The 70,645-nt window shown below is 46.5% G+C and overlaps 4 protein-coding genes across 10 annotated transcripts in view; all 4 read left to right on the top strand.

Annotated features, from left to right (window-relative positions):
- map4k2 (mitogen-activated protein kinase kinase kinase kinase 2) overlaps positions 1–2,621 on the top strand; it is a gene marked incomplete at its 3' end in the record, with an annotated part of 23,675 nt that extends 21,054 nt beyond the window's left edge. For all 4 annotated transcript variants that reach the window (XM_080023654.1, XM_080023653.1, XM_080023652.1 and 1 more), the window contains 5 exons: positions 967–1,035; positions 1,151–1,237; positions 1,406–1,476; positions 2,350–2,405; positions 2,534–2,621. In XM_080023654.1, the coding sequence (XP_079879780.1) occupies positions 967–1,035; positions 1,151–1,237; positions 1,406–1,476; positions 2,350–2,405; positions 2,534–2,621 (371 nt within the window). The remainder of the gene's footprint in view (positions 1–966; positions 1,036–1,150; positions 1,238–1,405; positions 1,477–2,349; positions 2,406–2,533) is intronic.
- A 3,568-nt stretch (positions 2,622–6,189) lies between these two features.
- On the top strand, positions 6,190–9,610 carry LOC307247180 (RNA-binding protein 4.1-like). Its single transcript, XM_080023265.1, has 3 exons — positions 6,190–6,612; positions 6,940–7,691; positions 7,900–9,610. The coding sequence occupies exons 1-2, from the start codon at positions 6,201–6,203 to the stop codon at positions 7,674–7,676; spliced, it is 1,149 nt and encodes a 382-aa protein (XP_079879391.1). The 5' UTR covers positions 6,190–6,200; the 3' UTR covers positions 7,677–7,691; positions 7,900–9,610.
- Positions 9,611–17,302: 7,692 nt separating this feature from the next.
- On the top strand, positions 17,303–38,231 carry sf1 (splicing factor 1). 4 transcript variants are annotated; one of them, XM_080023263.1, is made up of 13 exons: positions 17,303–17,451; positions 18,949–19,366; positions 29,798–29,929; positions 31,704–31,779; positions 34,016–34,168; positions 34,471–34,560; positions 35,096–35,279; positions 35,361–35,476; positions 35,589–35,696; positions 35,796–35,991; positions 36,109–36,331; positions 36,435–36,596; positions 36,741–38,231. In XM_080023263.1, the coding sequence occupies exons 2-13, from the start codon at positions 18,961–18,963 to the stop codon at positions 37,070–37,072; spliced, it is 2,178 nt and encodes a 725-aa protein (XP_079879389.1). In that variant the 5' UTR covers positions 17,303–17,451; positions 18,949–18,960; the 3' UTR covers positions 37,073–38,231. The 4 variants fall into 4 exon arrangements, with proteins under 4 accessions (XP_079879389.1, XP_079879387.1, XP_079879388.1 ...); XM_080023260.1 differs by lacking the exons at positions 17,303–17,451; positions 18,949–19,366 and adding an exon at positions 28,628–29,010; XM_080023261.1 differs by lacking the exons at positions 29,798–29,929; positions 31,704–31,779; positions 34,016–34,168; ... (6 more) ...; positions 36,435–36,596; positions 36,741–38,231 and adding exons at positions 20,855–21,710; positions 22,517–25,068.
- A 303-nt stretch (positions 38,232–38,534) lies between these two features.
- Positions 38,535–52,874, top strand: LOC307247251 (glycogen phosphorylase, muscle form-like). The gene is made up of 20 exons (XM_080023358.1): positions 38,535–38,933; positions 40,796–40,897; positions 40,993–41,071; positions 41,617–41,720; positions 41,824–41,955; positions 42,123–42,234; positions 42,589–42,671; positions 42,786–42,929; positions 43,226–43,318; positions 43,921–44,067; positions 44,187–44,350; positions 44,471–44,585; positions 45,410–45,511; positions 45,636–45,783; positions 45,894–45,952; positions 46,467–46,608; positions 47,234–47,441; positions 49,365–49,499; positions 49,609–49,675; positions 51,721–52,874. The coding sequence occupies exons 1-20, from the start codon at positions 38,691–38,693 to the stop codon at positions 51,868–51,870; spliced, it is 2,529 nt and encodes an 842-aa protein (XP_079879484.1). The 5' UTR covers positions 38,535–38,690; the 3' UTR covers positions 51,871–52,874.
- The last annotated feature ends 17,771 nt before the right edge of the window (positions 52,875–70,645 follow it).

Genomic DNA, 70,645 nt, shown 5'->3' with positions numbered 1-70,645 from the left:
TGGTAAACGCGTCATATCCTTGATATTATGTGTATTATAATGTGTTGATATATCTGTGGTGTTTTCAAATAGCATATGCTAAATATTTAGTACAAGTAATGAATAAAATATGTATGATTTGGGCTGTAATCCATTTCTGCCAGGCATGCATCTCGTGCTTCACATGTTGGATGATGATGTCACCAATTGCATACATACTGTACAGCACATACATACATACATATATACATACATATTGTACATACAGTGAATACATACATACATGCATGCATACATACATGCATACAGTGCATACATATGTGCATACATAAATTCAGTACATACATACATACATACATACATACATACATGCAGTACATACAATACATGCATACATACTTACAGTACATGCATGCGTACATACATACAAACATACATACATACATACACTCAGTACGTACATGCAGTACATACATACATCCACACATACATGCATGCATACAGTAAATACATACATACATAGTACATAGACATGCATATATAGTACATCCACACATACATGCATGCATGCATACATACATACATCCACACATACATATATACAGAAAGGGAGATAGTTAAATTATATTCAGATAATTTATGCACGTACAGCATACACCGATCAGCCACAACATTAAATCCAACACTAATAAACACTAATATTATGTAGCTCCCCCTCGTGCCACCATCGGTGTGTATGATTATCATAGATTTCTTGTCTGTGTCTGTCTGCAGTCATGATGCAAGAGTGACCTGCAAACGATTTGTTTGTCGCGATCAAATCTGTTAAGTGACAGTCACATGACAGAGTGTGTTCTGTTCTGTTTGTGACTCGGTTACTGCAGCCAGACGCACAGGCATGCGCTGACTCTCTCTCTCTCTCTCTCTCTCTCTCTCGCTCTCTCTCTCTCTCTCTCTCTCGCCCGTTCCTCCTCGCACTCTTTCCAGACAGCCGACCTGTGGAGGCGGCACAGGTGACCCAGCTGGACAGGGACACCATTCTCATCGCACTCCGAAGTGAGTACGGGGGTCCAGGACAAAAAGGAGAAAACGCATTTGAGCAGTCGTAGGGTGACCACGACGCGTTGCCACGGTGATAACGTGCGCCTCTGTCCCCGTGTTTGCTCGACAGACAGCGTCAAGATTGTCAATCTGGAAGGGCTTCCGTCCAAAGAGCTCACCGCCGAGATGACCTTTGACTTCCCGATTGAGACGCTGGGTACGACCCCCGCGACACCCTAGCTCCACTTCCGAATTCCTCACTTGAACATTTCGGTGCTCCGTCAGAAAAGAACAGTGATTTAAAAACTAATAATAATAATACATACAAATTTTAAAAAAGTCAATTTTCAGTGACGGTTTGAGTGACGTGACTCGTTCTGGACAGTCTGTTTGCAGGACAGCGTGCTGGCGTTTTGGAAGCACGGCCTCAAAGGGCGCAGTCTCCGTTCCAACGAGGTGACGATATACTTTTTCCTCTCCAGCTTTTATGACCGGGGGCTTTCATCTTCTTTTAAAATATATATATTTATATATTTTTTTTTATTACACTGTCAACGACAAACAGTTCAAATAGATTCAAAATCAAGGTTTATTTGTCACAGACATATACGTACGTTCATACATATAAGCAGTGAAATGGAGAAGTGGAGATTATGCACAGTAGTTACGAAACCGAACATAATAGTTAACCTAATTCCTACCTAGCAACTAACTGAAACAAAGTGATTCCTAAAACGTAAAGCAGTTAGTGAACGGAATAATATAAATAAAATAAAATCAAAATTAAATAAGACCCAAAAAGGTAATACAAAGAGGGGGTACGAAAGAGAAGGGAATTGAGTTATGTGTATGGTATAGGCTGTTTGTATATACACATACTGTATGTGCAGTAAAACTATTTACAGTATGGTAATACTGGCCCATTTGGATTTGGAACAATCAGCAAATTCACCTCGTCAATGTGAAAAGACTCGTGGTCGTCGTATTAAAGATGTTCCGTCAAAGCCTCGCTGATATTGAATGGATCATTTTAGGAACCTCTAGTTTGTATGGCTACAGCCCAGTAGTTCTCACACGGTGGTGTAGGGCGCCCCTCGGTGGTACACCAGAGAAATTGGGGGGGACCCAAACTTTTGAACGATAGTATTTCCTATTTGTTATGTACTTGGCTGTGGACAGCATCATCCAAATGACCAAAAAAAAAAAAACCCTGACATTTACTCTCATATTTTTTTTTCCATTTTAGAATGTGTTTTGATGCGCAGGTCAGGGAGCCGGTTCGCCTCGGCAATAAGTTACGCTTTTTTCTTTTCTTGCATCCGTGCGCAGGTAACGCAGGAAATCACGGACGAGACGCGGGCGTTCAGGGTGCTGGGCACCGGCAGGTACGTCCGCGCTCCTCTGCCGATATCGCAGCGCTGGCTACAGCGAAAAAAAAAAAAGGGTTAAAAAAAAATAATAATAATAAGTCGTCTGTTTTGTTTTTTTTTAATTTATTTATTTTCGCCCACAGGGATATAGTCCTGCAGAGTACGCCGACGGAGGACCCCTGCGCTCTGAGCAACCTCTACATCCTGACCGGGCATGAAAGCAGCTACTGAGAGAGGGAGGGAGTCGGGGCGGGAAAAAAAGGGGCAAAGGTTTTCAAACGGACCCGAATTTGGTCCTGGCACGTCGTCCGGGAAGAGACTATTAACTCCGCTGGGTTTCCCCCGAGAAGAAGCATTAAAATGGGGAAATCCGACGAGGAGAGACTCTCGGACGCACTCTCTACGAAGTGGACGTACTAAAGAGTAAAGGACTTCTGTTTTTTGTTGGGTTTTTTTTATTACCTTTCTTTTTTTTTTTTTTTGCCGCCGTTCGTTATTTCGGTTCCGCTGCGAACGCGTACGGTCGAGATACGAACGCTAATCCGACCTGTGAGACTGACATCGGAGACTTAACGACTTCACCGCCTGAGAATTTTGAGAAGTCTTTCGTGTCGCCTCTGAGGTGACGTCAGTTACACTCACTCATCCTGAGAGATACTTGAAAGACATTTTATATTTATACACACCGATCAGCCACAACATTAAAGCCACTAATGTTGTGTAGCTCCCCCTTGTGCCACCAAAACAGCTCTGACCCGTGGAGGCATGGACTCCACAAGACCTCTGAAGGTGTCCTGTGGTATCTGGCAGAAAGACGTTAGCAGCAGATCCTTTAAGTCCTGTGAGTTGGGAGGTGGGGCCCCCATGGATCAGGCTTGTTGTTCCAGCACATCCCACAGATGCTCCATCGGATCGGACCCTAACCCCGCCCATCCACATGATGTAGAAGAAAACGTGATTCATCAGACCAGGCCACCTTCTTCCATTGCTCCATGGTCCAGTTCTGATGCTCACATTGTAGGTGCTTGCAGTGGTGGACAGGGGTCAGCGTGGACACTCTGACCTGTCTGCAGCTACACAGCCCCATACGCAGCAAGCTGTGATGCACTGTGTGTTCTGACGCCTTTCTATCAGAACCAGCATTAACTGCTTCACCAATTAGTGCTACAGTAGCTCTTCTGTGGGATCGGACCAGACAGGCTACACTTCGCTCCCCACGCGCATCAATGAGCCTTGGGCGCCCATGACCCTGTCGCCGGTTCACAGGGTGTCCTTCCTTGGACCACTTTTGGTAGATACTAACCACTGCACACCGGGAACACTCCACAAGACCTGCTGTTTTGGAGATGCTCTGACCCAGTCGTCTAGCCATCACCGTGAGGTCCTTGTCAAAGTGGCTCAGATCCTTACTTTTTGCCAGACATTGAAACAAGATGAGCAATGTTATTCACTTTACCTGTCATTGGTTTTAATGTTGTTGCTGATCGGTGTGTATATATTTACGTGCGTGTGTGTGTGGGTGTGGGTGTGGGTGTGTGTGTGTGTGGGTGTGGGTGTGTGTGTGTGTGTGTGTGGGTGTGTGTGTACAGTATGTATATATGTATGTGTGTATGTATATGTATGTATATATATATATATATATATATATATATATATATATATATATATATATATATATATATATATATATATATTGTATAGCTGAAGAAGACACAAAGCCACTGTGGCAGTAGTTAGCGTAGGTGCTATAACAGAGTTACACATCTTATATTGTGATGGCTGCAAAATACAGGAATTTTCAGACCCAGCCTCAAAATGAGTTACGGAAAATTTAAAATAAAATAAATGGTTTTACAACGTCTTGATTCAGTGTATTCTAACCTAGTGTGACGTGTGTGGTCCGTTGTAATATTCCTGTACTCCGTCCCTGCAGTATATCTTGAAAAGACATTTGCCAATTGTTTTCAAAGCCCCTTATCCCGTAGCAATAATGGTTAACAGGATAAATGTTTCTAGGGTACAGTATTATGTTGAGATTTTATACGTAGCTGAATAATTAATAAAAAAAAAATATATATATATATATATATGGGTCGAGGAAAAACATACATATTCATATTTTGACATTTAAAATCACTGGACTTTTATTTCTATTTTGTTTATAGTTTTACAAAACTTTACTAGTTTTTACCTTCAGGACATTACCAGCCTGGGAGGTTGCTTTAGCATACAAAAGGTTTTGCCACCAAAATAAAGATTTAACTGAAGCGATATTGTCAGTATTTCCTCATGGTATGGTGTCGATTACAATGAATACACATTCACCGAATACAACTGAGGCCACAGCTGGGGATAATGTATGTAATGCACGTACACGTTGCACAGTAATAATAATTTTACATAGACGTCGTATTTTGTACAAATATTAACAGTACTACTCAGGTTTCAGGACGGTGTTAACATACACTGTTATGTAGTTTTTAGAAAGGTAGGTACAATCAGACGTCAAGAACATTGTTATAATAAAAATAATGGCGTAGGAGCCTGAAAAGGGTAGCAGGAACTAATAATAATAATAATAATATGGGGCATAGGGGGGAAATAAACAATAAATAAAAAGCGTATTTATTTGGAAATCTGTACATGAATTAAAAAGAGACGTGTATATATTACATTTCACTGCATATATGTATGAAAGTATGTATGTGTATGTGACAAATAAAAATCTTGTATTCAATTCGGGGAAAAAAAAAAAACGAACAATTTTTAATGTGAAGACGATGTGTTTACCGATCGTCATAAAATTCAGGATTTGTTGACGTTTATAATTTTTTTTAATCGTTATTATTATTATTATTATTATTATTATTATTTTCAAACGTTAACGACGCGGCGTGTGACGTCATTACGCTGGGGGGGGGGAGGGAAAAAAAAAGCACCGCGAGCGGCCCGTCGGCGCCATTTCGGTGTTCATTCATCTGCGCTCGGGCCCAACGCCGCGTCTCGGGTGAGTTCCTCCAGCACGACCCCCCTCTCCCTTCACAACGGGCGGCCGCTGCGTTCGCACCCGCGCCGGTTCGCTTTCGACGAAGCCCGGCGCTTATAAAAATAAAAAACAGAAAAAAAAAACAACCAAACAAAAACGTTCGCCGCCCTTTGGCGACCCAGCCCGAACTACTGTTGGAAGTTTGCGACGCTAGCCGAGCTAAGCTTCCCTCGGCTCACTCGCCGGACGCGAGCGGTTCGTTTCGATTAAGGCCGGAGCGGAGCCGGCCGCCCGGGCAACTGGGCAGCCGGACGAGCGGGGGCTGCGGCGACGCCGCCGCGGGCTCGGCGGGAGTGTTTTCCGAAGGCGAAGCGCGGCGCCGCACAGCGCAGTTGGTATTTACCACTGGGGAGCTGTTCTGACGTGGAGCTAACGTTAGCATGGAGCAATTTCTATAATCGACGTTTTGGCTGTGAAACACATGGCTAATGTAGTAATATCGGTCATATATATATTGGCAATTCGATATAGGTATCATGTGTACACATTGTGATATCGATAATACAAGATAGATAAAATATAGACTACATAGTATAGCTTGTTGATATTAGGCATCTCCCTGTTTTAATACAACTATAACCCACTTCCAGTTGGACGTTAGTTTGTCTTTGTGGTGCTATTGCAGGAGTAAATAACCCCCGTGGTGAGGGTTGATAACTCATTTTTAACAGTGTTCCTCAACCCACATGGCTCACAAGACTGCCCCGCTTGCTGACAAACTTCTCTCTGACCGACTGCAGGACTTCCCCTGCTTGGCCGTCACCATGGTGAAAATCTTTGTTGGCAACCTCTCCTCCGGCACCACGGCCGAGGAGCTGCGCGAGCTCTTCGCGCAGTACGGCAAAATCGCAGAGTGCGACATCGTCAAGAACTTTGGCTTCGTGCACATGAACAACATGGCGCAGGCGGAGGAGGCCATCCGCAACCTCCACCACTACGAGCTGAACGGCGAGCGGATGAACGTGGAGATGAGCAAAGGGAGGCCCAAGTCCACCACCAAGCTCCACGTCAGCAACCTCGGCGAGGGCACCACCGGCGACGACCTCCGCACCAAGTTCGAGGAGTTTGGCGCCGTGGTGGAATGCGACATAGTTAAGGACTACGCCTTTGTTCACATGGAGCGCATGGAGGACGCCATGGAAGCCATCGATAAGCTGGACAACACGGCCTTCAAAGGTGACCTCTTGGGCGGGGGAGAGTTTGTAAATCTTTGGTACCTCTAGATTCGGGTGCGTTTTTTTTTTTTGTTTTTTGTTTTTTTTTTACCGGGGCGACGGGTAGTTACGGACGAAAGCTAATCCGTCATTAGCGCTGGTGCGAGACGGCATAACCGTCGCCGTAGTGACCGCCGACTAAGGCGGTGGCTTAAAAATGCGTTGCAGGTGGTCTCGCTTCGCTGTGATGTCGTTGAAGTTGATCTTAACCTTTTTTCCTGTGCACGGCAACAGCCTTTGGTGTCCCCGCCGCCAGCCGTCTGATGCGTGTCTTCTCTCTCCTCACAAGGCAAGCTGATGAACGTACAGCTGTCCACCAGTCGCCTTCGCACTGCCCCGGGAATGGGAGATCAAACCGGCTGCTATGTCTGCGGGAGGCAGGGTCACTGGTCGAAAGACTGCCCGGTCGGTCGCAACGGTAGCCCCGGTGACGGCATGAGGGGGCGGGGCGGCCGCGGCCTCCCCAGGGGCCCCCCGGGCTACGGCCGGGGTGGCTACGGGATGGCCATGGAGCCAGGAGCCGAATACATGGGCGGCTCTGCGTACGGTCGAGGTAGTTACCTAGGCGGGGTCCCGCCGCCTCCCCCCCGCAGACTTAGCGGGTTCGGCTCTGAGATGGGCGGCGCCTACGTCGACGGGTCGGCGGCGTACGAGGGCGACCGCTACGGTAGCGGTGTTGACTACTACGAGAAATACCGAGCTCGCCCATATGGCTCCAGCTATTTCGAAGATCGCCGTCTCTCCTATCTCCCCCCTCCTCCCCCACCCCCCGCTTCCTCCCTCTCAAGGGTCTCCACCGGCATGGATCCGTACGAGCAGCTGCCCCCGCCCGCTGCCGCCGCCGCTGCCGCCGCCGCCGCCGCGTTCTATTCGCGGGAACGGAGCCCGATCAGACGAGTGCCCGTCACTTCGGCCGGGTATTCCTACGAGCGCTCTCAGCTGTCGCCGGGGTCGGCCTCCAGGAGTTCCTCCTACGCGGTTGCGCGAGCCAAGGACCCTTACGCGGCGCGCTACACCCCTTATTAAAGCCAGGCTGCCAAGGTGAGCAAAGCAGAAGAGTATGACACGTTGTTACATTTCCCAAGAGTGTGAGACTTTTATCCCTGTAGAGGGGCCATGATCAGATCTTTCAATGCCTCCTCCTAAATGTCGAGGCTCTGGGTCCTTTTTTTTTTTTAAGCTGTCCTGCGATGGCCGTGCCCAAAGCTCGGGGGGTTTCTTAAAAGGGAATGCTTTGCTCTCTTTCTAGGTGTGTTTGTGAACTGCGGGGCTTTTCCTTTGCTGTCACACCGCCGGGCTGCGTGATCCCATCGATCGTTACGGCGGCAAAACAAAGCGTTCTCGGTGCGGTCGGACAATGGGGAGCCTCTCTGTGGGCCCCGTAACGGGGCCAGTGGCCTGCAGGAGAATCTTTTCAATCAGTCAATTCACACTCGTAAAAACACTCATTTTACTTTTTTTTATTTTTTTTTTATATGAATTCTTTGAATTTGTACGACGTAATGTACGGCTCCGATTCTTTTTCTTTCTCTACAGGTTTTCACCTCTTTAGTCGTGTGTCTGCCTTTTTTAATATATATATATATTCCTGTGTTGCTTATTCACGAGGCAAATTGTTCAAGCGTGTGTATTTTAGCCATAGCAATTTAGAGACGTATGTCCTTCAAGGGTTATAAGCGTTTTTTATTTCCCTAGTCATCAATTCCTCACTGGGACAACTACTTTTATCTATGGCAAGCCGTTTGAACATTTAATCCATAGGATGAACCGGTCACTTTTTAAAGTCACTAGTACCTAGTATATTTTATTGACTAGATGCTATTCCAACTGGTAATTATTTTAGTTTTACTAGTCAAAATATAAAAGGTACTAATACTGATTTGTTAGTTACTAGTAATTATTCTAATTGTTACTTGTAACAATTTGGACAATTTTGTCATTGAAACCTATGGGGCTCTGTGTTTGAAGTATCAAATATTTGCTTCCGACTTGTAACCGTTGAAATTATTCCTAGTAACTACTGCAATGTTACCAGTTTGTAAAAATATAATATGAGTACTTTTTCCATTAGTGACTAGTGCCTTTTCTTGCCGTTACTAGTAACATTTATGTTTTTACAAGTAACATTTTAAATTCAACTATCAACAAGCTGTTCTGTGTATTAATATCTCATGACGGGTGAAAAATACATTGTTACTAGTAAAACTAAAGCTGTTACTAGTAACAGCAAGAAAAGGCACTAGTCCCTAACGAACAAAGTACTCCTACATTGTTAGAAACTAGTAACATTGCAGTAATAACTAGTATCTAATAACTACTAGTGCCTAATACATTTTGATGAGTAAAACTGAAATGGTTACCAGTTACTGTTGGAATAGCAACTAAAATAAGTATTAATAACTTGTAAAAAGTGGCCAGCTCGTCCTATGGATTAAATGTTAAAAGGACTTGCTGTATTTATCTGCCCGTGTTGTCCTTTAAAGCCACTTGCGTTTACATGGATTAACTTTACCAAGCCCTGAACCATATTTTTTATTTTTTTCCCCTTCTTACAAAAACATGAGGTTGAAGATGAGTGAATTATTCGTCAGGTGCAGACTAAATCCACATCGGCAACCGCCTGTGCTGAGCATTAGGCTGTCATGATATCTCCTACAGGACAAAAACACCGTCCCAAACAACATTCCAGCCTTTTAATTGAGCATTTCTCAAATTTGCTGTCTGTGATCTGACTATAGAATTCATAACTGGTGAAATTGGCTCGATGGTCCTCTGAACCCGTTTTTGTTGTATTTTGCTTTATTTTTTTGTTTTTTCAACTTTTTTTCATTTTTTGCTGCCTTGGGTGGTTTCAAATCTGTGTAGAAATTGAAATTAGTATTTTTCATACCAATTGTCAGTAAGTCAAAGCATATATTATATGTCTAAAAAAAATACATATGGTTTTTAATAAAGCTAAATTTGTTTGGTGACCGTCTGACATTTTTCATTTGTTTCAGATCCTTTTCTATGATGAAAGCGTTGCCATAAACCCTAAAAGTCCCAGTACCAGTAATTGATACTGTTAAAACCATGATTTTTTTTTTCCCCCTCCATATTGAAAAAGCTTGCATAAATGTATTACGACTCTGCCCATTTGCTTTTAAACTATTCCACCTGAGAAGAATATCTGCTTATCAAACGGATGGAAAACGGTAATTACACGAGTCCATCTGGTATGACTCATTAGCTGTCATAACCTGAAAGTGTTTGAGATTGAATAAAGGCTTCTATTTTAATCTAAATGTAACTTATTTGAACAAAGATAATACGCGCTAAGCAAAATTAAAAATGTCTCGTACAATAGTATAATTCCAAAATGTTGCCGATTGTTCACGACCCCAAAGTAAGTGACTCTAAGATTTCACTTGTACATTTAGATAAACAGGATTTTTTTCCAATTACTTTCTGTTCATTTCATTAGTTCTATTAATATTGAACTAGTTATCTAGCACTGCATGTCATGAAAACTCACATTTTCCAAAACAATCTTTCTTTTTATAGTTTGTTTTGTTTGACTTGAGTCCAGCTTTATTGAAAGTTACAGGTGAAATACACTGAGACACACCCTGCCAGAGAACATGTGAGGAAAAAGCGAAAACAACTGGAACGTTAATGCCAGAGGGACACGTGGAAACCCCAACCGTACCTTCAGGATCCAGGCACCAAATCACATCGACATATTTTTTCAAATTTTTTTTGTAAGGTCAAAACGTTATTAAAAAAATATATATTTATTTTTTTACCTATTCTTGAAATCAAAAAAGCGCCTCATGCTTTATTTGGGTGTTGGGGAGGAGGAGAATCAACTCAACATCAATTGTGAACTTACCCACAATTGGCACCGTTAGTGTCAGGCCAGCGGGGCGTCAACGCTTAAGCTAAGCTGCCATGTCAATCATCACGTCATGCTGCGAGGCTCCTCCCTCGCATTTCTTTTTACTTATTTCTTTAAATGCCTCTGCTTTTTCGCAGCTGGACGCGTTTAATTAGAGCTTGAATTCCCGTAGATGCCATTTCAAAACATGTATTTAGCGAAAATATGTTATTACCAAGCCTGGTGCGCATCAACCACATATAGAAACGCCGATCTGAGTTCAATTAAACGAATACGTTTTTCCCCCACGGCAAATTCAACCTCAAAATAAAGGAAATATCATTCCTGCAGGGAAGCTAATATCCCGTGCAGGAATAGACTTTATATTTTACCTCATACTTGGGAAGTTTTATGGTGTTAAGTGGTCTGGTACTGTACCTGTCGACAACACGGAGGGTAGTGGAAGGGGGGGGGGGGGGGACGGTGAACACAAAGGGGCGTGGTCGCCCTGCTGCTTGAAGTAACTACGTGGGGGCTGTAGTCATATTGACAATCGATTTTCGTAGAAGCGGCTCAATAAATACACGTATACACGATGGAAATATCCTTGCATCCTCCTCCTCTGGATAATGGGGATGAACCCACCGCTGGCGTCCCTGCCTGCTCCCTCCGAAAACCGCGGAGAAGAACCGGCACCACATTCCCCCTGTTAATAGGTAGAACATTTAGTCTAGGCTCTAGTGCTATGTGGACCCAGTTTGGCTGTCCTAAGCCACCTGACAGAAACGCTTTTGTTAATTTTGAGTCTTATAAGTTGTACACAGTCCCTAATACGCCATCGAAACAGGGGCCGACACTCGGCGCTGCCGCTGTCCGTGAAGCCTTCACTTCACTCCGGGGACACGATCAGCCGCCCTCCCACGTTAGATCCGGACGAACGTCTGTTAAATATTGGACCGACTGGAAGCACCAATGACTTGGATTTTTCCCATCACGATAACAATAACTGCCGCTCAACTTGATGACCCGAACCGTAACTGGTGTATGAGAGTTTTGTTTTTTGTTTTTTTGGAAGAATATAATCCATCACACATCGTGATCTTGGCAAGGTGGTCCGAGCTATGTACCTGCCAGTGTAATGTCTCTTTCACGAGGGTTAGGGTTCCACTTTGACACTTTTTTTCAAACACCTATTACAAATTGTGTTGATCCTGTTAGCATTGTTGTGGTCGTTACTTGAAAAATGTAATTTATTACTCGTTACTCTTTAAAAAAAAAAAGGAACAATGTTATTACTTATTATTCCCCGAATAACAGTAATTCGTTACACTACTCGTTACATTACTTTTTCGTCACACCCGACAAAATTGGTAATTGCGACCTTTCCCTCCTCAAAATTGAGACGCTGCATGTGCGCCTCTGTGTGAACGTCTGGGTGGGCTTCGGGTAAGGCTTCAACTACTGCTGCGACCGTGCAGTATGTGCAGCCGTCCTATCACGTGCGTGATCAGATCACACGACTTATCTGTCATGACGCACGGCATAGCGGGTATACCCAATGTCAACAAATTAGAACCAGGTCGGATTTCTTTGATCAGGGATATAAACTCAAGACGCAAGTGCAACAATTAGGGAAATGAATCAATAAAAGTGAGGTTGTGACGAGTAATTTTTTTGGGGGGTATTTAATATTTTAACTGAAATTTTATTAGTAATTTTTTACAGTACTCGTTACTGGGAAAAGTAATTTTATTACTGTGACACAGTACTAGTAACGCCCAACATTGCCCGTTAGTATTCTGAAATACAAATGGATTTATTTTAATAGAAACCAATGCAGTACCGTTTTTTTTCTGTTACATCATCAATTAGCAATATATACATACAAAAACTTAGGGATATTTGGTTTTCGGCGGAAATTTATGGAAAATGTAAAAAGTTCACGCTACAGTGATATATCATGAAAGTAGGGCATTTAAGTAGAAGCATGCAATGGTGATTTCCTCATCTCAAACAATTTATTGAAACAAAAGCCAACAACAGTGGTGGGTTTACCACAACAAAAAATGTCAATGTCTCAATAACTTGTCATGTGCCCTTGAGCATCAATTACAGCTTGACAACAACGTCTCATGCTGCTCACAAGTCGACTTATTGTCTGCTGAGGCCTGGCCCCCCACTCTTCTTGAAAGGTGGTCCTCAGGTCATTGGGTTCTGGGGTACAGAGTTACGAGCCTCTACACGGCGACTCAGCTGATCCCATAGGTTTTCTATGGGATTCAGGTCTGGAGAAAGTGCAGGCCACTCCATTTGAGGTGCCCCAGTCTCCAGCAGCCGTTCCCTAATGATGCCACCTCCATGAGCTGGAGCATTGTCATCCATGAAGATGAAATGAGCCCTGTGTTGTTCATGCAGGGGCACAATGACTGGATTAATGATGTTATTCAGGTAGTATGGGCTTGTCACTGTACCATTCACAAAGTGTAGGGCACTTCTGTATTGACTAGACATCTCTGTTGCAACCTGCTGATGACTCTCTATGACACTCTAAGCTCAGTGGCCACTTCCCTCTGAGAACATCCTGTTTGAAGCCTCGCAATGGCGAGGTACTGTTGATCAATTGTTAGGTGTCGTGATGATGTCAAAAGGTGAACAGCATGATGGAGAGGATTGTTGAAATACCAATTGTAATTGAACCAGGAAATTAATTGGTCGATTCATGGATCAAACACCAACAGCAAGTTGTGCAAAAAGTATTGAAACATTGGATAGTTGGACATGTGCATTCAAAAGTTTAGAGAAGTTCAAATTAAGTTCACCTGTAAAGGTTATAGTGCATTTTAGGTTCATCCTGAAATTTCACCCGAAAGCCAAATATCCCAAACTTTTTCAGTAGTGTAATTCCAAATACAAATATTGCTGCCGGCAGCAATAAGCGGTGTCCATGGTCGTCAGCCCTTCATTAAAGTACAATGGACGATTGAGCCTTGGCTCTCTGTTTCGGTGTGTTTTGATTCGTTCCAGTCTGGTTACAGTGTAATTCTATGGTCGGTGGTGTTTGCGGCTGGGGGTGGATTTCCTACGCCGCAACAAACGGCGGTTATCATTCTTAAGTGCGGCTGCACGATTTGGGCTAAAATGATAGTCACTGTTATTTTAGTCAATATTGCAATCACAGTTATTTATCGCGATTATTCATCCATTTTGGGGAACACAATTATTTTTTATTGCACATTGTCAATTGACAGACTGCCTTCACAATAATAATGTATTTCATAAACCTATAAATAAATAAACTCAAATGTACAAATCTTTGAATCAAAACAGGAATTTCTTCACAGTCTTAAGGCTGCATATAAATTGCATCAAAACAAGAAGGTTACATTACACATTTGTGCATGCGCGTGCGTTGCGGCGGCGATAAAAAAAAAAAAAAATCATTGTTTGCTCAATTATTCCACAATAATGGTCCGATCAAACTTGGACGACGGCATGTCGGGACTGAAATCGGGAATTACAGTTTTACGATTTCCCAGGGGACGCAGCATCAGTTCCTGCTGTTTCTAGTCCCGCGCTGGCGCAGCTCCTGTGCTAAGCGACAAATACACACCAATGGAGTCCAGAGGGCAGCACACCGCCCTCCTTGTGAAAGCCCTCCCAGAGCCACAACCTGCACATAAATAAAAAATTGGATGATGTCACAAAGCACACCGCTCCACCAGACCCCCCCTCCCCCGCTCCGACATCCCCGGTCCCTTCGCTCAGCAACTTCCCTTCTTTTTTGCATGCTGGGCATACAGCACAGGGTATTTGGTTTGCCATTACATCGAGGACAGAGTACATCTGCAAGTGGGATTCAAATTCTCAGCCTGCAATGCAACTCTTTATTAATCATCAATAACTGCTGCAATATCTCTGTCCTGTGGACAACCTGTGGGATGACAAGAGCACAGCTTTTTTTGTTATACAAGACCGCCACCAACCCCCCTCTTCGGAGAACGATCTGACCATGTTTTGTAAGATTACTTATCGTCATTACTTCTCCAAGAGCAGGATGGAGACTCACCAAATGGTGAAACAGATAAACATAGAGACAAACAACAATTATGTACTTAACAAATAAATAAACATAGAAACGTCAGATGACATCATGTATTTGAAACATGATTAACTAAGTTGACAAAAAGTGGAACAGTAATTACGGCACGGGGCCTCTTCCTGTGATAGGTATGACAGTAAAGGAGAGAAAAGGAGAAGGATGTAATCGGGAGGGTGTTCGGAGCCTGTTCAAGGCAGATGCTCATAGTGTGTGTGTGTGTGTGTACCCCTGCAACGCCGAGGCGCACACATACAGCCCCACTGGGTCGCAGCAGGCCTGAACCACCAGCTACCAGGGGCAAGCCGCCAGGACCTTAACACAGCTGGCAGGGGACCCACCTGGTTGCCCCCCTGCCAACCACACCTCTACGCCAACCTACCAGCGCCCCACCATCCCAGAAACCCCAGTACTCAATGTGTGGTGTTTGTGTATGCAGTGAAAATTGCGGGGTGTGGGGGGTGCACGCCATCCAAGCATATCGAAACCCGAGTCACTCAAAGGGGACTTTGAACATGAGCAGCAAAAGTATATACACCGATCAGCCACAACATTAAAACCACTAACAGGTGAAGTAAATAACAGTGATCATCTCGTTTCAATGGCACCTGTCAAGGGGTGGCAGCAATGAGGCAGCAAGTGAACAGTCAGTTCTTGAAGTTGATGTGTAGGAAGCAGGAAAAATGGACAAGCGTAACAATCTGAGCGACTTTGACGAGGGCCAAATGGTGATGGCTAGATGACTGGATCAGAACATCTCCAAAACGATAGGTCTTGTGGGGTGTTCCCGGTGTGCAGTGGTTAGTATCTACCAAAAGTGGTCCAAGGAAGGACACCCGGGGAACCGGTGACAGGGTCACGGGCGCCCATGGGCTCATTGACGCGCATGGGGAGCAAAGTGTAGCCCGCCTGGTCCGATCCCACAGAAGAGCTACTGTAGCACTAATTGGTGAAAAAGTTAATGCTGGTTATGATGTGATGTGATCAGGAGGTAGAGCTGGTCGTCTCGTAATCTAAAGGTTGCTAGTTCGATCCCAGGCTCCTCCTGCGAGCATGCTGTAGTGTCCTTGAGCAAGACACTTAACCCCTAATTGCCCCTGATGGCTGCGTCCATCGGTGTTTGAATTATTGTAAGTCGCTTTGGATAAAAGCGTCTGCTAAATGTAATGTAAATGATAGAAAGATGTGTGGAACACACAGTGCATCACAGCTTGCTGTGTATGGGGCTGTGTAGCTGCAGACAGGTCAGAGTGTCCACGCTGACCCCTGTCCACCACCGAAAGCGCCTACAATGGATAGGTGAGCGTCAGAACTGGACCATGGAGCAATGGAAGAAGGTGGCCTGGTCTGATGAACCACATTTTCTTCTACATCATGTGGATGGGTGGGGTTAGGGTCCGATCCGATGGAGCATCTGTGGGTTGTGCTGGAACAACAAGCCCGATCCATGGGGCCCCCACCTCGCAACTTCCAGGACTTAAAGGATCTGCTGCTAACGTCTTGGAGCCAGATAGCACAGGACACCTTCAGAGGTCTTGTGGAGTCCATGCCTCCACGGGTCAGAGCTGTTTTTGCGGCACGAGGGGGAGCTGCACAATATTAGTGGCGACTGTGGGTACATTGGCACAGTGCATTGCAATGCTGCCTCACAGCAAGAAGGTCCTGGGTTCTATTCCCATCTGGGGCGCTGTTGGCACCGTGCTCCAGTGGGTTATCTCCCGATTGGGGTCCTTTCTGTGTGGAGTTGTCATGTTCTCCCCGTGCTCACATGGGGTTTCCTCCATGTAACATCAGCAAGAACCCCCACCAAAAACATGCAGAACAACATCATCTGACCAGTGATGGACATTTGTAACTGTTCTGGAAATGAGAAAAATACAGTCTTTTATTAACCTCTCCCACAAAAATTGCCCGATCTGGATAAAACCCGGACGACGGTGTGTCTGAACTGCCCCGAATACAAAGACCTTTTATTTGTGTCCGTGGGTTCGACGGTTTCTGAATGCCAGACACTTTGGCGGCCATTGTGTTCCGAACAAAAACAATAAGGCTCCTGGGATTAAGGACGTCTTGTCTGAGATCGTTTTGATTCCATCCTGCCATGTGTAAGTTCTTCCCAACGGTAAACGACAGTCGTACTTTTCTGGGATTTTGACAAGGAAACTAGAGAGCAGGTTTGTGTTTCATTGTTTTTACGCCACTTCTTTTTGGTTTGATTCATGGGTAAACTGAACGCGGAAATCTCTAAATTTGCGATCACGTTTAAAAAAAAAAAAAAAAAGATGACTGAGTTTTAACAACCCAAGGTACTCAGCTGGGGGGGGGGGGGGGACCCCAAAACATTATACATTTGATTCATATTCTGGCAAAGTATTACGTTCACAGAACTCACCCTCCCTTCACATTAAATGGGGATCTAATTTGTTATTTGGCTGCTCCGGGGAGACTACTATTGTTTGAAATTGATTGAGGGTAGTCAGCAAAGCCTGCAGCGTCTAACGTCGATATTTTCCCTCCTTGTTTGTTACGCGTTGCCGTCGACGTCATTGTGCGTCTCGGTAAGGCAGCGCAGCTCGTGTTCGTCCACTCTGTCGGGGTTTTTATTTTTTTTATATTCTTCCTTTCTTTCTTTCTCTCTTTCTTTCTTTCGAACCACTTCCGGCACGGCCCGTGACGTCACAGTCGGGCGGTAACGGCAACTCGACACGAGCCCCGTCGCGCTGCGCCGCTGAAAAGCTTTCGCCGCTGCGCGTGGGGAAACAGACGTCGGTGGAGGCCCCGTCCCGTCCCGTCCCGTGCGACCGTCACATTTTTTTTTTTATTTTATTTTATTTATTTTTTTTTAAACGGTAAGAACAGACGACGAATCCTTTCGCAGACGCCGTTACCCAGAGAAGCGAGGAAAGACCGCCGAGAATACCCCCCGCCCCCGGGTGAATAGGCTAGCTGTTGCTAGCTTACCGGGCACGGTAGCCGGGCTAACCTCGCCGCGGCTACTCGAGCCGTGCCTCGCGTGCATTTTTATTTTATTTTATTTTTTTTTAACCGGGAACGGCCATTCGTTTGGAAGGAAGACCCCCGCGTCTTAAGGGGGTCGCGGCTTGAATTAATTTGCGCGCGTCGTGGGTCGATTTGGTTGCGTCGCACAATGCGGTGACCCGTCTGTGGAGCGTTAGCACGCCCTACTCAAATTGGGCCTCCGCACGCCAGCAGCGTTTTGTTGTTAGCGCCCGCTGCCCCGTCGCCGTCTTAAGTCCTCCTTCAGATTCTCATTATAACGCAGAGGAGCCCACGTGTTGGCGTTCGGATCGTCGGCAAGTAGAGCGGCCACGATTGACATAAAATACTCGTCGCGGTTATTGTTTGGAGAATCGTCTCCATTCGGACTCGAGGGGATAACGCGATATTATCTGACGTGGCTATTGCAGTGCCATCACGTAGACACAACATACTAGTAAATCGCAATAATAGTTTCAAGTACAACAGTCATTCAGAATTGAAAGAAAAACGAATTGTATGTGATGTGCACACTACGGTGTGCATGACAATTAATGTGGCATTGTATCAGAAGGTGTACTACCGATATTTGAATCCAAAGTCAAGAATCGCATCTTGCTAGAATGCAATTGGTAGATCGAACTGCTGCACAAGCCAGCTAATTACCGTTGTCTTTGCCAAATAACATGGTGCTCTAAAACTCAACGGATCTTCCAAAAATCGAATCCTAAATTTTATGCTCAGGCTTTGGATACTAGGCCTTGCCCCCACGGATCGGGGTATTTCTAAAAATGTGATATTTCCTCAGTGTTTTTGGCCTCCCCGCCCACACCCAAAATGTCATTTCAGGTCGCTGAACAAACTTTTGAAAAACACTCAGGGTGATTTTTCATAACTCAGTTTTCTGTGTCTTTGTATGGGCCGCCGAAATTGAGGTTTTCGCCAAACGATGACCTCATGACCTGTATTTACTCATGCGCAATTGCTGTTGCACACGTCGAGCATGCACCGGGAAACCGTGCCGGACTACCGGTGTGTTTACGTGTGGCGCGTGCTGTCACGTTTTATTTCGTGACCACATTTTCAAACCCCCAAACCAGGACCCTTAAGCGTACCACGCGTTCATGCACGCACCATAGCCTTTTCCTCAGGATGGGGGACAATTATTCTCATGATTATTATACGATAATCAGTTATTATTATTATTATTTAAAGATATGAGATATTTGTCAGTGCTCGGGACACACAGCTTAAACCAGGACAATCCAAGACAAATTGGCATTTAACATTTTTGATCTTTAGCTTATTACCTCCAGTAATATTTAGTCCTTTTTCCATTTGTCTTGCAGTACCGCTTCACAATGGTGAAAATCTTCATTGGGAATTTGTCGCCGGACACAACGACAGAGGACCTCCGCTCTCTGTTTTCGCAGTATGGCAAGATCGCAGAATGCGACATTGTCAAGAACTTTGGCTTTGTCCACATGGATGACAAGGCCGAGGCAGAGGAAGCGATCCGCAATCTCCACCATTACGAGCTGAACGGTCAGCCCATGAATGTAGAATTGAGCCGTGGCAAATCCAGAGCGTCGACCAAACTGCACGTTGGCAACATTGCCTGCACCAACCAGGAGCTACGGGCCAAGTTTGAAGAGCATGGCGCCGTGCTGGAGTGCGACATAGTGAAAGACTACGCCTTTGTTCACATGGAGAAAATGGATGACGCCATGGAGGCCATCAATAAGCTAGACAACACTGCCTTCAAAGGTGAACCCTGGTGAAAAAGCATTATAGGAACCATGCATTGCCATAGGGATGCACAGATGCTGGTATCGGGATTCTGATCCAGCACTGTGTTTATGTACTTGTAAAAATTACCTTGTTAATATGTATAAATTAATTTATATATTTGTAACTCTTAATACTATTCAAGTCATATCTTAAAATGCTCTGATACCCAAGCCAGATACCTATATATATATATATATATATATATATATATATATATATATATATATATATATATATATATATATATATATATATATATATATAGTGGTTTCATTGCACCAATTCCCTGATTTAAATTTAGTAGCGACAGTCATTTCCTAGTATATCTGACTTTGTTCAAACAAAGCAAATAAGTCAATTTCTGTTTTACCGACAATTGGGGTATTTCGTCAACTGAGTACAAACTTTGGCCATGTTAGACATACACGATAAAGAGTGGATCCTGTAAATTAAAAGGGAAGAGCTACCGCACAGGTAAGTGGGGAATAAAAGTAAACCTAATTCAGTGATTCAGGCAACTTTTGGCGCTTTTCCACCGCCATGCGGTGGCCAAAGCTGTGAACCCACTTTGTTTTGCTTTTTCCACTGCCAACTTAGCTGTGCCATAGTACCCGTGCTGATTTTGGCCCCTGGTCTGGCATAGTATCAATCGGGCTACATGGGTGGCGCCAAACAATACCGTAGGCCGTTGATTGGTTGATCTCGATCGTCACAAAATCGCCATCTCGCGAGTCTTCCGTCGGACACCCGCTACTTCTTCCCCCGTTGCCTTCAGTCATAGTCATTTTTTACTGTTGTCGGGCAAGAATCTACGGTGTCACCCCGGTCGTGTTCTTATGACGCTTCAGATAACTTTGCGTTGGTGGTGAAGTTTCAATGTTAAAACACCAATTTATATGGAATTGTTAAGATACCGTTTAAAACGTCCCGATTTTGTAACTCTTTCAAGTAAAACAAAAAGTACACAGAGGACTCTTGTAATGGGTGAGATTGCGATGCGCGCCGGACTGTGCTACTTTGTGCAATGGAAAAGCGCCATTTGTAGTGTAGATGGCTTAATGATTGGACATGATATAGAATTTCTGCGATTATTTCTGCGGAACAAGAGTTTTTGTGGACAGTAGGGGTGCAATGGTACATAAACTTCAGCTTTGGCTGCATCACTGTTTTGGGGAACCAGTAACTAAACCTAAATTTGGGTCCTTTGATGAACACAGTTTGATTCTCGTCCTGTGTTGGCATTATAATACATAATACATTATTTAATGTGTTGTGTTTCAAACCGAACTGGGCACTTGTACACAAAACCATGGGAGGAGAACCATAACATTTTCATTTTTGAAAAGCAAACCATTTCACCCCTAGTGTGTAGCCAGTATACTGGACACTTTCATGCCAGCCAGGAAATTTGAATGATGGAGGATCGTTCCAGGCTTAATTTCTCATGCGTCTTTTCTTTTTAAGGCAAACTGATGAGCGTGAAGCTTTCCACTAGCCGCCTGCGTACCGCGCCGGGAATGGGAGAGAGATCAGGTTGTTATCGTTGCGGGCAGGAAGGCCACTGGTCTAAAGAGTGCCCCCTAGATCAGAACGGTTACCACAGAAACGGCTCAGAGCCAAAGTCCGACGGATACGGCGAAACAAGGTTTGCCGGGCGTGGTCGCAACCGGGGTTACCATCCGGGCTTCGGCGGGGAGCCGGATTTCGGCGGCGGCTACAGTTTTCCCCGAGGCGCCGGCCACAGCAACAGTGCCGTTGCGGGGTACGGCAGGGGTGCAGGCTACGAGAGCGCTATGGGTTACGGGGCGCCCCCGGGTTACAGCTATAGCGGCGCAGCGGAACATAGCATGGCTCGGATGTACAGCAACGAGGCCGCGTACGGGAGCGCTGGCGGCTCAGTCTATGGCGCGGTACCATCCTACCCGGCGCGGCCGTCCCCTTGTGAGGAAAGGGATCCGTACGGGGTCGTGGACTTCTACGAGAAGTACAGGGCGAATCCATACGGAGCCGGTTATTTTGAGGATCGCCGCGCCCCCTTGCCTGCGACATCACCGCCGCCTCCTCCGTCCGCCACTGCCGTAGTGCCGGAACGCCTGCCGGCCCCTAACCTCGGCCCATACGAGCGCTCTCCCCTCCCTCCTCCACCGGCCCCCATCACCTCATACTACACACGCGACCGGAGTCCGATTCGGAGAGTCCCCGCGGAGGCGGAGGGCTATGGCTATGATTCGCGTACCGCCCCGATGCCCCCCCTGCCAAGAACTGCACCCTACGAACCCTATGCTGATCGGGCGCGCTACGCATACTAACCCTGCGACAGGTGAGAGCCGATTGACTTGGTATTAGAACAGCTTTATTTGCATTGGAGTAAATATTACACATTTTAAGTATTAATGATGTCATTAATTGATGAAGTACGAGCCTACGGTAAGCCGAATGGCCCAAACCTTTTTTGCAGTTACATTGGAAAATGATTCATGACCAATCAAAATGTTTTTTCCCTTCAACATGCCAATCTCCATTTCTCCGGTAATACATTTCACATATTTTGGTATATCCTAATGACAACCTTTACATGTAGTCGTACATATCAGATAGAAAGTGTATAATAATACTGCCGGTTTTATGAGATGTCTTTTACATAGAGTGCTTCTTTCAGCAACAGAATGCTTGACTCAACACTGCACCAACAGAGAATTAATTTAAGACCATCCGGAATCGCATGCTCTTGGCTTTAGTTATTAGCAATGAGCCAGCGTAGGAAATATCTTGAGACCGCAACCGCAGCATTGACAGCGCTACAAGTTATGGCGCTGTTAATTCTTGCAGGTCTGTAAGACCTTTCTTATTATATGGGTGTGATTACCATATGGAAACACTTATTATAGCAGATGGATAGAAGAACATGAGGTTGGCCAATTTGTCGGTGAAAGCATTATGATTGGTTGTGTGTGTGTGTGTGTGTGTGTGTGTGTGTGTGTGTGTGTGTGTGTGTGTGTGTGTGTGTCCCTTTTGACTCCCTGGATAATAATTGAAGCAAACATCAACACAGCCCTGTGCATGCCATGCAAACGTAATATTTTTGCGGTATGATTGGCTTTATGGTGTGGTATGTTCTCCTTCCAGGTGGCGCCCCAACGTGCGGGATGACTCGTTCTCGGTTGACAACATTTTAATTTCTCTTGCGTCTTGTGGTCCATTTCTGGGATGGATTAGCCTCAGAGTAGGAATCGTAATTTAGGATATATATTTTTCTCATTGGAAGTAGCTTGGACGACACATTTTGGTTTACATTAGGAAAAAAGAGTCAACATAGTGTATTCTGCATGCTTTAAAGATGGCCTCCTGCGTTGATTGCATTCATAAAAATAATTTTCCTCTGTGGCATTTTAATCTTTTACTGTTGTTCTTGTCGTTTTAATTCTGTTTTTTGTTCCCCCCCCCTTTGAGAGACTCAAGGGAAGTTCTGTATTTGTTTGTGCATAAACAATAAACTTGTTTTCACACTCTTACATTTGCATCAAACAAAATGTAAACATGCCCAGAACTACAGACCTGGACAGCTTTGTTGGTACCCTTCCAGCTCATTGAAACAATTTCTTCCCCCTGAAAAGTGATGATGTTAAAAGCAGTTTTCCCACGTATACCTGTATGCCTTTGGTATATCAGAGTTAAGCAAAGAAACTGAAAATAGAGAAATTATTGCTAAAGAGATCAATTATATTCTAAAATGGCCTGGACAATTTTTTTGGTACCCCTCGGAAAAGATTATAAATAATTGGATTATAGTGATATTTCAAACTTTTCTTTTATTGGTATCACACATCTTCAATCTTATAACGAGTCAATCGGCCTATTTAATTGGGGAAAAGTCACTGCTGCTTGGTACCATCCTGTGCACCACACTGAACATGGACCAGAGAAAGCAAAGGGGAGAGTTGTCCCAGGAGGCCAGAAAGAAAATTAGACTCTAAAATGTATGGAATTATGTTAATGGTAAAGGCTATAAGACAGTCTCCAAGCAGCCCTGTGACTACAGTTGCAAATATTAAGACGTTTAAGGTCCATGGGACTGTAGCCAACCTCCCTGGACACGGCCGCAGAGGAAAATCGACCCCAGATTGAACGGAGGATGGTGCGAATGGTAGAAAAGGGTCCAAGGACAACTTCAAAGAGGTACAAGCTGAACTCCCAAGGTCAAGTTACATCAGGGTCTGATCACACCATCCGTCGCTTTTTGAGTGACAGTGGACTCCATGGAGGAAGACCCAGGAGGACTCCACCTTTTGAAAGAAAAAATTTTTTTTTCACTGCATTTTCTGAAATGCATAGTGACAAGCCACAATGCTTCTGGGAGACTGTCCTTGGGTGGATGATTCAAAACGAGCTTTTTGGCAAGTCACATCAGTTCTATGTTCACAGACGGAAAAATGAAGCTTTCAAAGAAACTAACACCATACCTACTGTGAAACATGGGGGAGGCTCGCTTATGTTTTGGGGGCTGCTTAACTGCGTCGGGCAGAGGGTGCCTTCAATCTGCAGGGCTCAATGAAATCTCGAGACTATCAAGGCATTCTGGAGGGAAACGTCCTGCCCAGTGTCAGAAAGCTGTCTCAGTCACAGGTCATGGGTCCAACAGGATAATGACCCAAAACACAGCTAAAAGCACCCAAGAATGGATAAGAACAAAACATTTGACTATTCTGAGGTTACTGCCATGAGTCCTGATCTGAATCCTATCGAACATCTATAGAAAGAGCTGAAACATGCAGTCTGGAGAAGGCGCCCTTCAAACCTGAGACAGCTGGAGCAGTTTGCTCAGGAAGAGTGGGCCAAACTCCCTGTTGACTGGTGCACACGTCTCATTGAGAGCTACAGAAATCGCTTGATTGCAGTGATTGCCTCTAAAGGTTGTGCAACAAAATATTGGGTTATGGCCGCATCATTTTTGTCGAGGCCATTTTAGAATATAATTGATCTCTTTAGCAATAATTTCTCTTCTCACAGTTTCTTTGCTTAACTATGACATGCCAAAGGCATACAGGTATACATGAGAAAGCGGCTTTTAATTTAATCACTTTTCAGGAGGAATGAGGCATTGTTACAATGAGCTGTGAGGGTACAAACAAGTTTGTCGTCGTCTGTATATCATTTTGTGATGGAGTAAGGCATGTTTAACCTGGATTGTGTGCATAAATAATATGCATTGGTGGGGGACCTCGCTAACTGGATCGAGTCAGATATTCATGGATTAATTTTGCCAACAACACTGGAAGAGGGAAATGAGAACCAACTTGGAAGATGTGCCACTACTTTCTAAGGACACCAGTCTGTTTTTGAATACTCTGTACCAACACATGGTTACGGTCACTATTGACAAGTGGTTATGGCTTTTAATCCTTTGACATCTGGTGTCTTATTTTGATTGCTGGCTGATAGAAGTCAATGTAACCTTTTTAAAATTCCAATTTCACATTGAAAATGATTGGCCTGCATTCCTTTGGTTTCATTTATTACTCAACTAAATAGAACATTTGTTACCCATTTGAGTCCGTTCCTCAAATAAGTTTTGACCGTGTTGAACCACAGGAAAATGCATTTCTGTTTAAATGGTGTTCCCGCAGCACACAGAGCCCAAAATAACTTTTGTCAACTTCAATAAACAGCATTTGTCTTGAGGTCTGTGTTTGGTTATGAATTATAGTGACATTGACTTTACATCCAATGTGAAATAATACAAGGACTGCGTACCCCATCTCACATAGTTCCTATACTTTAAATGTACATAAATAAGCACCACGGACCTTGAGTGATGTTTTCATTTCAAGGCAAGTTGATTTGTACGGAAACATTCTATTACACAAACAAAATGAAAAACAAGCTGAAGAAACAGATAAAGGTATTTCAGGGCAATTAAAAACAGGCCTGCACACCGAAACAACCACTCTTGAGACAATTGCCCCGTATTACAGTAGATAGAAGTGGACTAAAAAGGTGGATTTCACTTTTTTTCCACACCTCATTTAAGACCAGGTCTAGCGCTCAGCTTTGGATGCTGATTAAGGCCACTGTTCGCCCAAGGGCATCGGTAAGAATACACAGGAGACGGAGAAGGCTGGGCAGATTTGTAGAACCATAGAGTAGGTACAACCATAAAGAGAATGGAAAATACAATAGGCATGCACACGTACACTAATAACTATATATAATCTACAATAAGGCAATTAACTGAGTAGTAAGCATTCCTTCTTATTACAGTGACATATCCATAAACAACTGTCATGGATAAACAATGAAAAATAAACCTTTTCATATTTGCATTACAATGAATGAGCAAATACTGTGATGGCAATAGAGATGCTATGCAGCCCCGCGCAAATGTGCACAATTTTCCAAGTATCTTCTTCACGTACAGTATATTTGAATGCTTTTAGGAATCCCTCATCCCGGTTCACTGCAAACTGGCGAGTGAATGGGTTAAAAGAAAATCCACAGATGTTTCACTCGCCAGTCGTGCTTACTGAGATGGTTATTATGGGGAGGGGGTGGCTGCAGCTCTATCCCTAACTGTGGGTGTCTGACTCTTTGTATATAGTGGAAGAAGATGAGCAGGAAACGAGTCTGAAACCATTCAAGTTAACTATATAGGAAGAGAATGTCCTTTTATTACCTTGACAACCGTTCATCCAATGTACTTCCCACTTGGCCGGTGTATTTCTGGGGACCCAAGGACGTGCAGTCGAATTTGGCACAATATGGACACGTGTAGTATTGTTAATGGTTCTGCGACTGAGTAACGAAGAGTGTCTTGAGCTGCCATGCTCAGGACCGAATCGTTGACCTTTTTTTTTTAAACTGTGCCATTTACATTTCATGGAAAGTCAGACATTTTGAGCGTGTATGGACTGGTGTTTGAGAATGTAAAAGATAAGCAGAGCTGCTCACGCATATCAACCAGTTCACATGCTCACTCGCCACGTCTCGTATTTCTCACCCTGAGATTCCCAAAATAAGTAAAATTCGTTTTTTCTCCCCCCTCGGTCTATATTTCCTCACTTGCGCTTGGTGGTGAATGGGAGATCCTTTCCGCACGCTCATTATGCATAGGCGGTCATTCCATAAGGCATACTGTAAATTTGGCAATCGCCTGGGGCCTAGTTGCAGTGGTGTTGTAAAGTTTGTCTCTTTTCAGTGAGCTGGATCGATCCCAAATCAAGCATTTATTTTAACTATGAAATTGTATGTTGATGTTTACTGCACTACAACCCCCCCCCCCCCCCCCCATAATTTATAAGGAATTAATGTGACTGGATTTAAATAACATTGTCTAAAACTAATTACACAATTATAATGAAAGAAAGGCATTTCATGAAAGAAAATCCTATCCTATTGTTTCAAAATGATTAAATGTTATATTCCCAATATTTTACTTGCTCCGTCGTCTACTAACGGAGTGAAGAGCATTTGAGGGGTTCAGTTAGAACGCTCATTTAGCTTTGTTCACCGGAAAGATCCAGGCTACCTCGAAATAGTTATCGTTTACGAGCCAAGATTGCGTTAAGCGAGGTCATAGGCATAGAACCCAAGCACTAAACCCTGAACTGAACCCAATAAACACTGTTTTGTGTTTCCCTTTACATAAATAAAGACATTTCCATCATAAATCGATGCAGAAAAGGGACAAATAGGTGCGTAAAAATTCACCAGAACGCAGGAAATGAAGTGTTTGACGCTCACAATTTCCAACCCCCCCCCTCATGTTCAAAGGAAACTAGGCCACTGAGCGAGGTGGAGAGGGGGGGCCTCAAATAGGTTTTGCCTGGGGCCTCCAAACCACTACGTCCGCCCCTGATGTTACGCGAACGGGCCAAGAAATCGGCGAAAGCGATCCGCTGCGCGTCCCCCGTAAATCGTTTCTCTAAAGAAAACAAATAAAAACCTTGTTTGTATTTTAGATATATTTCATTCCTAATTGAACGAAACAAACAACAAAAAAAAAAGAGCTCAGTGCTTCCCGTGCCGCGTCGCGCACGGCAATTCAAACACCCCGCCATCTCACTCCGAACCTTTGGTGAAACTTGGCAGCCCCGAAAATCAAGGCAACATTTTCTCTGTTTTCACGAATGAAAAAAAGAAATTCGGAAGGAGGGTTTTAAACGAAAACACAATAATGCAAACCATTTACCATGTGTTTTTAATTTTTTTTTATCACTGAAGTTCAGCCATGCGCCAGTCGTAGACGCAGTGCGTTCCTTAAATATCCGAGGTTTTTGAACGCACCATAACGTCAGGCGGCTGCCGACTCGTCGTTTTTAGTCGGGAAGTAGACGGAATAAAAACGTTTTTATTATTATTATCATTATTATTATTATTATTATTATTATTATTGTTGTATTACAAGACAACCAAATTCCAAATAGTCTCAAAAAGACATCACACATAGTTTTAGATGCACGGGGCGGACATTTTGATTTACGGAGCCGAATCAACGTCAATCGCATGTATTCGGCATCCTGACATCGTTGCTTGCGCTGATCTTGGCAGATCAGTGATTGTTGCCGGAATGAGGCTGGAGTCTGAACAAACCCGAGACCCGGACCCCCCCGGACCCCCCATTAACGCTGCCTCCCACGGGACGCGGGCAACTCCCAGCCCCCACTTATGAGTCGGTAGTTCGGAGTCTGGGTTTGGGGGCAGGTGGCTTGGGCCCGAGTTTTAACGAGATACGTAGGCCCGACGTCACAGCGACTCGGCGTCACACATCGTTGACGGTCAAACAGAATTCCCTTTGCCTCGGTTTTGTGTGGAAACGCGCCCGACATGGGTGTGCACTACTCCGTAGTTATTATTATTATTATTATTATTATTATTATTATTTTGTTTAATGTTTCGTTCGCATTCCGTGTTGTCGCTTGCGGAGCCGCGTAGACTCGGGGCTGGGGCAGCGGGGATTTCCGGGGCGCATTTGAACGCGGCACGAATAAAGCGTCGTCGCAGCGCGCGTTCACGGGATTGACAGTTGAGCGACTCAATCAAATCTCAACAAACAAGGACGGCGACCCCGCCCCCCCCCCCCCCCCCCAGCCTTTCCAACCAATAGGAGGCGTCCCGCGGTGGGCTGGGCTTAGCTCGACCAATAGCCACGCGTCTCGGCGCAGTGGCCCGTTCTTTGTGGCTTTCGCTCGGGCGCCATTTTGACGACACCATAGGTCACAGCAAACGAGTTTTTGAGTTTAACGGGTATATATTTTTTTTATTTTTTATTTTTTTGCGAGCGCCATTTCTTCTCATAGTTTCCGCGACGTCCGAGCGATTTGAGGTCGCCGAGTTTGACGAGGAGCGAGCATTCGAGTGCTTTCGGAAAATGGCCACGGGAGCAAACGCGACCCCTTTGGGGAAGCTGCACCCCAGTATTGGCGCTAAACGAGGCTTTGACTCCGGGCCCGGTGCCGGCAACGGGCTGATGCCCACGCCGGGGCCGCCCGCCCCCTTCCCGGCGTTGCAGACCTTCCAGCCCCCTATGCCGAGCACCGCTTTCCCTCCATCGCTGCCCTTCGCTGTGGCTCCAGGCTTCCCCGCGCAGCCTCCACAGCCTCTCGGGGCCGCGATGTCCAAAACAGGTAACGTACCAGTCATGCTAGCTGTGGCTGCTTTTAATTTAAGCTAGTGGATTTAGCACAATTGGCTAGTTAGCTAGCTACTCAATGCTCACAGCTAAATAACGTGGGCTAGAGGCCCGGCCTTCGGACGTCTAGCCCACGTTATATAGCCACTGCATGGCTAGATAACGCGGACGGACCAAAGATAAGGCTTTGGCCTTGCGTGGAATGGAAACCTCTGTGTTCGTATCAGAGTAATATTTTGACCGGCCGACCACAGCTCTAAGCAATCTAGTGAATTGTAATAGGTTGTTCTATTGTAGTTTAAATCCGATGGGCATTTCTTTTTAATTCCGCTAGTAATCATCTGCTATATTCAGTGTATAAATAATGACTAAGATAATAACAATATACAATAAGGAAAAGTATAAAAAAAATAAAATGACATAATTGATTCACATGTAAAAAAAATTAACACCTGTCAACAATTCACTGTACACCTGTGGATAACACCCCCCATACAAAGTATTTATGTACGTATTGCTCTGTTGCATACTCTACATGCACTACACATATTTTGCCTTCTCCTATGCATTCGATACATGTCACATGCTATCATACAAGTGCGGTGCAGGGAAGTGATTATTATGAAGACCAAACTCTGAAGCCTTTCCAAAACAAAGTGGGAAGAAAAATATATGTACGAAAAGCAAAAAATGATTGCATGTGTCAAATACTGTAAGAATGCTGTGGTGACCGTAGCTTAGTATACGTGTTGTTTTTTTTCCCCCTCTTTTATCCTTCTCAGATTTTAGTCAGAAGAAACAAAGGAAAAGGAGTCGCTGGAGCAGCGAAACCCCCGATCAGAAGACCGTCATCCCGGGAATGCCCACTGTCATTCCGCCCGGATTGACTCGAGATCAGGAGCGAGCATATATAGGTAAATAGTCCACGCATTTGTTCAATCTGTTGAAAACCCGGCAGTAATGTTACACTTAAACTCCAAACCTTCTTTAAAGTGTTATTTTAATGGGATGTGTGTTTCTCAAGATTGTTATCCCCCCTCCGCACTACACATTTCATTAAGACCCTCTTTACATACGGTTCCAGTACCTTGTTTCCATGAAGTATATCCAGCAAATGGGTCCATTCTGCCCTTATTCAAACACCTTCTTAATGTGCTAAACGGGAGGTGGAGGTGTTCTGCTGTCAGGGTCGATCTGTGGTCTTGGCGTTTGCATACCATCGGGCACCCATTACGTGGAGCGTTAAAATAACTCCTGGTGATTTATTTTTTTTCCTGAACCCGAAGTTGGCTCACTGTCTTGCCTGCATACATCACCCCTGCATGGAGGTTTACTCATCCTAATACGCTTCTTTTTTATCGCCAGTGTTAAGTGTGAACAGTGCTGCTTCAATGGCAAAAATCTCCCAAACCTGCATATCCAGACACAAAAGAACTCCCGCTATTTGAATTGCGTAGGCCAATGTTAATTCTTTCCCGTATGTTGGCCTTTTTTTTTTTCTTTTTTTTTTTTTAAAAACACATTTCACTCCAGTCCTGTTAACGTGACGTGATCTCAAATGCCTTGTAGCAGCAATGTGGCACTCATGTACTGCATTCATAGACCCTTGATGAGGCATTTGAAGCAGATGTTTTTTTCTTTGTCAATAACTGAACTTGTTATTGATGTTGTCTGCTCATCGTTAATGGTTGTTCTTCCTTGGTATGTAAACATTCATTTGTGCTTACCTTTGGTTGTCACGCGCCCCCCTCTCTTTACTCATTTAGTAGACTCACTCCCTTTAAAACAGACCAAGGAAACCACTTTAGGATGAAGTCACCGTGACCCACAATTCACAGGGACTGTGTTTTATCTTTTGATTAATTATTGTTTAAGTAACCACCTCCAACGCAGCTCTGTGTTGTGGAGGGAATTGGCAGTTTTTTTAAAATATATATATTTATATATATATATATCTAATCAAGCACAAGATCATTTGTCACCATCTATTATAAAAATGTGCAGTGCTCAAATGGGACTGTGATGGCCTTGTGTTGCTGTTGGGGTGGCCACTAAAACAAATAGCCTACCTCTGGGATTCAGACCCGTGTGTCCTTCAAATGCCAAAGCCACACGGCGCGAGCTGCAGCAATTGCTCGGTAACCTGTCCTTTTTTAGGAGGACAATTTTTATAAAAAAACATAGTCATAAAAAATAAAAGTACCGAACCTCCATTTCAAAGTATCAACGATTTGGTTGGCATTTTTAGGAACTCTGGTCCAATCATCCACTGACATGTTGCCATATGTTCTGTCATGTCTGTGGAATTTTGTGGCTGGATGTCTGTTTTACACGACCTTAAACTGAAGAACTATCTGAGAGTTGAGGCTTGTTATTAACTCTGGACTGTATCATTCGTATTCTCTCAATTTGCTGCTCTTGATTTTTCTCAAACTGTATTTTTTTTATGCTCTAGATAAATATGAAAAACACTGAGGGTTCCATTTTTTACCCCGACTTGTCTTAATTTAACTGACTTGTCATTTGCTCTAATCATGTCTGTAACTGAATTATTGTAAACAAGATGGTGCTTTTATTGGAAGTGCACTGCCTAACCTGGTGTTGTTGTGGTAACCCAATTTCTCTCCATCCTTGTTTTTTTTTTCCTTTTTTTTTTTTTTTTTTCTTTCCTAACCTGAATTCTTCCAGTCCAACTGCAGATTGAAGACCTGACACGTAAACTGCGTACAGGAGACCTGGGAATCCCTGTTAACCCTGAGGACAGGTCGGAAAAAGATTAAAACTCATCAACAGTAACATTTTCTCTACCTTCTTGATGTTTTTTCTTTTTGAAGAGTTACAAAAGAACTGCCGGTCTTAATACCGTAAATAACCATTAGATTGTGCGCTACAATAAGATTGCATCCTTCATTCACCTAGTTTCCTCCTTAGTGCAAGATGATGTTGGCGTATTGTTGTATGTAGATAAACTATAGTTTGGCTCTAGAAATATTTCCTTCATTTGTGAGACATAAAAAAAAAAAAGGGCAGATTAAGTTCAATTTGAAAATATTCTTAAATAAATTGCTGTACCAGCAAATGTTTAATGTTAAAGGTGGGGGGGGGGGGGGGGTAGATAGAATAGCGCATTCCCGTTAATTTCTTTTGAGGCTATTGTTGACTATGATAACGACAGTAAATAGCAGAATAGGTCAATATAATTTCGGGTTCACTTCAACTGAAGCAATTTGGCAAGTGATTTGAAATCTTAACGCAAACTCAAAACAGAGGTGACGGCCATCGGCACCGCAGCACACCAAACCCTTTGTCCTATCGAATACATTTTTCCTTTCAATTTACTTGCCAACTTGAGCGCTATCTGTAGTTATTGTATCCAGTGTGCGTGGTAAGTCCGCGTGCCGCTTTCAGACCTCGCCTTGGAGTGTTTGTGATGTTCTGTGGTGCTCGTGAATGGGAGAATGCATTCTTAATGTCCAAAGTTACTTTTCCTCACCTCCGGATCAGGTTTGGGTAATCCCTTGTGACTCTACGTAAGCTAGCGAATCTGTAGAGTAGTTTTATTAAACCTTTCCTCTTGTGTTTTTTTTTTTTTTTTTTTGGTTTTGTTTTTGTTTTTTTCCTCTTGGGGGGTAAGTCAAGTATCTATTTGGAGAGAGTGTCGTCAACTTTCTAAATCCTGCTAATTGAGATATCCAGTGTTGAGTTGTTTTTGAATACTTAAATCAACCGTAGCTAGTGATGATCTAACGTTACCTTTTCCAAATAGTATGTTTTTCATATACTTAACATGACAAAATGGTAACTGTTGGATGTTGTGTTATGTCAATAATGCTTTTCCCTTAATGTTGCCTCCAACATTTGAACCTGGCCATGTTGGGGTTGGGGAGGTATTCTGGTCTGGCGGTTTGCCTGTAACGTAGTCTCAATAAGGAATCTATTCCTGCAGGAAACGCCATTGCTCTCAAGGTGGCGCAGGGTTTGCCTCTTTAGCCATACTCCCCATGTTCTGTGCCTGATGTAGAGTTTTTCTACTCTAATCTTAATCGTGCATCTCCACAGCGATCCAAAAGTAAAAAAAAAAATAATAATAATAAGTTGATTCCAGGACACGTTTAAATTACTTGCCCGCTCTAACGAGGAGCAAAATCCCAGGGCCGTTTCAGGGCGTCACCGGTTGGAAGATTGAAGCTTAAATTGAAAAGTCTTTTTTTTCCCCCCTACTCTTCCTCTCTGGCTTATCAAGTTGGTGACAAACAGTGGCTCTTTGAACGGAGAGCTTTAGGAAAAGGTGAACATCTAATCTTAATTCCTTTTCTCTAACCCCAAATTACCCCTCGTCAAGCTAACCCCTTTTTCAAGCACAGAGCCTCCTTAACGCAACCACGCAGGTTTTTCAGCATCCACAGGGGAGGCACGGACCTCTTCCGCCACGTCAACACCCCGGCAACTCCCCAAGCCAGCGTTTCTGTTTAGGACTTGCGACATTTTATCCTTTTTGTGTTTTTATTTTTACTTTTTTCCATCCAACTTTTCTTTCAGTCGGCCAACAATCCTGTACACAGGTTTAGATGTGGCCTCATTTTATTTCCTCTGTGGTGGATGCCCCTCCAGTGCACTGGTTTAACCGCCACCAAAACAGCATTGGTTGCCCCCTATTTGGAATTGAAATTGTGTGAATGAATGGAACTCTGCGGCCCTTTAAATGTTAGTGCGGAGTTCCTTCCCATTGTAGTGCTTTTGGCACATAGTCAACCTGTATAGATCTAAAAAATTGTTCTTTATTTCAACGATCAAATATGTCTTTAAAGCACAACTATTGGATCCAACATTGATACCATTATTGGTCTTGCACGACGAGGTTCTTTTTTTATTTTCCCCCCCATTTTGTTCAATTCTGACATTGACAGATGTAGGGAAGCTTTGACTGTCACTGACTCGGAGCCTCCATTAGGAGAAATCTGACTGTCGCCCTCCTCTCTGTCCCCCCCCATGGTTTGCAGGTCCCCCTCTCCAGAGCCCATCTATAACAGCGAGGGCAAGAGGCTGAACACGCGAGAGTACCGCACCCGCAAGAAGCTGGAGGAGGAGCGGCACTCTCTCATCACCGAGATGGTCGGGCTGAACCCGGAGTTCAAGCCCCCCGCCGACTACAAGTACGCCCCGCTCCTTCCTTCCCTGAGTCAAGTGGTTGTTCTGGTGACTGCTGCGTTGTAGCCGCAGAGGCAGGGGCTTCAAAACACTTGACCGTGAAAGTACCACACATGAGTTTACCCTGCTACCTCACCTCTGTGTGAGATTGCCCATAATATGCATCATAACCTATTGAATAATTGGTGCATTAACATTCCTTCTCGTTGTGTAGCAATCAGAGGGTCTCCCCTCAGGTTATTTATAGTCATATCACCCCTGACAAGAATGTGTGTTTTATCTCTAAATCGTCGTGCTTTCCCCGCAGGCCGCCAGCCACCAGAGTGAACGACAAAGTTATGATTCCCCAGGATGAGTATCCCGAGATCAACTTTGTTGGCCTGCTTATCGGGCCGCGGTGAGTTGGGCCCCAATGGCAGAATTTTCCTGTTCTAGTGTAACATTGAATGTACCAGAATAAGAGGATGCAGATAAAATCGTATCAGCATTCTTTATATATATTCTTTAATCCTCCATGACTTCATGAACTCTTTGAGATTGGATGCTTCAAGTGACATATGTGAATTTGATGAATTAATATCCAAAACTTCCCCAACGGATAATATTTCAGTTTAAAATTGAAATCTGACAAAAAGTTTCGGGTGATAATGAGCCCTAATGGCTAACTCCGGCAGATTCTGACAGAATGTACGTAATTCCCAAATATGGTCTAAGCACTTAAATCTGTTGTTAAATAAGAAGAAATGTTCTTATTCAACACTAGTTCTTATTCATTGCAACAGCCTTTCGCATCAAATGATTGGCTTCATTACAGATGAGTCAGCCGGTCACTGCCAAATTGCTTCGATGCGATACAGCCTTGCTTGTCAAGTAACAGCCAGCCTGGACGGTGGCTAACATTGCACACAACAACCTCTTCTTTGCCCTGGCAGTGGAAACACCCTGAAGAACATTGAGAAAGAATGCTGCGCCAAGATCATGATTCGTGGCAAGGGCTCGGTGAAGGAGGGCAAGGTGGGGCGTAAGGACGGACAGATGCTCCCGGGGGAGGACGAGCCTCTGCACGCCCTGGTCACCGCCAACACCATGGAGAACGTCAAGAAAGCTGTGGAGCAGGTTAGGGCAGCCCCCCACCAAGCCCCTTTGTTCTCATGAATGAAAGATATTTTAATGTTGGATGTCAATGTCTATTGGCAGATTCGCAACATCCTAAAGCAGGGGATCGAGACCCCCGAGGACCAGAACGACTTACGTAAGATGCAGCTGAGAGAACTGGCGAGGCTCAACGGCACCCTGAGGGAGGACGACAACAGGTGGGTGCCTTAGTAATGCTGCTTCCTGAATGGTTGACCGGAACCTTCGCGCCGTGTTCCGCCGACCTCCCACACCGTCGTGACGGAGGTCTCTGCTCCCGTATCTCCTCAGGATTCTCCGTCCGTGGCAGAACTCCGAGCCCCGCAGCATCACCAACACCACCCTCTGTACCAAGTGTGGCGGCGCGGGCCACATCTCCTCAGACTGCAAGTACACCAGGTAACGGCAATAAGCGAGCCAAGCCAGTGCAAAAGAGTAAAGATGTTTTGTTTTTTTTGTTGTTTTTTTTTAAACCTTTTCCTGTTTTCTCCTTCCCAGTTCGTTTGCCGCCCACAGAGCTACTCCTGGTGAGCCGCCGCAATCGGCCCAGGACAAGGCCCGTATGGACAAGGAATACCTGTCCCTCATGGCTGAACTGGGGGAAGCTCCCGTCCCCTCGTCTGGCGGAGGGCACTCCAACAACCAGGGAGGAGGCCACCGGTCCTCTGGTCCCAACAGCAACCAGCCACCACTGGTCAGTATCTAGCGGTGTTGTTGAAGAAGTGATGGTGGTGTTGAAGAAGTGGTGGTGTTGTTGAAGAAGCGGTGTCGCTCCAGAGCCTGTCATCTCAGTCCGTCCCTCTGCCCACAGAACCGACCTCCCTGGATGAACTCGGGTCCGTCGGAGAGCAGGAACTACCAGGGCATGCACGGGGGTCATGGCGGGCACGGGGGACACCACAGCTTTCCCCCGCCCATGCCCAGCATGGGAGGCCATCCGATGCCGCCGAACCCCAACGCCATGCCTCCTCCCTGGATGCAGCCCCCGCCACCTCCCATGGGCCAGGGCCCGGGACCCCACGGCCACCACATGGGTAGGCCGCCGAAAAATACCAAGCGGAAGCTGTGGCTTTGCTCTGTATTGTTCAAATGTCCCTGTTGTGCGATCAGTGTGAGTAACTGCTGCTTCCTTTGCAGGCCTGCTGCCTCCTCCCATGGGCATGATGCCACCACCTCCACCGCCCCCCAGCAACCAGCCGCCCCCACCCCCCTCTGGACCCCTGCCGCCATGGCAACAGCAGGCCCCTCCCCCGCCTCCCACCAGCAGCATGGCGACCAGTGCACTGCCATGGCAACAGAGTAAGAACCTCTTCCAAAATACTTTATCTCCTTGCGGCAGAACTGTGACCTGAAAGCTGAGTGAGCTTTTTAAAATGGCTGCCGCTCCACCTGTTGTACTTTCCAGCATTTTGTTTTTATAACCCACATCTGTCGTCCTCACAGACACGGTCACGACATCGAGCCCGGGCACCGGAAACCTGCCTCCCTGGCAGCAGCCGCAGCAGTCTGCCGCCTCCGGGGCGCAGCCCCCACCGCCCATGGGCAACCCGTCCATGGTCCCCCCCCCTCCGGGGGTCCAGCCCCCCCTGCCGCCCGGCGCCCCGCCCCCTCCCCCTCCCCCTCCCCCCGGCTCCACCGGCATGATGTACGCCCCCCCGCCTCCGCCGCCGCCCATGGACCCCTCCAACTTTGTCACCATGATGGGTATGGGGGTCCCGGGTATGCCCCCCTTCGGCATGCCCCCTGCGCCGCCCCCTCCTCCGCCCCAGAATTGACCCCGCTCAGCCACCATTTGTTTCAACTGAACCCACAGCACATTGATTCACCACATCACCAATAGACTGATTAAAGGAATGGTAAAAAAAAAAAAGAAAAAAAGAATCTTCACTTTTCCTTTTAGAATGTTCCGTACAGGGCACCTTGTCCACTCGCTGAGCAGAGCAACCTGTGCTTTCTTTTACGGCTCCATGGCATTGTGAAGAGATTTCTGAATCGATGAAAAAGCTGTAAATTTGCTTAACTTAATTATTTCCTGTTTTTAAAAGTTGTATCAGTTTTTTTCACAAAGATCTCTGTTCAAAGATGTTTTTTTGTTTTTTTTTTGGCATAAAAAAAAGGATCATCCGTTTTACCGGTTTCATACTGAAACCAGGGTTTTTCTTGTCATTCTTCCGGTTATGCCAAATAAATAACCTCAACTAGCTGCATCTCTGAACAGTATCCGTCGACCTGATTAAAAATAACAGTCAAATTTAGTTCTGGAGGTGAGAGGTTCAATATTGTACTTGCATTAGCTTAATTTTCTTCAGTTGGATGCCTGACTCGCATGACGCTTGTTCAAATCTCTGGTTTCGGTTTTGTCGGCCCAAACTTTTCACGTTCAAATTTATTGGGTTTGAGTTGAATGAGACTAATATTTTTGTACCGACGACGTGTGTCGTTTAGTTCTGACAGAATGCTTACATTGGTTTTTGTAACAATCTCCAGAGTTTTTTTTTTTTTGTTTGTTTGTTTTTTTCCGGAAGATTCCAGGTTTAATTTTTTTTTTTTTTTTTTTTTTTTTTAAATTTGGTACCCTGCAGCTCAGCTATCGATCCCCTGCCCTTGTAGTTAAATTCCCGGCCGATAAAGGAATTCCATGCAAGCATTGTGACGCTAGGCATACGACACCCTGGAGTACTTGAATATCATTTAAGTCTTGACTGTGTCCTCGTTCCTCTTGCATATGTAGCTGTGTGCAGTGTTTTTGTTGTTGGTTTGAGGTATGATTTGATTTCTGTGTCCATTTTAAGTTGATTGGAAAGATCTAAGACGACCGTGTATTTTCTACTTTGTTCCTGGAATTGGTCTGTTGGCCTTATTGTGTTATTGGTTCTAGCCTGAATGAATAGCTGAAATATCGCTTGATTACCATTAAACTAATCAGTTTCGCCATCTGTCTTCCTCGTCTCATACCTTCTCCTTTTGTACGGCAGACGCCACTAACCATTCTTGGTCCGCCCAATTGATTTGATCAAGAGGATCATATGCGCGGTTATCGAGCCTCTTTGTTTTTTCAGGTATTCCCTTCATTTCACGAGTAGAAAGTATTACTGTAACGCAGGCCAGCTGATGCCGAAAGCCGGCCCCCTATTGGAGCGCATCCTCGATAGTACCGCCCCCACTGCTCGCTGATTGGCTGCGTGCAAGCGGCCGGGTTGCCACGTCTGGCCGGCTGAGGAGGCACCGAGGCTCGCTGTCATTGACGCAGCTGCCATCGTCCCATCCCGTCGGCCTGTTTTGAATCTCCGGAGAATTTATCTTATTTCTTTAATAAAAACAAAAAAAAAAAAAACCAGACAAATCACACCCAAAAACAGAGGGGTGGAAAAAATAAAATAAAAAAAATCAACCATGTCCAAGCCGCTGACGGACCAGGAGAAGAGGAAGCAGATCTCGGTGCGGGGGCTCGCCGGGGTGGAGAACGTCGCGGACCTCAAGACCAATTTCAACCGCCACCTCCACTTCACCCTGGTGAAGGACCGCAACGTGGCCACCAAGCGGGACTACTACTTCGCCCTGGCCAACACCGTCCGCGACCACCTGGTGGGGAGGTGGATCCGGACGCAGCAGCACTACTACGAGAAAGACCCCAAAGTAAGCGGCGCGCCGGGACGCCGCGCTCGGCACGTACGCGGCGGGGAAGCCGTGACGAAGCAGCATCCACTGGGGGGGGAACCAAAAAAAAACAAAAAAACGCACGCAGTCGACTGCCGCGGTAGTTTCGGTTTCTAGGCCTTTCGTGGCGGTGTTGTTGTCTTTATGATTTTTATTTTATTACGCCGGTCAAAAGGTCGTTGAATGTCAACGTTTTCCGCGCGTTACGTAACGTCGTGTCCGTCCGGCCGCTCCATCGGTTCATCCATAGAAAATGACCATGTATAGTGCTGCAGAGGCCGACGAGGAAGGAGGAAATGCGGCTTCTTGGCCGGTGGCCACCTCGCCTCTCCTCTCCGCTCCTCCGCGCACCACTTGTTGCATGACAAGTGGGCCGCTGTCTCCGCTCCTTTAAAATATGCCTGAAGTAATTGAAAACCCCACGCACGCCGCCTCCCCCGCGACGCCGTGCGCCGCACAGCGCCTCTCCAGCGGTCATCCATGAGGTTATATTTAAAAACAAAACAAAATCCTGTGAGCTGTTATTTTATTTATCCCCCCCCTCCCCTTTTTTTTAACCTGACGATGAACGAGAAACAGCGACGCAATTGATTTGCCTCTTGCACCTGCGACGTCGCGATAGGCGGGGTCCGCCTTTTCCCCCGCGAGGGCGCAGTCGTTTCACGCACCGGCACAACTCGTTGTGGACAGTCACCCGTGTCGACGGTTAAGTTCACGAAAAACATCACCCTCCGACTGGGGGAGGAAACAACATCCCCAGCGCCAACAGTAAATCAACCCCGATCGGCGTGGATACTTTTGCGAAAAGGAGGGTTAAAGGGCCAGATCCTTCTGGTTTTTTTTGGGGGGGGGACCTATTGGGCGATGCGTTCATCCGTCTGACAGCTGTACTGTGAGCAGGCTCAAGCAAACGAAATAAAAGATGGGCCCCTGTTGGATAGCGTTGCAATTTGTGTCCTGCTCCAGGAACCAGTTCCCGGTGATGGATTGCTTGTCTCTCTGCAGACAGACAACCCGATCTGGCCCCTCGGCCTTTCCTTAAAATAAAATAGATAATGTCGCTTCCTCCCGTGCACATTTTCACAGTTTTGCACATTTTGCCGCTTTGAACCTCTGCCGCACCCGGCACTGTAAAACCACGTCAAAAAAGCAGCAAAATGACGCTTCAAGATTTTTTATTCGTCACTTGCATATACATACTTTCATACATATATGCAGTGAAATGATATGGAAACGGCGACAAAGGCGACTCGCCCTCTGAAGTGCTCCGGGGTGGTTGCGCTCCTCTCTTTCTCGGAGCGACCTTGGGCAGGATCCAGGGGCTCCACTATTTATACCGACCACAGACAGGTGCAGGCCCCTGTCTCTCCGCCGCCGGCTTTGTTTGTTGTCCACGCCTGCTTCTCATGCGGCTGCCAATGGCTCGGGAGCGAGTTGGTTGTGTTGCGGTGGCTGCCAGAAACGGCGGGCCCCGGGTTTCCAGGGAGACCTGGGGCCGCTCCACAAAGGAGCATTTGTTATTGTTTCGTAAACCACGAGGGGCTTACGGTGGTGGGGGCTCATCCGGGCTCAACCAATTATACTTTTTATATATATATATACATACATACATACATACATACACACACACACACACACACACACACACACACACACACACACTCATGAAGCATGATTAGAATCCTTAACATGATCTTGGTGACGTCCCCAAAACGTCTCTCTGCCCTCTTTCACGCCGGTAACCTTCCGACGGGAGCGCCGGGGGTCCTCTCTTCTTCTCGGTCGACACCGCGCCCCTCCGGTCGGTCTTATTCTGCCCTGTTTCTGTCCCTGGCCTGCAGCGCGTTTACTACCTGTCCCTGGAGTTCTACATGGGCCGCACCCTGCAGAACACCATGGTCAACCTGGCCCTGGAGAACGCCTGCGACGAGGCCACGTACCAGGTGCGGCGGAAGAGAATTCCCGTTCGCGCAGACAGTAACTCTGGAAAATGACTCGCGATCGATTTGATTTAACTATTAATTTGTGTGCTTGTCAGCTGGGCCTGGACATGGAGGAGCTGCAGGACATCGAGGAGGATGCGGGCCTGGGCAACGGAGGGCTCGGTCGTCTGGCTGGTAGGTCGCCGTCACTGGTGAGGGTTGTCACCGGGCCTCATTCACAAGCTTTTTCTGCAGGTTTGTCCTTCCTTCGGACGGTGAACGACCGGACGCACGTTCCCGTTCAGATTTGAGGGTCGTGTGCGCATAAGCCCGTGAATCAGCCATGAATCCCTTTTAAACAACCTTTTAAAAAGGGTTACAATGAGTAGCTTGGTGGCTCTGCAAAATACTGAAACACCTCATCGCTGATGGGTTCACCGGTGCCGGCGTTGACGTTTGACGTGCAGACATTTCAAATGGAAGCCAGAGCATGCACGCTGTGGTTGTAATGGAACAAAACAAATACTGTAAGAATTAAAAAAAAAAAAAAAAAAAAAAAAGCTGAATCATGCCTCCCTCCATTCCGTTGATGAGCGCGCTTAAATTCTGAGCACCCGCACGTTTTATGATCCGGGCTCTGTCTATCATCTGGGGAGGTGAGCCGAGCGCCGGACGGTGATGCTCAGCGGTGTGGACGGCCTTCTCTCACGCGCCCCCCCCCCCCCCCCCCCCCCTTTCAGCCTGCTTCCTGGACTCCATGGCCTCCCTGGGTCTGGCCGCTTACGGCTACGGAATCCGCTACGAGTTTGGCATCTTCAACCAGAAGATTGTCAACGGCTGGCAGGTATTTTTTTTATTTATTTTGACCGGCACCTGCTGCCGCCCGCACGCGTGGGTCGAGCTAAGATGATTTCGACGCATGCGGTGACTATGTCCCCTCGCAAAAGGTGGAGGAGGCGGACGATTGGCTGCGCTACGGCAACCCCTGGGAGAAAGCCCGCCCCGAGTACATGCGCCCCGTCCACTTCTACGGGAGGGTGGAGCACACCCACGAAGGGGTGAAGTGGGTAGACACACAGGTGAGATATCCGTTAAACCGGGGGAATGAAAATGTATTGAAGCCAGTGACACTGTGTAGTTGAACGGTTCCTTCTGAAATGTGCGGTACAAGTAATTCCGGTAACCGTCGTGACCGTGCTTTTTTTTTCCATTCCTTTTCGCTTGGGGGGGGGGGGGGGGTGTCTAGGTGGTGCTGGCTCTTCCCTATGACACCCCAGTCCCCGGCTACAGAAACAACGTGGTCAACACCATGAGGCTGTGGTCCGCTAAGGCGCCATGTGAATTTAACCTCAAGGACTGTGAGTGCATTCACTGATCGCATCATTTGTTTTCATAACGTCTGAGCTCCACGATGGTCGCCTTTTTAATGCCCTTTGTCTGATAAGTTGATTTTGGGGTTTTTTTCCCGAGTCACATGGGGGGTGCTGTTCCTTTTTTATTTTTTTTTGTGAACCCTTTGACCTCTTGCGGGCGCCCCCATCTTTGGCGTTCTTGCCGGGAAAGGCGGACCCCGCCACCAACCATGGCGACAGCAGCTCGAGGAGCACATGCACATGCGTCCTGAAAATGCGGCAAAAATAAAAGTATCAAGTCTATTTGAACAGATAACCTCAGGGATTGCCACTTTAACGCCAACTTCTGCTCTTCCGCAGTCAACGTCGGCGGCTACATCCAAGCGGTGTTGGATAGGAATTTGGCAGAAAACATCTCCCGCGTCCTGTATCCCAACGACAACGTAAGTTCAAAATTCTGCTTTGGCCTTATGCACGGTCCCACCAAACCCCCGCAAGCTGATCAACGCGACCGACCGACCGGTAAAATTCCGTCTTTTCTTCTTCTTCCGCTGAAGTTCTTTGAGGGGAAGGAGCTTCGCCTCAAGCAGGAGTACTTTGTGGTGGCAGCCACGCTGCAGGACATCATCCGTCGCTTCAAGTCCTCCAAGTTTGGCTCCACTGAATTTGTGCGCATGGACCTGTCCTCCCTGCCAGATAAGGTCAGATGAAAAGGATAGACACCGTCTTGTGGTTTTAATAAAACGCGATGCATTGTCCGCATAGTCGGCAACACATGGTATCCTTAAATAAAGAGAATAAGACACTCGAGAGCGTCAAAGATATCAAAGGGATCCTTAGAATTCGATATTTTTTGAAGGGCATATTTTCTTTTCAAAATGAGCTGAATAGTCTTATGCACATAATTCTGGACCGGTCAGATGATCTCCAAAAGAGAGAGGAAAAAAAAAAGGGCAAGATTTTCTGGCTTAAGATTTGACCTTCTCACGCATCACAGGTGGCCATCCAGCTGAATGACACCCACCCTGCCTTGGCCATCCCAGAGCTGATGCGGATCCTGGTCGACATGGAGAAACTGCCGTGGGAGAAGGTACTTGGATGTGTGTGCATGATGCAGCTACAGTGCTACACTGGGTTATCAAGGGGTATTTCACAGGCGTGTTAAAGGAAAATGCTCCATACTGCTTGTAGACTTTTGAAAATGGCTAAAACCTCAGAGCATCACGGGTATCTTCCAGATGATGGACCAAATAAATGTATTCAGGCTTATTTACACCGTACAGCAGCAGATGAGACCTCAAGCTTGTGGCCACACAAGCCCCAGCAGCACTAGCCCTGCTCCGCTGAAACGGACGCTTTGACTCGTCTGAGCTCACCCGGGGCGACGGTGTTTTCAAATTCAGCTCCAAAGGAAGATTCCGCTCCATTTCTGAGCGCGTCGTCTCGGTCAGTCATTTTGTGGGGACGGTTATCGTAATTCATATTATTTCTTACAGACTGTAGCAGGAAATTATCAGATCAGATAAATATTCCCAGCAGTCCATTGAGGACACTGCTGCTTAACCCCCCTTGGGAAAGCCTTGGTGTCGCTCCACTTCTCTCACGCAATTGAGAGTTCTCGTTGTTTAATGTGCGCCTAAGTTTCTGTTTTTATTGTTTTTATTTTGTTCTCTCTTATTTGACCTCTCCCAGTCTTGGGACATCGTGGTGCGCACTTGCGCCTACACCAACCACACCGTCTTACCCGAGGCCCTGGAGCGCTGGCCCATCGACCTGTTCCGGAACCTGCTGCCTCGCCACCTGGAGATCATCTTCGAGATCAACCGCCGCCACCTGGAGGTACCGTAGGCGGCGCCCGCCCCACCTTTGACTCGTCGACAGCCTTTTTTTTTTTTTTTTTTTTTTTTTGCGTCACGTTCACGTTCACGTGTCGGCATTCCTCCTCTGCCACCCCGCAGCGCATCTCGGCGCTCTACCCCGGCGACCTGGACCGCCTGCGTCGCATGTCCCTGATCGAGGAGGGCGACAACAAGAGGATCAACATGGCCCACCTGTGCATCGTGGGGTCGCACGCCGTCAACGGAGTGGCACGAATCCATTCCGAAATCATCAAAGACACGGTGTAGGAAAAAATTGGCTTCTCTCCGTTGAGAATGACTTTGCTTTGTTTGTTGTTTAAAAAAAAAAACGGAACCGTTTTTTTAACGGGTTGCTCTTTCGGTTTGCGACCAACCTTCACCAGGTTCAAGGACTTCTACGAAGTGGACCCTCAGAAGTTCCAGAACAAGACCAACGGCATCACGCCCAGACGGTGGCTGGTCATGTCCAATCCTGGCTTGGCTGAGGTCATTGCAGAGGTGTGTTTTTTTTGGGTTCCGGCTGTATGTTTGGCCAATATTCTCGCCTTGAAGTGTACAACTTTAGCTGAACCTGCTTTTTTATGTATTTTTCACAGTATGCACAAAAAAAAAAAATTCAATTCTTTTGAGTAATGCAATAGATCAGCCGTTTTTGTGGCTGGTACCACCAATGGTACCACAAAGAACATTTCAAACCCAAGTCAAAGATCCGTAAGGACTTGCAGCGTGTTATTCTTTACTTACCCGTGTGTCGTCTAATTTACAATATTGCACATTATTTATTTATATATTCAGTTACCCCCCAACCCCCGGGGAGGGAGGAGGGGGTTGTTTATTTAACCCACCAACTCTGATATGAATGGAAAAAGGTTTTATTTCCTGACGATCCCTCCACTAAGTAAAGTGGCTGTTTATGAACAGTGGAGTTAGAGCGTTAAACCGTTGAAAAGGACCGTTTTTTCGGGGCGGGGCTAAATCAGGACACGGACGACGTGGAACGGTCACACTTGGCACAGCCCCTCCCCCCCCAGCACAAGACCAGTGGTTTCGGCGTCTCCAGTGGACACGCCCCCAGTGTCTCACAACAGAGGGAACTGCCTTTTTTTATTTATTATTATTATTTTTTTTTCTTCACGATTTTGAAACCTAATTTTATATACGTGACGATCATTCAAATTGAGCTGGGTGGTTAATAACACTTTTTTTTTTTTTTTTCTGTGGTGGGACAAACTCAGAACATTTACATTTAGAGGGACGTTAAGAACTATCATTTCTGGGTGTATGGGGACGGTCCTGTTCATCAGTGTGTTTTCGACGTTTAGAGAATCGGTGAGGATTACATCCGAGACCTGGACCAGCTGAAGCAGCTCCTCAAGTTCGTGAACGACGACGCCTTGATTCGAGACATCGCCAAAGTCAAACAGGTGAGTTTTGACGTCATAAAGTTTGATTTTACGCATACCCCCCCGACCCCCTATGAGCCTGTAATACTACACCTTGTCTTTTTAACGCCGTCCTCCCACTAAAAAAAAAAAAAAAAACCTCCAGGAGAACAAGATGAAGTTCGCCGTGTACCTGGAGGAGCACTACAAGGTGAAGATCAACCTGGACTCCATGTTCGACGTTCAGGTCAAGAGGATCCACGAGTACAAGAGGCAGCTGCTCAACTGCCTGCATATTATCACCCTTTACAACCGTGGGTGTTAACTCGAGCCTTCAAGTTTTTTGTTTTTTTTTAATAAGATTACTTCTTCCTCATTCAGAATTGAAGGAAACATCTTTTTGTTGTCCCCCCCGCTCCACCAGGCATCAAGAAAGAACCCAACAAGTCTTGGACCCCTCGCACCGTCATGATCGGAGGGAAGGTGAGCAGGGTTGCCGTCGCCCTAATGCACTTTAACAGAACTAAATTGTCGGGGCCGTTTGTGCGAATGGGGCTGATTGGTTTATGGGCTGGTACAGACGTATTGGTAAACTGCACGAGGAAACAAAAAAATATATTTCAAAAAATACGTAGACAAGAAGGGAACAAAAAACAAATCAAAAGTATGTTGTTGTTGTTCTCTTTTAAATGTGAATACATGGGAAAATTGGCTATTTTTCTAAATAAGGTATAAGCTATAATCTTACACACCCACACACACACACACAATTTTAGACATTTATATATAAAAAAAAAAATCCATCCATTGTTTAGGGTTTTATTTGTTCGTCACCCCCCCAGTTTTTCTGGCTTGCAAAATCATTTTTTTGCAGAGCAATGCACAGGATGAAGAATGACACCATTTTTATTTTATTTTTTTTCATTTTAAGTCCTCGCTGTATGCTATTCGGCAAGCGTCTTTTCCAAACGCGGTGGTCTTTCTTTTGTCGCCTCAGGCTGCCCCGGGCTACCACACCGCCAAGATGATCATCCGGCTGATTACCGCGATCGGCGAAATAGTCAACAACGATTCCGTGGTGGGAGACCGTCTCAAGGTCATTTTCCTGGAGAACTACAAGGTCACGCTGGCCGAGAAGGGTAAGCGAGGCGCGGTGGAGCTCTTCCGATAGCGAGCAGCCGATGGGGCAAGCGGGACGGCTAAAAATACAGCCGTGAACGCCTGCGCTGAGGGTCAGATTACTAAAGACCACGTTGGCGACACATGTGAGCGCATTGTTAGAGTGGGAACGCAATTGCTTCCCAGACTGCATCCAGGGAACCGTAAAAGGATGGAAAAAAAAAAAATGTCCATTCATAAAACGAAAAAAAAAAAAATAGAGTAAAAAATTAGGAAATCCGAGTCTCCTTTGAGAATCTCTCACACAAAAGGACAGTGAATGGGGGGGGGACGAGACTGGCTGAAGTGCCCGTCAATCCAAATCGACAACTCGTGGACCACGTGAGAAACGGAGCTTGTGTTTGAATGTGCGATTCAGAACGAGCGAGTGAGCATGAGCGTCCTCCTTCGAAAAATTAAATGACAAAAAAACAGAAACGACTGAAATGTTAAGGTCGGAAGTGGAACAGACACTCGAGGAAGGACAAGCCTCAGTGGGGAACCGGAATCGAACCATAAGCCATCACTGGAAACTTAAGACTCTCATTGACGCCTATGAAAAGACATCCACTCGTCCATGAACCTCTCCCTCTCCCTCTCCCTCAGTCATCCCCGCCGCCGACCTGTCGGAGCAGATCTCCACGGCCGGGACCGAGGCGTCCGGCACGGGGAACATGAAGTTCATGCTGAACGGAGCCCTGACTGTCGGCACGATGGACGGCGCCAACGTGGAGATGGCGGAGGAGGCCGGGGAGGAGAACCTCTTCATCTTCGGCATGAGGGTGCCGGACGTGGAGGCCATGGACAAACAAGGGTGGGTGCCACGGCGCGGAGGCGGTACATGTATTGGCGCGGTCTGCTTCCGTCGGACGGCGCAGGCGGGCGGTCTGCAATTTATTTTTTGCGTTCAAATTTTGGTTTGCTCGGTACATTCACGGATTCATTAGAACCGTGATCACAAGGAGAGGGTGGCTTAATAAGCTGCTTTTATTGAATAAAAACAAGCTGTGTAACCGATGAACTTTGCAAAACATGAGCACATCATGAACACAGTGTGCATGATTCATTGCTGCACCTCATCCCTGGGCTTGGAGAAAATTTGCACCGTGGCATCAGGGTAGGGACGTTTTGCCACAGGAGGCCCATTTACTGGGATTTTCATGCAGGCCGCTCCTTGCAGCCTGTCCCATCCCGAGGTCGGTTTTCACCTACCAAAAAGGATGAATTGTCTTTATTAAGTAAATTCTTAAATTTAAGGATTCATTGCTATCAGAAGCGATCATGAGTTGTGTGAGGTGTAGCCCGGTAGCCTGTTCATTCCTGTGTGGTCAACAAACCCAGCCCATTGGGATTGTCCACAACATGATAAATATGCCTCTCAAATAAACGTAAATATATAAATTAGTAAATGTATACGCCCGAGGGACCGGGTGGCGGTGGTGGTGGCCGGGATCCCACCTCGCCCACTGTGCGCAAGGTGTTTAAATAGCATAAATGGACTGTAAATTCAAATAAAAAAGGGGCTGTAATACATTTATTTCTGAGGGACAGTGCTGTTATTTTTTTGTTTTTTTTTTTGGTTATTTTTGGGCCCGGTGGGGGTTTAGTGGGAAACGCTGACATCAAGTTTATTTACAAATGGCTTCACAAGCGTCGCATCGCACATGCCCTGCATCGATCGTCGTCGCTTTGAACTTTGAAGTCATGTTCCTTGAAGCCTATTCATCAGTTATAGGAACGTCATTTTGAAACAAGCCCTCACTACGACCTAACCCTTATCGAGTCTTGGCATCCGATTTTTACCTTTATTTAAGTAGTATGTCCTTTTGAGATTAAAATCATGGTTTCTGCAGGTCCTTTAAAAAAAAAAAGTCTAAAATCAAATTATCTGAATTTAAGACTGAATGTCTTGCATACGAATTTGACAGGTCTTATAAATTGATTGGATTATGACATTCAGGGATGCAAGCCACTCGCTTTTTGGTGAATGTTCCTTTTTTCACGTCAATTTGGGCGACTTGTGTGAATGGTCCGCATCCGAAGAGTATTTTTTTGGGGTGGCGGCGCCCCATTTCGGCAGTTTTTACCTTTTTAATCCGTCCGGGGAAAACTGTAATTCATGTCGGAGTGATGCTGATTTTCCTTCATATCCATCATACTTTCTTCACCAGTATGGATGTGAAATGTCTGAAATTGCATTAATTAATTAACCAATTAATTAACTAACTAATTCATTCATTCATTCAAAAACATATTAAGTCTTCAATTTGACTTGCTGAAACCTGCAGAAAACCAGAAAATCTCTGTTCCGAGGGAGGCAAAGAGTAACTCAATGAAATTCAATGATCCAGTTCATGCAAAACAATTTCTTCTTTCAGTAACAATGACAAAGGCTGTCGACAAACTCTCTGAACCTGATAGCGGAGACTGGACAGATATGAGTGGAGTTTACCCAACAGGGCCCTGTAAGTAAAAGTGAACCGGTGCTACTCTCCTGATGATTAAGGCTTTATGATGACCAGGACATCACACCCTAACCCTAAAGCCTGTCACCCAAATACTTTAAAAAGTGATTAAACAGGGTTATAATAATCAACGGCTTGTCGGGTGATGGTTTGGTCTTTCTTGCTGAGGTGTAATACATCTCGCACATCCTCGTGAACTAGACGGTTATTGTAACGTTTGAAAATGAAGGTTTTCGATATCTGCCACCTGAACCGTATTCGTCCCCCTCCAGCTACGACGCCACGTCCTACTACAAGCGTATCCCAGAACTGAAGCAGGCCATGGACCAGATCTCCGGAGGCTTCTTCAGTCCGGACAAGCCCGACCTGTTCAAGGACATCGTCAACATGCTGATGAACCATGACAGGTCCGGTTCATTCTGATGCCGATGAGCGGTCGCCGTGGGTTACGCGTTGGCACTGTTGTCCTTCCGGCGGTGTCTTGGTTTCAACTCAGCTCGTCCGTCTGTCCTGCAGGTTCAAGGTGTTTGCGGATTACGAAGCCTACATTAAGTGCCAAGAAAAGATCAGCGCCCTTTATCAGGTGGGTAGTCCACGCTAAGCTGCCGAAGGGTTTGTGGGTTGTAGGTCAGATGAAATAGATGAGGTGGGGTGAGGTCATTTTACTTGATTTAAAAAAATAAATAAATCCTGTGATAGAAAATAATGGAGTGGAGTGGACAGCGTCATAGTTCCCTTTTTAATAACAAAAAATAAGTTACTTTTAATTTCACTTAAACCTCGGCCAAAATTCCAATCGGCGATCGTTGATCGACTCATTATATAATATTCATTATTCATTTTACAATTATGTACGCAAAAAACATCTAGTTTTTACCAAATGAAGTCCCATAGCAACGGAAAGCCACAGGGAGACATGTGTGACGCCACAGTGGGGTTACAGTGGGGACACAGGTGTTCTTTGGGAACGGGGCGTGGACAGTTTAAAAAGCTGTGTTTTGAAGAAAAACACGTTGTTTAATACAAAGTAGGAAACAAACAAAAATAACAACAAAACGAGAGTCCGGAACCGGAGGGGGGTGGGAATAAAAATTTAAAAAATCCTCACTCCCAATTCTGAGTCAGGTTTACATTTTTCATTTTCCATACAAGTGAGAAACTCTGCAAACAAAACGAATCTAAATCTTTCTATCCTTCTATTCCTAAATTATAAAAGCAACATACGGGGACGATCTGAGCACAAGTGGTGACTCCAGACCCATGTGGAGACGGGTTCCGATGCCAGGCGTAAACAGACGTACTGGTTCCCAACAACTGAATTCATAAAGTCAACGTTTATTCAGACCGTGCACTTCACAATGAGGTCGAGAAAACATGAGGTCATAACAGCGAGAGGGAAAACATCACAGTATTTTTATTTTTTTTACATGCAATATAAGAACGCTTTTACACAGTCAACAGTACAAATAATCAATCACAAATCCTAAACAGCTCAGAGCGCAGAGGGAGAGAGCTCCGCTCGGATCGATTCAGAGCGGGGCATCAGTTCCACAACACGGTAAAGTGCACTTACACCGCTTCAGTGCTCTGACTGTTCCTGGCGCGTAAGAGAAGCGGGGGGGGAAAAAACCAAAACAAAGAATCCGTCTGCCATCAACGTCAATCGGAAAGCGATGGAGTGGGTCGACCACCTGGGATAGCTATTTTTCCTCTAAGGGAAATACTAACGAACATTTCTATTTCATATAAATGTTATTTATTTTCAACAAAATCTCTCCAAACAAGCTGAAAACAGATGCAGAAAATTCTACGCCATTTATCTCAAAAGGAAACGAAAGATATAGATTTATATTCGAGATTTTCTAGCTTAAAGGTTATTTTGCAAGTGTAGTCGACCAACCTGAATGATCTTGTTTCGTATGAGTTTCCAGTGTGGCAGTGTCCTCCTCCAAATCTCTCTCTCTCTCACACTCTCACACACACACACACACACACACACCCCTTAACAGTGTTTTTCAACCACTGTGCAGGAGAGCTGGCCAGTTGTAAGGCCGTACTAATCCATCCGCTCCAGAATAGGGGCTCCAACAGAACCAGTTTCTCTCAGAGAGGGGCCGACGATCCGTACAGCGACGACAAGCTTTGACCGCTATTCGAGATTCGGTTCTCGACGAGTCACTCCAGGAAAAAGACTCGTTCGGAGTTCCCTCCCCCCCGCTCTCTATCCCTTTTTGATCCGGTCGGTGTAGCGGGCGGCGAGCGAGGGGGGACGTTCCGGTGGACCAAAGGCAGAAGAGTCGAGTGGCTCGGAGTCGGGCCTGGAACTCTCGCGAGGATCATTGAATTCTGTCCAGAATTAATTAATTTTGGTGGAACGCAAAAGAGTGACATTCAATATGCATCGTGCCAAACACCCTGGGCGTTTTTGTCTTTTGGAGTAATTCAGTCCTCCTGAGTCATCTCGAAGATTTGGTTAATCTTGCGTCACTCCCAGCAGAGCATAATAACAAGCACCGTTTCTACACGCTTCTCATGTTGAGTGGTTGAAAGGAGAGCGTTGCCGTGGCAGAGGGGGGAAGCGATTGTTTGGGAACGCTGCCTCAACATATTTATTTTTTTCCCCGACAGGACCCCAAGAAGTGGACCAAGATGGTGATTCGTAACATCGCCGGCTGCGGTAAATTCTCCAGCGACCGCACCATCGCCCAGTACGCCAGGGAGATCTGGGGCATGGAGCCCAGCCTGGAGAAAATCCCAGCCCCGGACGACACCCGCTAGATCGTCCCGGCTGGCGTTGCCGCGCCTCTTTTTTTAATTTTTCTTTTCCTTTTCTCTTTTTCCCCCCCCATTAGAAAGGGACGAAAGCCTATCTCCGCGCAAAACGGTGGCAGTATTTCCGTAGATTACCGAAAAACAAGTGGAACCTTATGCAACCCCCGATGGCCTTTCCTACCGTGTTCGCTCACAACCTGCTCTCACTTAACCTCCACTGTACCGGGCATGTTCAGAGTAGTTTTAACGCACACGCTTTGTCCTCCGGTCGGCCTGCACTGAAACCCAACGGGGATTCTATTTAAAAAAAAAAAAAAAAAAAACCAAACAAACGAACAAAAAAAACCAACTGTACACCCGAATACCAAACATGTCTTCCAGGAAATAGAAGTATAACAAAGTTATGTCCGTATGCACTTTCTGACAGCACTGTGACTCCGTGATGGCTTGCCATAACTTCCTGTTTATTTTGGCGTTTCTTATTTTATTTTATTTTTTTTTTCCCGCGTCCGTCGAAACCCTGCACGGCTGAAACACGTGAACGTCTCTCGTCCGCTGGGTTCTGGGCGCCGAGCGTGTGCGTTTCGCTGTGCGCCGCCATCGAAATCCGGAGGTGGCGCCGAGCCGCCGATGACGGCCGACGTCGCCGTTGGAATTTGAAGGTGTCCGGCAGGTCACCGTCCCTGCGCCGTCCGGGGGGGGGGGGGGATTTAACAAAGCTCCTTCTATCTGCCTGTCACCCACCCAAAGGGGACTAGATCCACCTTCCACGGTCGAGGTGGTGGTGGTGTTGTGTGTTTAGCCCATAACCAACTTTCACTCCGTTGATGTGATGTCATAACTATAACCTCACCTTGTGTCCTGCTGGAGTGTATCCGCTGTAGAACGCCACAAGAAGTCGACCCCGCGCCGGAAGGACACCGTGTCACGCACGCCCTTGTTGTCGTTGTTGTCTGAAGTCGTCCTCGGCCGGTGTTCGATTCAAGTAAATAAACAAACGATGCACGAATTATTTTGTTTCCGACATTTGTGTGATACAACCAGTGTCCGACTGTTTATTCATTCATAATGAGTTAATTTATAATGGATGAGAAAAATTGAATTGAATAATTAATACAATTAATTGACGTACGCGGCGGCGCGCGCTCTTTCAACGGGACGCGGTGGGCTTCCGGCAAGCCGCCCAAAGACGACGTCTGAGTCGCTGCAAGTATATTATTTGTCGTATGAGGTAGAAATTTAATTGTTGTAAAAAAATATGTATGTATATATATATTCTGAAACTCAGAGCGAATAAGAAAGCTAACCGTGGTTTAACCTTGGAAGGAGTCCGCGTTCGTCCTGAACGTGATGGTTGTGGCCCCGCTCGGACCTTCGGGCCGGATCCCCGCCCGCGTCGACGAGTACCGAAGGAGTGGCTGAAAGAACGACCTGAACTTTGCATCAATTGTTCTCCAAGTTCGCGTTAGTGTCGCGCAATAAAAACGGTTCACACCTTGTAGCGAATGATTGACCAGTCGTCCCGCTGTGCCGCCAGCAGGGGGCGGCAGTGACGCGGTGAATAAAGTGGCGCCTGCCTGTCCGTGCTGCGTTCCAGTGGAGCTCGGCGAATCGCTCATTTCGGCCGCGACGGTCATTGGATCTTAAAGTTTAAGATCAGGTCGAAGTTGGACCTGCTTAAAAAGAGATTTTTCACAAATTCTGAAACTGTCTTAAGAATCTTCAGCCTCTCTGTGACGTGGTCCAGGTTTGACCAGTCCAAGTATAATGGTTTTTGATGTGGACCTGGTCCATTGTGGTCTAGAAGGGGGCGGGCAGTGGAATCGCCTTTTTACATTTTCACAAATTATGATGTAGCCCAGGCCTGACACCATGGAAACAGGCGCCGTGCATCGGCTCGTTGAATCTGCGAGCTCATGTTTCATTCGCTCAACCTTGGATGCGACTGTTTGAAAATGGTCTGGTACACGGCGCTATTTGCGCGATAACATTTATTGAATATACACCGACCAGCCACAACATTTAAACCCTGTCTAATATTGTGTCGCTCCCCCTGGTGCCGCCGAAACAGCTCCGACCCCGTGGAGGCATGGACTCCACGGGGACCTCTGAAGGTGTCCTGTGGTGTCTGGCTCCAAGACGTTAGCAGCAGATCCTTTAAGTCCTGGGAGTTGTGAGGTGGGGACCCTTGGTCTTGTTGTTCCAGCACGTCCCACCGATGCTCCATCGGATCGGACCCTGACCCCGACCATCCACACGGTGTAGAAAACGTGATTCACCAGACCAGGCCACCTTCTTCCATCGCTCCAGGTTGTGACGCTCACGTGTCCATTGGAGGCGCTTTGGGTGGTGGACAGGGGTCAGCGTGGACACTCTGACCCGTCTGCAGCTGCACAGCCCCGCACGCATCAAGCTGTGATGCACCGTGTGTTCTGACACCTTTATTTTTTTTTAATTAAACCTTTTCAGCAGTTAGTGCTACAGTCGCTCTCCTGTGGGATCGGACCAGACCTCCCTCCCCACGTGCAGCAATGATCCCTGATTAGTGTATTTGGTAATAGATATTTTTTTTTTTTGTGAAGCAGGTTCAAAGTCTTTCCTCATTTTAAGAGCCAATGACCTTTAGCTCAGCATGTGAGGACGTCACTACCGACACGAAATGAGACACACCGAGCTTGACAGGCGGGCGCCATTTTATTCACCGCGTCACCGCCGCCCCCTGCTGGTGGCAGAGCGGGACGACTTCTGGCCACCAATCAACCAATCAACCAACCAATCAATCAATACAACTTGGAGAACAATTAACACAAAGTTCAGGTCGTTCTTTCAGCCACTCCTTCGGTACTCGTCGACGTGGGCGAGGATCCAGCCGGAAGGTCCGAGCAGGGCCACAAACATCACGTTCAGGACGAACACGGACTCCTTCCAAGGTAAAAGCACCGTCAGCTTATTATTCGCTCTGAGTTTCTTCTTATTTTTTTTTTTTTCCCACAACAATTAAAGCTCCACCTCATACGACAAACAATATACTCACTGCGACTCCGACGTCGTCTTTGGGCGGCTTGCCGCGCACGTAGGTCGCCCGCCGCTGCACACCGCCGCACGGCCCGAGGAGCAGGCGACACGTCTTCAGGACGCGCATCGTTCTCCCGGAAGCACGCCGCGCCGGCAGGTGCGCCAGCCGCACCCCATTAGAAGAGCGCCGCCGCCTACGTCACGCCCGCCTTTTGGGCGTGACGTAGGATCAAGTGATCGCGATATTGTCATACGAAACAAGGGCAGTCATTCAGGTTGGTCGATCGACTACACTGGAAAAGAGCACATAGAATATTGCTTGCACGAATCAGAAACTGTGATAGAAATGCGATATGGGCGTCATAATGAAGTCTAGTGCACGTTGGACTGTCATAAGTACGGTCGTTTTTGATTCATACCTGGCTTTATGTGGCCAGTATGGAAAAAATACTGTAAAATCCACATTGTCCTTTATTTCACAAATAGAATAATACTTTCACAGATCAGAAACTGTGTTAGAAATGCAACATGGGCTTCTTATTATAATGTAGTCCACGTTTGTCTGCTATAAGTACAGTCGTTTTTGAGTCATACCTAGTTTTATGTGGCCAGTATGGAAAAAATACTGTAAAATCCACATTGTTCCTGTTTTCACAAATAGAATATCAGAACCTGTGATAGAAATGCAATATGGGCTTCTTATTATAATCTAGTCCACGTTGGACTGCTATATATAAAGTAGTTTTTTAAATATACCCGGTCCCAAGGGGACAGTATGGAAAAAAATACAGTAAAATCCACATTGTTCCTGTTTTCACAAATAGAATATTACTTTTACAAATAAGAAACTGTGATAGAAATTCATTGTGGGCTTCTTATTATCATTTAGTCCAGGTTTGTCTGCTATAAGTACAGTCGTTTTTGAGTCATACCTAGTTTTATGTGGACAGTATGGAAAAAATACGGTAAAATCCACATTGTTCCTGCTTTCACAAATAGAATATTACTTGCACAAATCAGAAACTGTGATAGAAATGCAAAATGGGCTTCTTATTATAATCTAGCCCACGTTGGACTGTCATAAGTACGGTCGTTTTTGATTCATACCTGGTTTTATGTGGCCAGTATGGAAAAAATACTGTAAAATCCACATTGTCCTTTATTTCACAAATAGAATAATACTTTCACAGATCAGAAACTGTGTTAGAAATGCAACATGGGCTTCTTATTATAATGTAGTCCACGTTTGTCTGCTATAAGTACAGTCGTTTTTGAGTCATACCTAGTTTTATGTGGACAGTATGGAAAAAATACGGTAAAATCCACATTGTTCCTGTTTTCACAAATAGAATATCAGAACCTGTGATAGAAATGCAATATGGGCTTCTTATTATAATCTAGTCCACGTTGGACTGCTATATATAAAGTAGTTTTTTAAATATACCCGGTCCCAAGGGGACAGTATGGAAAAAAATACAGTAAAATCCACATTGTTCCTGTTTTCACAAATAGAATATTACTTTTACAAATAAGAAACTGTGATAGAAATTCATTATGGGCTTCTTATTATCATTTAGTCCAGGTTTGTCTGCTATAAGTACAGTCGTTTTTGAGCCATACCTAGTTTTATGTGGACAGTATGGAAAAAATACTGTAAAATCCACATTGTCCTTTTTTCCCCACAAATAGAATAATACTTTCACAAATCAGAAACTGTGATAGAAATGCAATATGGGCTTCTTATTATAATGTAGTCCACGTTGGACTCCTATATATAAAGTCGTTTTTTTAAATATACCCGGTCCCAAGGGGACAGTATGGGGAAAAAAATACAGTAAAATCCACATTGTTCCTGTTTTCACAAATAGAACATTACTTTTACAAATAAGAAACTGTGATATAAATTCATTGTGGGCTTCTTATTATCATTTAGTCCAGGTTTGTCTGCTATAAGTACAGTCGTTTTTGAGCCATACCTAGTTTTATGTGGACAGTATGGAAAAAATACAGTAAAATCCACATTGTTCCTGTTTTCACAAATAGAATATTACTTGCACAAATCAGAAACTGTGATAGAAATGCAAAATGGGCTTCTTATTATAATCTAGTCCACGTTGGACTGTCATAAGTACGGTAGTTTTTGATTCATACCTGGTTTTATGTGGCCAGTATGGAAAAAATACTGTAAAATCCACATTGTCCTTTTTTTCCCACAAATAGAATAATACTTTCACAAATCAGAAACTGTGATAGAAATGCAATATGGGCTTCTTATTATAATGTAGTCCACGTTGGACTCCTATATATAAAGTCGTTTTTTTAAATATACCCGGTCCCAAGGGGACAGTATGGGGAAAAAAATACAGTAAAATCCACATTGTTCCTGTTTTCACAAATAGAATATTACTTGCACAAATCAGAAACTGTGTTAGAAATTCATTATGGGCTTCTTATTGTAATGTAGTCCAGGCTTCTCTGCTATAAGTACAGTCGTTTGACCTCTATACGTACAGACGTAGACACAGGGTTTTAGTTGGTCTGCGTTTGGGATAAAAGATGTGAATTGGGAATTTGAACGCAACCAGGCAGCCGGGCGCTGTGCGGCTCCCGGGCTCATCCGACGCCCAGCCAGCGCGCCGCCCTCCTCCCGCGAACCGACGTTGACGGATGAATAAATCAAGTGAAAACCACGCGGAGACGTCAGTTGTCATCCCGCCGTCACTCGTTTGCGTGCGGGGCCAAATGGCGGTAGGGCTGACGGTTGTACTGGGGAGCCCCTTGCGGGTGTTCCCCCCCCCCCCCCCCCCCCCCCCCGATAGCGGCTCACTGCGTGTCCGTTTGGGCCAACCTGACGCTGCGTGCCACGGCCAACTCGGAAATCTCTCCGCGCCGACCGTGCGGTTCCCACCTCCGGGCGTGCGGATGCCGCCATTGTCCGCACACGACCTGCGGACGACACCGCGGTCAATACCCGAATCACACGTGTTTTTTTTCAAATGACAGCCACCGCCAAAGGCCACGTCGGTCACCGTCAGCGACGTTTGCCGCCTCGTTGCCGGGACGTCGGGTCTGTTATTTCGGCTGACGAGCGATCTGCGTCGTCAGCCGAAATACCAAAAAAAATGAAGAAAGAAAGAAGGAGAGAAAGAAGGAAAGAAAGAAAGGCCATGGCCTTTCTTTCTTTCCTTCTTTCTCTCCTTCTTTCTTTCTTCATGTTTATTTATTGATTTATTTATTTTACGAGCGAGGGGCGGGCGTTTCTCCGAGCGCACGCCGCCCGCGCCGACCTGTTTGTAGTCCACGCCGCGAGCCGAGCGCGGCCGCTCGGGCGGCTCCCGCGCCCCCGCCGGGACTCCGCTCCCCAGCATGCCCCGCGCGCCCCCCCCCCCCCCCGTCACCTGGTCGGAGGGATGCTCGGCTGCGAGCGGCGCGGCAGACGCCTTCCCAGCCTCCGTACGCCCACACCCACCGCCTGCGCCGCGCCGCGACGCAGCCGGTTGTTTACCCGGGGAAAACATTGAATAAATACTCGGCTATAAAACAGGCTGGGATATTAGGTGGCCTTTTTAGTATTTTATTTTAAATTTTTTTTTTAAATTTTTTTTTTAGGGGGGGCGGCCAGGCGGATGGCCCCGTCCCCGTAAGCTGCGCGCAGCTGGATGCTGTTCGTGGTACGTCTGACAGCTGCGGAGATCGGGGACTCGCACCATGAGCAGCACGGGTAAGACCATTGTTTTATATTATATATACATATATATATATATATATATAAATTATTATTTTTCTAGCGTGTCTGCGGTTCGCGTCCGCACCTGCCCCCACCGCCGCCCCCCATCTGTAATTGTGTTGCGGTGCGCGCCCCGTCCGCGGGTCCGCCGCTCGGACCCGCAGTCTGCGACGCGCTCGCTCCCCTCCGCAACGACGGCCCAGCGCGCCGCTCCGTCGCCGTTCGAAGCGCCGCGCTGCCGTCCACGCAGACGGAAACGGCAAAGCCTGTTCTGATCATTTGAAACGTTATTATACCCGTTATGGACGATGACATGACGTCGTCGATCTTCTGACTCAGTGTCCCGGCCATAAGGACTCTATTGTATTTTGAGGTGATATTCTTTTGTCCTCTGCCGCATGTGCGCAACGCTTTTTTTATTTTTTTTAAATGATTAGAATTTTTTTTTAAATCGGACCTCTCATCCCGGGAACGCGGGCTATTAAGACTCTGGGTGTTGGCCTGGGATGCTTTTTAAGGGAGTTGGAAACCCTATAAAAAGGTCTACCTGAGCGGTGCGATGACAGCTGCTCGCCACATGCCTGCCAGACCAAGGAGCGGTGGCCAGGTTATTTATGATGGAAAATAGCAGGTGTGTGTGTGTGTGTGTGTGTGTGTGTGTGTGGGGTTTACATCTTAAATTCCTACAATGAAGTACTGGGAGATGCGTCTCGTCTCCGGGAGCAGTCTTTGACTCCGTGCACATCAGCAGCGAGAGCCCTTCAGTGTTCACGCACAAAATCACTTCCAGAAATTCAGGGGCGGCGACAGCTTCGGAGCAGAATGTGTCTTCGGTGTCACGCAGCTATGAATGATCGGCGAATAGCCTGTGGAATCCAGCTGGCATCACGGTCGGATCAATAGCGCTCCTCATGAGCCGTCCTACTGGCTGTTTGGAGGACGAGGTCGCGAACCTGCTGTATTTGAAGAGGCCTCAGCAGTAACACTCAGAACAGGTTGTCTCTGGATTGACGCCCTAAAATTCAACGGCGAAGAACGGATTTTTGCGGCGAGCGGGCCAAACATGCCAGAAGTTATTTTCAGCGGCGTCATCACAGCGAGAACCAAAAAACCTCGCCCCAGCCGCGCGGAGTGCAGGTGTCAAATTCCAACGCGGTGATCTAATGCGCTATAATAAGCGGAGCCGGTCCCCATCGCCATCGTGGCCTGTTTCAGGCGGGCGGGGGCGAGTCCCGGAGGGAGGAGATGGTCCCGGCTCCTCCGCGTGAGTGGATCCCGGTCCGGACGGCACGGTCCCACCCGGCGTCCTCCAGGCTCCACCAGAGGACCGTGCGGAAGGTGGGGTTTGCAGGACTTCTGCTAAGAACGTGAGAGTGGTCCCTATTTGCTGTGAATTCCAACCCAACTAGCAGGTGGCGGTGTATGTTTTGACACCTGAGACTTGCACAAAAAATGGGGTCTTACTTGTCTTTTTTTTTTTTTTTTTTTTTAAGCGCTTGGACGTAGTGATAGATGTTTCCAATCCATATCAACAAACTACGTAGGCGGAAAAAACCTCTCGGGCACGACTACGCATCAAGTGAAAACGGCCGCGTGGGACTGCTTTCTCCTCCACTGTTGTCCCCGGCTCCTTCCTCCGCTTCGAAAACGCGGAAAAAGCAAAAGTGCAAATTACACATTTCGACAGCCGCCATCATTCAAATGAGGTAAACAATGGGAGAGGAAGTCTGGGACTCTGGGTGGAGCGACGCCGTCGGATCTCAGCGTGGTCCGAATGCAAACACCGAGGAGCCATAATTATGCCAGGCACAAATGTAAACTAGATGTAAATCGGATCTAGTTCCTCAAATAAAGCTGTAACATAAGTTTTGGTGCCTGGCTGCTTTGGCTGCTGGTTTCAGGCGGAATAGTTGTAAGTATTTTCAAGGCGAGTGACCATTCCAGCACTTACCCGCCAGTAGTTGTCAGTTTGAAAACGACTAGGCAGGTCGGCGAGACTTCAGCCTTGTAGACGCACTCGACGTCCGACTGGTTTGGAATAATTCATGTCACACGTCAAGCGTTCCGACCAGCACGTCCGGCATTTCTGCAGGGATGTGTCTTCAGGCGACCTCTGTGTAGCTAACTATGTGCTGTGTGTCAGCGGTGATAGATGGGTTGACACACACGGCTCTGTTCTGCGGCGCACCGCTGGCTTTGCGTGAAGCGGGGGGAGCCGGGGGCGAGGGATCTTTTTTTTTTTTTTTTGTACCAAGGTTGTCTATTTATGACCCTGTTATTAACAATGCAGCACTGTTTTCACCGTAATTCGTCGGCAGACAAAAGTACGACGGTTCTCAACTGGTTCTTGAAAAGGCCGTGTGGTTCCACGATGAACCGCGAACGATTTAAGAAGGATTTTCTTCAGTGTGCGGTTCTTAATGTTCTTTGTACGGCCTTCCAACGTTTACACACACACCAGCAATTAACCCAAGAATGTGGCAACGGGTCGTCACATTACTCCAGTCAATTGTTTTCTTCCATCAACGTACATCCGATCAGATGAGCCCATGGGCGCCCGTGACCCTGTCGCTGGTTCACCGGTTGTCCTTCCTTTGGCAGCTTTTGGTAGGTACTGTCCACTGCACACCCCACAGGAACACCCCATAAGACCTGTAGTTTTGGAGATGCTCTGACCCAGTCGTCCAGCCATCACCATTAGGTCTTTGTCAAAGTGGCTCAGATCCTTACGCTTGTCCATTTTTCCTGCTTCCAACACATCAACTTCAAGAACTGACTGTTCACTTGCTGCCTGATATATCCCACCCCTTGACGGGTGCCATGGTAACGAGATGATCAATGTTACTCACTTCACCTGTCAGTGGTTATAATGTTGTGGCTGATCGGCGTATTTACTCACGTGGTTTCATTAGACTTCAGAAGCAGACGGCAGCTGTGTGTCGCACATTCCACGGGGCCCCTGTATTTAGTTAGTGGGATCAAGTGAAGAACAAAGCTATGGTAATCACCGTTAACATTTGAATGCTAAAAACCACGGCCATGAAAAACCCAAAGCCACCGCCGTCTTTTTTTTTTTTTTTTTTGCGATATCGTCCGAACGTTGGACGTCGGTGCCTTTTTTATTTTTAATTTTTTTACAATCCAGCATAAAGGTTGTAAATCGTCAACATTTTTGCGAAATCTCTGGCAGCCGGCGGGAATTTCCAACAGCTACTGTCCAACCCCCCCCCCCCCCATACCAGGCACGGCTCCGCTCTCCCAAACCCATCCTGTTTACCACAACGAGGGTACGGACCGGACGGCCCGTTTCGGGAGCGAGCTATCCCGGCTGCTTTTTAAAGCTGGAGTAGTGAGAGTGGTCTGGCATTCATCAACCACTCCTTTAAAACCTCCGCCCCGAGCATCATCGTCTCTCCGTGGTTGGAAGCGCTGTTAATCCGTCCCAAACACCTTTTTTTGTTTTTTTGTTTTTTTTTTCTTTTAATTTTATTCCCCCCCCCCCCCCCAGCCCGTCTTCGGTTCTGTGGACGGGGCTGACGTTCCCTCACCCTGTCAGATGATCTTCGCCGGCTATCACGATCATGACTAATTCATCGTCAGCCGCCCCCCCCCCTGCGTACGTCGCACCACTGTGGCACCGGGGGGGAAGCGGGGCTGCGTTCAAATGAGGCCTGGTTGGGTGATGTGCTGAGCCCGTGACATTTTGGAGTGAGGGGCAGGCAGGCGGGCAGGCAGGCGGGCGGGCGGATGATAAGCACCGCTGTAAGGCATGCGTGGTAGAATTGCCAGCGGCCGCCCCCCTCGGCCAACACTCGTTTGCCGTTTCCCGGCGAACGAGTGTTGGTGATGCTGTGTCTCAGAAAACGCTTTTGAAGGTTTTGTCTGCCTGGGTGTTTGTGGTGGCGTGGTGTGAACAGCTGATAGTGTGTGCTCGTCACAAGACGGTGATTTTCCAGAATAGCAGCCGGCGATACACAGGACAGTGCCTCACTCATGATTGGGTTGCTGGTGGCGAATTTCGGATTTCCATACAAACCACCTCCAAACTTTTTCCGGTCGACCCGCGGCGCCAAACTCACCTCTCAAACCTGCCGACCAGGTAGAGCATGTGTGCTGGGTAATTGTCCTGATTTATAGAGAAATTAATTAACTCCAATGCAATTGCACCTTTTTCCCTCCGTACCAGATGTTTCCTACGAGGTTTGTGTCAACGGGCAAGGAATTTAACACCTACGGTAGTTTCCTCCACGGCTCGGTAGTTTTTCCACCTCGTGTCCCGCTTTGGAAAGCCAGCGCCAAAGCATCAGTTAAATAGGAAGTCGAATTAATTTGACCGCCGCTCAGGCTCCGTTTGGACAGATTTTATGAGAAACCGCCGGTTCAGATGCTCGTGGGAAAGTCAGGCATCGGGCGGGAAACCGTTCCACATCAGGAACATCACCGTTGGCTGTTAAAATGTAATCCCAAATAACAATTTCTACGTTGGTTAGTTACAATAGATTGGTGTTTCCTGCATTTTTGTCATGGCCGTTGCAATAACCTGGATTTTAATGTGCAGATGTGCGGACTCCTTGCGTCCAATGCATTGACACTTCACAACGCCTCTTTCAAAACATCCCTGTTCTCTTGAATGGGTCAACCTCTGTGTGCTTCCTATGTACTTTTTCACTTCTCAATCGTATTAATTTCTTATCTTATTTTTAGCTTTTTTTTTTTTAAGCTTTTTTATTTATTTTTTTGCTTTTTTCTCATTCGATTCGTTATGGCTCGATGCTTATTAATTTTATTAATCTTGCATATATTGAAATAACACTTGTTATAACACTGTAGACTCTGTCATGTATAATTTATTCCCTATAGACAAATAATTTATATTTTATATTATTATATCTACTGCGTATGGTTTATATATTTGGCTATTTTTGATTTCTATTTCCTTTGGCCATTTGTGTATATATTTTTTTAGTATTTAATTTTATTTAATTAGTATTTATTCCTATTTCTTTTTTTTTATTTTGTGTTCTCGGACTGTTTGTAATGCTAATGCTTTTTATGCAAATAGAGAGACGCACCAATCCTCACCGCGACAAAATCCCCGTATATGAAAAATGTACTGAGCGTATTAAACTCCTTCTGATTCCCATTCGGAGGCTTTTCTCTCGGTTCAAGACGGCGGTTTAACCCTAACCCTAACCCTGTCCAAGACGGCGGCGTCTAGATGTCGGTACACCTCCCATACGGTCGCTACGGCGGGCGGGCCAGCGCGGTGTTTGCGGTGCTCGGGGTGTGGAATGTCTTTGTAGGGTGCCACCTGGAAACCCAATGAAGCCCCCCCCCCCCCCCCCCGTCTCCTTTATTTCTCCCCCCGTGTGCGGCCACGGGCGGGGCCGGGCGTCTTCAAAGAGCGTTCCGCACGCCGTCGCGCTTGAAAGCGGCTAACCTGAAAGAGGGAGCGCCATTGATGTTCGTCCGCTTGCCAAAGGCCACGGCTGCATTGATCCCCGGCTGACTAAGGCCTTCGCGTCATACCCCCCCCCCCCCTTTTTTTTTTTTTTTCTCGCCGCCGCTTTCGTCCAAATCCCCGGACGCACAGAAATTTCGTGATTTTGGCTCCTCGTAATTTCCTGGTGCTTTTTTAAAATGTTTTTATTTTTTTTTACGGGAGCAGGTGACACTTGCCGCGACCTTGACGAGACGCACCGCGGGGGGGTGTGTGCAGAGAGAGAGCGAGAGAGAGAATCGATGGACCTCAGTGAATTATTCATCAATCCAATTTCCAGGCTCCCTCCTCTTTCCGTTTTGGCTCCGTGTCACGGAATCGAATCGCTCCCCGTCGTGGCGCGGGCAGTGCCGGACGCTCCGGGTGGGCGGGGTTGGCCGTGATTGTCGCGCGGCATTGATGATTATTAATCTCTTTGTTTCCCACTTGCGTCGGCCGGATGGAGATAGGTGTTTTATTTTTGGTGTCAGCCGTCGGCTCAAGATGTGGAGAAGTGACATGGAGGTCACATGCAGCTCGTGTTACCCCTCCTGGTACCTAGGGGGCAGCGTTGCTCGGCCCTAAGGCTGAACCCCAAGGTTCATACTGTGTATGTGTGTGTTTGATTGGGGTTCTTTTGTAGTATGTGCCAAGATACACTTTAGGACTGTATTATTTTAATTTTTTTTAAAGACACACACACAGACTCATCCTCATAAAGTGGGTCACGCTAGTTCAAATCGTAAGAACAACGGTGCGTCTCTACAAAGACTCGACTTGCAGTCGAGGGCTTTGTTTTCCTTTTTTTCTCTAGCGAACAGCCGCCCATAACCCGGGACGGGCATTGTCCTCTCGTCCCGCGTCTATTTTTAGGACGCACCACCTCGCACTGGTAGGCGCCTCGGACGACAATGGGTCCGCGTCCCCCCCCCCCGATGGGAAGTCTAGCCTTCTCACAACCCTTTTCACTTTTCTTCGTCCGCCGTGAGCGCGCAGAGGAGGAGCTCAGCAACATTTGATGGATCCGTCCAGACCTGACGCCCGAGCCCGACTTGTTGACGTCTTAAACGACCGGCAACTAAACAACTTAAATAACCGTAAAACACCCAAACTAGTGGTCGGGGTTCAGCCGACGAGCCGGCGCTGCGCTTCACTTTTATGATGACTTTTCTTTTTTAGACAAAGGGAAGTTTCGGGTCCTCAACGAATTGGAACGTCAATGAACCCCGCGTTAGGGAATTTGTTAACAAGTTGATATCAGCATTTTATGGAAAAGGATGCTGATCTGCGAGAGGAATACGTTTGCGGCCAAAACAAGTGGAGTAGGAGGGTAGAGAACAGAGTGGTTTTAGGTCACCGTGCTGTGCCAGAATCAGTCCTCTCCTCCCCGTCCTCCCCTCTCTCTGACACACATCCCAGCATCCCTGCGCCACGCCCCGTCCCCCTGGTTACCGCCTCCCCTGTCGCTGTTGGTGACAGCCTCGTCCATCTCTTCTCTCTCTCTCTCTCTCTCTCTCTCTCTCTCTCTCTCTCTCTCTCTCTCTCTCTCTCTCTCTCTCTCTCTCTCTCTCTCTCTCTCATACAAAGGAGGAAGTCTGGGCTCTGAGAGAGAGAGAGAGAGAGAGAGAGAGATATATCCACGCCGTGGTTGAACTTCTTAACAGTGTGGGAGACAAAACTCAGTATCTGAACGTTGTGCTTCGGCAGTCACGTAACCTCCACCCTCCACGACGCCCAAATCGTTGGAAAATTTGCAACGAATCCACGCCACACGTTTGCAGGGGAACCCGGGCAAGTGTTCACGGTGGTCCGCGCACCCTCGCTGCTCTACACCTATAAAACAAATGGTATTAATTCGAACGTGTTCCCAGTGGGATCGTACAAACGCACCAACTGGCCTTTTAAAACAAATAAATTGCCCCTTTCCCTTTTAACTTGACAATATTATAATTAATGACTTTTGTGCTTGTGGTAACTTTAGAGAAGCTAAGATTGCACCACCCGAGGGGTGTGTGTGTGTGTGTGTGTGTGTGGGTGTAAAATGTATCTATTAATTTACTTAAATGACTGATGATAACTCAGCAGCAGTGCATTACTAGAGAGGCTAGGGATCATCGAAAGGCGATAGGCGCACCAGTAATAAAAACAGCTCCGCAATATGTCACCCATAGCAGCCGGTCGCTCTGATAACCACTCAGTGGGAAAGCTAAAAGTGCTCAAAGCGCTCAAAGTGACGGCGCAAAACGACAGCGTGGTGCCGCTCGTTCCACCCGCACAGCACATACTTCAGAAATGACGTGTACGTCTCATGCAGCGCGGGTGCCAACCTGCTCAACCTGCTTGGACGGAGGCAAGACTGCCGCTCAGACTGCCGGCCACGCCCGTCGCTCCGCACGGCGCGCGCCACGCAGTTGAGTGCCGTTGCTGCAAGCCGCCATATTTTGAGTCAATTAAATTATTTTAAGCATCCGAAGATGCCAAAATCTTAACAATGCATTTTTTTTAATTGGGACAAAAAGACGTACAAATCGAATATTATTATGCTGCGTGAATCAAATATTCTTCTCATCACGGGGGTAGGCGGCGCCTAGCATTCCTGCCCTGACCGCACATCGCTGCCATCAGGAAACCACATTTTGATATGGTTTCCTCATTTCTCTACTCTCTCTAGTCCTAGACTGACCCATCAACAGCAATTTAGAATTTTACCTGAATAGCCTCAGCCGAAATTATATATGATAGACATTACTTCAGCGTGTGCGAGTGTATATGACCTTTGTATCAACTGGTTAAAAGCTATAGCCCTTGAAGGGAGGTAAGAAGCCCTTTGTGTACTTGAAAGAGGCCTGGTGGACAGACAGCCAAAGGTAAGCCGCCGGTCCCTGCTTTTTGGTGAAAGTGCTTCCTCCCACTCAAGTGCCGCCACACACACACACACACACACTCTCTCACACACACACACACACACACACACACACACACACACACACACAGCCTAATGTGAGACCTAATATGTTTCAGGTAGTGGCTTTGTGTTGGGCTTACTATCGACTTAAGGTGCCCTTGTCTTGAAATGCTCCTTGACTTTTTTTAGCCAAGAGCCTCAGGGCTTTTAACGGGCCAGAGATTTGTCTCACAGCGTACACACACACACACACACACACACACACACACACACACACACACACACACACACTCTCTCTCTGATGCTTCAGTGGGCTCTCAATGCTCCTATTGAATTCTTATTCCCGTATCCAATACCCCACTTGACCTCAATCCCAATACTCCAGATTTGCATATGGTTAACCAATGTCAGCACTGGAAACTTTGCAGTGTTTTTTTTTTCTCTGTCTCCCCACTAGTTAAATTCAAAGTACCGCTAACCTGTCATGCCTTCCTCCCCGAAGCATCAATCCAATGACCCAGTGGCGTCCCATTACAATTAGCACAGCGGGTTGTAATTGATGAGGTGCAGTGACTTCATCACGTGCTTGCGTGTACGTGAGGTGTATTTTCACGCAATGACCTTCAAGGGTTATAGCACGAAAACACAAGGGTTTGTGGACGGTGTTGTTGCGGCTGATTGGTGCACAGTCGGCCCGCTTTAGGTCTGAGATTGAACTGAGAGTGCAGGTTTCTGTAGTTTCTCAATCAGGGCCACTGCTTCCTCCTCCCTCATCTCGCTTGAGGAGGGAATGGAGGGAAGTGCACGCGGTCTCCCTCCCTCCCTCCCTCCCTCCCTCTCTCTTTCCAGGATGTTAATAGACGACATGCCGTTTGACGGATTGGGCTGACAACAGAATGCCGCAGTGCCCACAAAACCTGACCGCAAATCGGACCCCGGAAAACACTCCGCCGGGAAGGAAAGAGAGTGCGAAAATGAGAAATAAAGAACAGCAAGAATGACAGAGAAACATAGGGGAGGCTGATTCCTCTGCAAAACATTATTTTTGCCTTTGTTTTACCCTTGTTTTGGCAATCAAGAAAGGAGTGCCCAAATTACGCCTTTTTTTTTGCCAACCGGTCACATACAGAGGGGTGTGTGTGTGTGTCTCTTTCAATAAAATAACGTTTTTGCAATAATCACTTAATAGCGATCCATTGATTTATAGTCAGCTGGAATGGCAGCCTAGTCATTGTTTCCTGAGTCACCATTTCATTTGAATCGCCAAAGAAAAGCCCACATAAAAACGCGAGCGTAATGGCTATAAATACCATGTTAATATTTGAAACTTTGCCCATAAAGTTTGAAATGTCATTGTAAATGCCAATTTGCAGCTCCATAAACACATTTATGGGGACTGGGAAGGAGGGGGCGTTCATTAAATGCCATGACCAGACGGTTGGCTGGAAAATGCCGGTATGCTGTTCCTGTTCCAGTGCTCCATGTGTCGTGGTCCTTACTGCCGGATGCCGCTCGGCTTGTTCCAGAATGACACTGGATGATTTTCAACGTTGATCTTACGCAGACGCATGAACTCGTGAGGAATTCTTCCCAGATCGCCCCATTTGCGATAGCACATCCATTTTGTATTTTTGAAGGAACCTTCTTGTTGTACCCGCCGCCTCACCCGTCCTTCCTTCCCCCGTCTACGGCGCAAGTACGGAAATGGCTGACTTGTCCGGCCTCTGTGGGAATGTCCTCAGCAGGGCTTTCTTAGTTCCCTCATGTTACGCGCTTTGAATGGCTGGCTCAGGGCCTAATGAGTGTGCCGGGCTAGGTTGCTGTGGGGTGGCCATTGTTTTACACAAAGTCCTTGTATCGCCAGCCTCAGGCGACCCCGCTCCTGTTCAAAGACCAATAACTGGGCAGGTTGCATTCATCTTAAGTTCCAGTCCTGATAGCTACAGTTTTCCTACGGTTTGAAGTCATGGCAGACATTATTTCCTATATGCTATATCCTATATCCTTTTTTTTTTTTTATTACACCTTTTCTAGCCTTCTATTTACAAAGTACTGGTCAAGAGACTGGTTGTGCAGGTCACACTTTCATTACCGGCTTTTCACTGCCGTTCCCATTCTGACTGTTCTCCGAGGGGGAGAAGAACAGGAAGGTTATTCAAACTGCATATCCCACAAACAGGGATTCGCCCTGGCAAGGTTTTAAAGAGGAAAGTGGCTTCAGGTCCGTCCGAGAGGAGGTGGCTGCTACTCCGTCGGTCTAGCACTCTCGCAGTCTCGAGCGGTCATTCCCAGGAACTGTCCGTAGCAGCTGCTTTGGCCGTAGTAAAGCCGTACTCTAGGTCGAGATATCGAAATAAATTTTCAGCGGCAGTATCCGAGTATAATATCCAACAGGTTGAACAAACACCCACTCAAGCAGGTCACTCCATTGGGGCTTCCACTCCCTAACTGCTGCAAGTAAGGACAGGTCAGTTTCAACAGATCGCCCACCACCTCGCTAATGATTACAGTCCATAAGGACCATCCCTTCAATAAACTGTCCCAGGGAAGGTAACTTCAGATAAAGAGTCAGGGTTGGCCTGTGGGCTCTTTTAAGATAAGATAAAGACGGCCACAAAGGCAGAATGCGATCGTGTGAGTATGCATAACCCGCTGTGGAGCGAGTTCGGAGGGCGGATGATGATGTAACGCGTTCTTTAATCTCTCGCTCTCCCTGCGCCACACTCACGCTGTTTCGCGATCGACCTTTTGTCTTTGAGGAGACGTCTCACACTGGCTCGGCGAGGGAGTGATTTGAGCTGTTTTCTGTCCTGCAGCCTGCACAGCTCGACTCCTGTGATGTGGATAGGACAGCTCGGCGCCACTCTATAGCGCCGGAGATGAACATTTTGAAAAATGTGCTCCCCTCGCCATTCCGACCTTGAAAACAAACGCCCGCGTGCTCCACCTACCCCACCTACCGAATAACATTGTCAAGCTTAGAGCTGTTCGCTGACAAAACAAATTGAGCGCCGGCTGCATTCTATTTCCCAGTGGGCTACGGTGCGGTGTCGCAGTCCAGGCTGGACAAATCAAATCACAGTCAGGCGGAGGTAAAGGCGTTGTGATAGTCCAGGGATGATTTGTTACCGTCTCTCAATGACAGCTTGAGCTTTGTGAACGGCAGACGTGTTTAAGCGAATGCATCCGCTATCCGGGGGCACGTCCCTCAGCCGTCCGTCACATCCGTCTCGGCTCAGCCTGTCGCGTCGTTATTCAATGACTGAAGGGCTCTCCCCCTCCCTCGAGTCTTTCAAAGACCTCCCAAACAGAGAAGTGCCGTGTAGTTTGAGCCGGTTCCACGGTCGCGGCCACACAAACTGCCGTTAGGCGCTCAGCCTCCATTAGTTTGTTGTCGGAGGAAGAGAATTTCAGGTATGCAAGGTACTTGGCTCAAGGGTGGTTTTGCATTATGTGATATACTGATATATCTTCGTCTTGATATTCACGATTTCCGACTTCCGATCACCTCTGGCTATCCCGGGGAGGTGTGTTCCCAAAACGTCACAAAAATGCCAAGTTGCCAAAGATTTTGCACAAGAAACACCTCCCACACCCCCCTCTGTTTATTGGCCGGACCCGGAATCTTCGGTTAAATTTCGGCGCGGTCCGAATG

This window comes from Zeus faber (assembly GCF_960531495.2).
Source record: "Zeus faber genome assembly, chromosome: 22".
Lineage (NCBI taxonomy): Eukaryota > Metazoa > Chordata > Actinopteri > Zeiformes > Zeidae > Zeus > Zeus faber.
This window is presented reverse-complemented; position numbering and strand designations above follow the sequence as displayed.

Bases quoted from the DNA above. Each gene is read 5' to 3' on its own strand.
- LOC307247180 (XM_080023265.1), top strand. From the start codon at position 6,201: ATGGTGAAAATCTTTGTTGGCAACCTCTCCTCCGGCACCACGGCCGAG. The intron at 6,613-6,939 runs GTGACCTCTTGG...TCTCCTCACAAG, and splicing joins GGACAACACGGCCTTCAAAG to GCAAGCTGATGAACGTACAG.
- sf1 (XM_080023263.1), top strand. From the start codon at position 18,961: ATGGTGAAAATCTTCATTGGGAATTTGTCGCCGGACACAACGACAGAG. The intron at 34,561-35,095 runs GTGAGTTGGGCC...TTGCCCTGGCAG, and splicing joins GGCCTGCTTATCGGGCCGCG to TGGAAACACCCTGAAGAACA. The intron at 36,332-36,434 runs GTAGGCCGCCGA...CTTCCTTTGCAG, and splicing joins ACCCCACGGCCACCACATGG to GCCTGCTGCCTCCTCCCATG.
- LOC307247251 (XM_080023358.1), top strand. From the start codon at position 38,691: ATGTCCAAGCCGCTGACGGACCAGGAGAAGAGGAAGCAGATCTCGGTG. The intron at 41,956-42,122 runs GTGAGATATCCG...GGGGGTGTCTAG, and splicing joins TGAAGTGGGTAGACACACAG to GTGGTGCTGGCTCTTCCCTA. The intron at 42,672-42,785 runs GTAAGTTCAAAA...CTTCCGCTGAAG, and splicing joins TCCTGTATCCCAACGACAAC to TTCTTTGAGGGGAAGGAGCT.